The 71,771-nt window shown below is 44.1% G+C and overlaps 4 protein-coding genes across 4 annotated transcripts; 1 reads left to right on the forward strand and 3 right to left on the reverse strand.

The window, feature by feature from the left end:
• Positions 1 to 11,510: 11,510 nt before the first annotated feature.
• On the reverse strand, positions 11,511 to 12,464 carry LOC115898591 (histone H2B type W-T-like). Its single transcript, XM_030933536.1, has 2 exons — positions 11,974 to 12,464; positions 11,511 to 11,547 (listed from the first exon to the last, which is right to left on the reverse strand). Exons 1-2 carry the CDS (start codon positions 12,462 to 12,464, stop codon positions 11,511 to 11,513), a joined length of 528 nt encoding a protein of 175 aa, XP_030789396.1.
• Positions 12,465 to 32,996: 20,532 nt separating this feature from the next.
• On the reverse strand, positions 32,997 to 33,949 carry LOC115898590 (histone H2B type W-T-like). Its single transcript, XM_030933534.1, has 2 exons — positions 33,459 to 33,949; positions 32,997 to 33,033 (listed from the first exon to the last, which is right to left on the reverse strand). Exons 1-2 carry the CDS (start codon positions 33,947 to 33,949, stop codon positions 32,997 to 32,999), a joined length of 528 nt encoding a protein of 175 aa, XP_030789394.1.
• An 11,097-nt stretch (positions 33,950 to 45,046) lies between these two features.
• Positions 45,047 to 45,990, reverse strand: LOC104659775 (histone H2B type W-T-like). The gene is given in 3 exon segments (XM_010359892.1): positions 45,047 to 45,083; positions 45,507 to 45,570; positions 45,573 to 45,990. Coding segments are annotated over 3 exon segments (459 nt in total). The 5' UTR covers positions 45,931 to 45,990.
• Positions 45,991 to 65,618: 19,628 nt separating this feature from the next.
• LOC104659774 (histone H2B type F-M) lies at positions 65,619 to 66,475 on the forward strand. The gene is made up of 2 exons (XM_010359891.1): positions 65,619 to 66,095; positions 66,439 to 66,475. Exons 1-2 carry the CDS (start codon positions 65,671 to 65,673, stop codon positions 66,473 to 66,475), a joined length of 462 nt encoding a protein of 153 aa, XP_010358193.1. The 5' UTR covers positions 65,619 to 65,670.
• Positions 66,476 to 71,771: the final 5,296 nt, after the last annotated feature.

Consider the following 71,771-nt stretch of genomic DNA (forward strand, 5'->3'; position numbering starts at 1 on the left):
ATGCTGCATGGCACGGACTGGATTGATGACACGAGTGAGGAGGAGTCAAGAGGCTTCTGTGCTCCACTAATGCCCTATTCAGGTGCCGGCCCATTTGGCCTGTGACTCCAGATGTTTGACGGCGGTCCTTCATAATAAGGGGAAAGAATAAATGCCACTCTTTCAAGCTTCGTCCTCCCAAGCATGCATTTGTTCTCTGCTTATCCAGGAGTCAGGGCCACAATCAAAGAGGAGAAAGGCTGTAATGGGTCAAGAATGAGGATCAACCCCATAGTACCGGCCACTGCACTGGGGTGGGATTCTTATCCTGCCACATAAATGTGGTGGGTTTTGTTTGTCAGGCCCATGTACTTGGAGGTGAAAAAACATTTTATTGCCTGAACATTCAAGTAGCTTGGGGACAAAATTGGGAATGGCAAAAGAGAGAACCATTTTTATCTCTCAGTTTCCATTTGACTCCCTTTCTTCTCTTATTGATGGAGTAGGTAGGAGACATTTCTACTCGTACCTATAAATTCATATCTTTCAACCACCAAGACTGTGACCAAATGATTAGAAAAAGAAGCTCCCAATAAGAATGTAAACACAAATTTCCTCCTCAGTCTTCAAGGACAAACACCCAGACAGACACTTTTTTTGTCTGGGTCCCTTAGCAAACGTGCAACCAATGGCTGTGGCTCAGTGGCTGCGTCCCTCCAGTGATTCAGTGTAGAGTGGGATTTCAGCTCCTCTCGTCGCACACTCCCATCTTCTCAGTGATGTACAGTTGAAGGTCATGAAGTGTTATTTTTATTTCTTAACAAAAGATTATAACTGGAAAAAGAGTAGACACAGATGAATCCGAATGAGTTGCAATAGTATCTTTAGCTACTGGAACATTTGGAAGGGTTATATTGTATTTAAAAATTTTTTTGATCTCGGTATTTCTATAATATGTTTGAATCCTCAGTCATGTATTTCAATGGGAATTCCCTGATACAGGTCATATTGACAAAATTTAATGAGGGTATCCTTGATCTACTACCACTATTTTCCTCGGTATGATGCTTATAATTGGTTATTTACATGATGCACGCCAATTCCTTTAGTTCTTTCTTTCAGCAAAACACACCATTAAATCACCGATGCTCACTTATTGACCTTTACCCACCTTCAGCCACAGAGATGAATAATCCGATGTATTCATTTCCCGTTCCAGTCTTCAACATCAAAACCCATTTCTCCTCTCCCTTGCCTATAATTGGTCTATGTCACTCACCCTTACTCTCCCAGTCAGCATTCCACTGCTGGATTATGGTGTATTTTTAACATTATTTCACAGACGCTCCCATGTGCTTCCTGGATTTACAAATGCAAAACACAACAAGAAAGTCCTAATCATTCAATGTTTACGTAAATGACTATTCACGATACTAAGAGCTTAAGAGCAGTATGCAAGAATTAACATTCTCTGTTGGAACATGTTCATGTCCTATGGAAAACTTTTGGCAAGTTCATGCAGCACCAATGAGCCTGACAGAAATAAAGTGAGTGAGGAGAATGCAGTGTTTTTCAAACAACTCCACCGATTTTTTCTCCCTGCAAAGGCACACAGCTCTGAAAAGAGACTTTAACTTCCACGATATTGTTAGGGATGTGTAAGATCATCTCAAAGCACCACACAGGGACATTTATTACAGCTAGTTTTGTGACAGATTTTCACAGCCACTTTTGGAAACAAACTTGTTTATTCTTTTTGAAACACTTTTACAAGATTTTCCTAAAATTCCAAAGTAAGTACTAATCCTGATAAGGTGGATCAGTGGCGCTAAATCCTTAGTTTATCTTTTTGAAGGAGAGCTCTGGAGGTATAAAGGGCCAGCACAGTTAATCAGCATTGGACTTATAATGAAAAATAGACTTCTCCATGGCATCCTTGATCAGCCATCGGCCCCCTCTTTCCACCTGCACGATTCAGGGAAGCGTTCTGGAGCATCCTGCCTTGCCCACATTCTTTATCTTGAGCACTTGCGGCTCTGCCACAGGTGAAATCCTCTGTGGTTGGTCTCTCCTGCAAGGGTATTTTCACGTTATTACAGGCTACAAAAGGATTTTGTTTTGTAGATTATCCAGGGTTCATTTTATAATTTGCTTGAATTGACATCTTAATCAGGTGTCGGCCTCCTACTCCAAAGGGGAATTTACAACTTATTTGAAAGTACTAACAGCAACAATACAATAAATGGCTCAGTCCATGAAGGCCCTGTGGCTCTTGGGCCATGGCCATTGGCCCACAGGGCTTGTTCAAACAGCTTGGGATAAGGTCGCTCCTACAGTTCTCACTCCCTAAATTCCTCCGGTGGCCTGAAACCTGTCCTCTCTAGGACGCTGAGATGTGTGCTGTCGTAGGCTCCCTAGAGACGGATGGATTGTCATTGGAGTGTCAGATTCTGGAGAGTCCTGAAAGAAGAGGTTGATGAGGGAATTCGGAACACTTGGGCCCCAAATCTGGAGGATCAGATATTGAGACCAGGTTCTAGTCGAGTGCCTATTAAGAAGTACTGACTCTGGCTGGGCGCGGTGGCTCAAGCCTGTAATCCCAGCACTTTGGGAGGCTGAGACGGGCGGATCACGAGGTCAGGAGATCGAGACCATCCTGGCTAACCCGGTGAAACACCGTCTCTACCAAAAAATTCAAAAAAACTAGCCAGGCGAGGTGGCGTGCGCCTATAGTCCCAGCTACTGGGGAGGCTGAGGCAGGAGAATGGCGTAAACCCGGGAGGCGGAGCTTGTAGTGAGCCAGGATCCGGCCACTGCACTCCAGCCTGGGCGACAGAGCCAGACTCCGTCTCAAAAAAAAAAAAAAAAAGAAGTACTGACTCCCCATATTCTCCTTACTGTTACTCTGTGTGTCTATGTTTGGCCAGGGCTCCAGAAGGGAGAAAGTGTGTCTATAATGGTTAGAAACTTCATGTCACTTAAGGGCAATCACTACAGCACGGAGAAGGAGGATCCACCAAATGGGAGATGTCACCCTGATAGTGATAGGTCCAATGTAAAACCATTCGACAGCCTACCACTTTGACCCAGAGAGTAAAGGACCTCATCTCATGCACATGCCTTGTGTGTGCCACCCAGAAGCATCTCAAGAAGTGTGTCCTGAATAGGCTGCATCTCAGAAAGGCTGCTCATTCCTGAATGCTCCTCCTATTGGCCCATTGGTCACATCTGTTTGCCCCTCCCTCTGGGCTCCTGACAGGCCCTTGATGGCTTTGACACATGGAGAATGATGGACGTTAGCCTGTCCCACAGGTAACCTTTCAGAGGACTAGTGCCTCGCCTGGCTGTCTGAGAGCTCTGAGCTGCTAACTAAGAAGTCGTCCTTTCCTGCTGGAGACGCCACAGTGATATGCTCTGAGGGGCCTTGGAGAGGTGCAGAGGCCCAGCTGAGCTCAGCCCACCAGTCAGCCCCTCCAAGGTACCAGGCATGCCGGTACAAGGTGTCTGGGACCTTCCCTAATGACCTTAGGTGTCGGGTGAATAAATAGCACTGACTGAGGCTCTTCTGGCTTCTACTTGTTAGGGCCACTTAAGCACAGTGGAGCCTGTCTCCTCATTGCATCATAGGTCCCATGGGTGATCCTGTGGCCTGGATCTCTCTCGAGGATCTGTGGCAGTGAAATGCCCACCGCGGAATCCCAAGGGATTCAACATCCTCTATGCGAACAAAGCTTTTCCAAGGAGGCTTGCTTGACCCGGGCTTGTTCTACAGTTCACCTTGAGGATGGCCAGTGGGTGGGTCATCTGCTACTATTTTGGGGGATCCTGGAGCCACTGTGGAATTCCCTGGGACAACTGCCTTGAGGTTTAGCTTGAACCATCCCCTCTCCACTTCTCCCCCTGTCCTGGAGCGACTATATCCCCATACCTGAGCTGCAGAACCCACTGAGTCCTATGTGTTTGTTGCCTACAGCTTTCTGTCAAGCAGGCCTACCTCTGCCGGGTAAAAGTCACGGGGCAGGCACTCCTATTCTGGGCTCTACGACTGTCCCTCCTGCCAACCAACCATTCACAGACATTCACTAGAAACTTAACCTAGCACAGGACTTGATGCCTGTCAGGGCCACTTCCTCATTATGCGACCTTGGTAGCAGTTGACCCAATCTGTCTGATATAATTCAAAGAAGAATCAATGCCTGCGCATCCTGAAAGACAGCTAGAAGGAAAAAGAGTGAGGACTACACTTATGTGCATCACATGCATAGCCAAGTGCCTGCCACATGGTACCCTAAGGTGCCCAATGAAAAATGGTTGCGATGGCGTTTATTGTAGTGCTGGATGCTGGAAGGTGAGGAAGGATAAGATGTGGCCCCCATCATCTGTGACATTCCAACTGAGGGGCAACTAGCACAGGCATGTTCCCCAATGACTATCAAGAGAAGACAGCATGTGATCAAGGCCACCATGCCTGCATGCTGCGGGTTCCGAGGGCAGGAAGAGGAAGAGGCAGGGAACTCACCACAGGCCTACACCAGACACTGCAATTAGCATGCTACATGGACTCTCTCTTTCCTTCCTCATCACAATCCATGTGTGAGGGATGTTGCAAACAGTATGCCCATGGCACAGCTGGAGATCCTGAGACTCAAGGAGGGAGCAGTCACTCTAGGCTGGGAGGGTCAGGACATCTTCATAGGGGAGGCAGCATTTGAGCCAAGACCTGAAAAGTGAATAGGATTCAGATAGGGAGACAGTGGGCAGAGGGGAGGAGATGGTATTGGAAGCCAGGTTCCGTGGCAGGCAGGGGGAATAGTTTGCCACAAAGCCCCAAGTGGGTAGTGTACCAAGCCAGGAGCACTTTAAAGATGCTCCCCAGCAACTTTCCGTCAGGACTCACAGCAGCATTATCTCTACCTCTTCACTAACATGTGGCTCGAGGGGGAAAAAATCATCCTCCCTTATCTCACTGTCAGTCCTAAGCAAACAGATGAGGCCCAGGTAGCCAGGAGAGCGTGTTCATAGATCTGTCCGGCACTGGATCCCACCCCCACCACCTGCGATTTCCCGTAGGGCGTGAATCTCGGAATTGGGACCAGGTACAGCCGACATTCATTGGTTGCTGACTATGTATCTGGCACCCCATCTGCATCATCACCCTGGATCTTCACAAGCACCTTCTAGACCCATATTCCACAGAGGAGGAAACTGAGGCTCAGAGAGGTCAAGACACTTGCCCAAGGCAGTAGAGCCAGTAAGAGGCACAACTGGGGTCTGAGCTCAGGTCTCCTCTGACCCCCAATCCCATGCCCTCAATGACTCTTGCTATCGAGTCAAGTCCCACTAGCTCACATGATTCCTGAGACCCAAAAAGATGCTGTAATGGTGTTGTGTCTCTTTCCCATGTTAATGCAGCCTAGCCACACCTGTTGTCTCCAGGAAACAAAAGCACAGGAACGTCAAAGGAAGAAATCACGAAAAATATGCTATTGAAAGAAAATCACTTTCACAGCCCACCAATCTTTGTGTTCCAAACCCCAAGGAATGTTTTTATTCTATCCCCAGAAGAGTGGCCACACATACAGGTTTTGCCTATCGTCCCAACCCAGTGATTCCTAATGTCCCATTCACTCCAAATGCTGCCCCCACATTTATTAGACAAGAAATTATGTGCTCACCTTACCTATGAAAAGGCAAAGAAACCTCACACATCAGGTCTTTGGCAACCCTGACACACAATGCTGAGTGAGGATCCACAGCTCTCCCAAGAGAGAGCGGGCTCCTGGAGGAAGAAATAAGAAATAAAGAGATGAGGAATATGATTTAGAGAGGATTCCTGGTACAACCCAGCTTGTTTGGAACTGGAGCGGTTGCAGAACAGGAGTGGAAGAATGTGTGGAACGCAGAGCTCGCCCTACTTGAGAGTGAGCAGGGTTGAGCACTTGCTCTGCCTCATACCAAAAGGGGAAAATCAGACACAGACACATGCATCCAGGGAAGAAAATGTGAAGTGGCATGGGGAGAAGTGGGCCATTTACAAGCCAAGGAAAGATCCCTGGGAGAGATTCTTCCCTCTTACTACTAAGAAGGAACCAACCCAGCTGGCGCGTTGATTTGGACTTCCAGCCTGTCTAAATGTAAACCATAAACTTCTGCTGTTTATTCTGCCATGTTTATGGTACTTTGTCAGAATATCCCTATCAGACTACTAGAGATTCTGTGGCCAAGCAGTGGGGTGATGTGATAAGGAACATCTGGAAGACTGGAAGAGGTTTTGGAACTAGGTAACGCATACAGGCTGGAAGCGTTTTGACACGCATGACACAAGAAGCCTAGAGTGTCTTTAGGAAACGGCAGGGGGAAATATGAACACCAAATGCAGTTGAAACGAGGGTTAAGAAAGAATTCTTTGCTGTAGAGAAAGGATCTCTGACTCAGAGAATACATATATCATGATCACAGAAATGTTGCTAGCACTATGTGTATTAAAGGTGCTTGTGGTGTGTTTTCAGACGGAGACTAGGAAGAGGTTACTGGAAGCATGAGGAAAGGCAATCCTAGTTTTACAGTGGCAAAGGTTTGGGCTGTATTGTGTTCTGAGGGTCTCTGAGTAAAGTAGAAATTCTAAGTGATGAACTTGCCCATGTAGCTGATTTCTAGCGTTGGAGCTCAGGGCCCAATATCCCAAAATGAGGGCTTCAGAAGTAGTTTCAGGTGAAGAAGATTTTCTCTGACATTCTTGGTCCTCCTGTCTCTCAGTCTCATTCAGCCCCGGGGGCTAAACACAGAGACCAGAAACCCTCTTCCCAAAGGTGGGTCCTTGAAACCAGAAGCTCTTTTTTCTAAAGATAGTCACAAAACCTAGAGACGGTATTGTAATGTTTTCCACATTTTCATGTAAAAACTGTCCATGAAGAAATGATCTAACCTATCGTGTTTGAATGGAAGTCACAAGACCCCCATTCCAGAGGGTGTCCTGCCCCATATCCGGGAGGAAGGACTGTGCGCTCAGATAGACCAAGCAGAGTCTAGATGGACAGGCCTTGCCGGGTTTCCCCGACTCCGTCTATTAGCATGAGATCATAGCCTTTTTGTCCCATCATATTTCTACACAGCTGTCCGTACTCCTTTGAGTCGACGCATAAAAATAGATTGTTTCCCATGTATCTTCGGCTATTAACACTAAAGGCTCCTGAGGATACACTTCGAGTAAGCTGGTACGCCTTATGTCCTATGGATCTGCCTTTTGTGACTTGAGTTTTCAGTGACACTTAGGAGGACCAGGGGGAGTCTTGGCCAACACACTGACACACTGAGAAAAGTATTTAGGATTTAATCTGGTTACTCCTAGATGCGTATAGTAAATGGGAGAGAAGAGAGAGAAATTAGCCAACGAAGCACTGAGGAGAAGGAAACCAGCACTGGATGATTCAGAAGGTACTCAAAGTATGCCAATACCTGGTCCTGGAAACAGGTGCGAGGGTGTGCCTGGAAAACCATTAGCCTGAGAGGAGAGGCATGTGTCTCACGGATCCAATCAACCATCTCTGCAGAAGTTAGGAATTCAGATAGGGGAGATATGAATTATCAAGGAAGATCTGTAGACAACTTCTTGTCTGATGGCCTGGACTCATGTGAATTCCATGGGAAGCCAACAATTTTTTGAGAATTTTATACCAGAAAAGTGTTGCCAGACTGGACTGAACGGGGACAAGGATGGCATGAAATGAAAGGAGGCTGTTAGTGTTCCTGGATTGTACCAGCAAGAAAGGAACTGACTGGGGTACCCAGCTGTGACCATTTCTTCATTTTCCAGAGAGGGAAGAAGGACTCCAAAGCTGGAAGAGAGGGTGGCATGGCCGTCACTGCCCCCAATAACCAGGGGCACGTTACTAGGGGACTGGGACGTCTCTCTCTTGGTCCCAGAAACAGAGGTCACCTCCTGAGTTCCAGGCATTGGTCTCACCTCCTCGGTTTCAGAGGGATGGATGGGCTGAAGCAGCCCAGGCTGGGGGAAGAGCTCCCACCCCGCTGCCCAGGGCATAGGGTGTGAAGCTGTTAGCCCACTGGGCCTGAAGGACAGACCATTGAGCCCAAGCAGAATCTTTTCCATCCTTAGAATGTAATGGAATTTGCTCCCACTAGGTTTCAGAGTGCTTAGGGCCCACGTACTCCAGTAGTTTTTCAGATTTCCTGCTGTTCGTTTGACAAGCCCTATTTGGTTCCAGTCCCACAGCTGTCTTTCAGAAGCAGATAACTTGTCTAGCTTCACAGGTGCAGTGGTGGAGAAACTTCCCATCTCAGCACGAGTCATACCTGGAGACTCACCCATTCCAGATACAGAAGATTATCAGGTGAGATATTGGAGAACTGATGTTGGAGTGAGTTAAGACTTTGGGGATGTCGTGATGAAATGAATGTATTTTCTATGTGAGGATGTTAATTTGTGCCGTGCAGTGGATGCAGAAGATGTACTGTTATGGATGGAGTTGTGTTTCCCTATAATTCATAGGAAGAAGTCCCGGTCCCCAGTGTTTTAGAATGTGACCTTATTTGGAGAGAGTCTCTAGTCAGGTCATGTGGTTAAAGGGAAGTTATGAGGGTTGACCCTGCCCAACAGGGTTGCTCTCCTTACAAAAAGGTGACAATAGGTATCCAGAACTGTGAGATGAAAAACACACAGTGTTTAAGTCAGACAGTCTCTGGAATATTTTTGCAGCGGCCCTAGAAAACTAATAAAATACACCTCCATCAACAGCATTAAAAGCATACAACCCATCGTAGAACCAAAGAAACACACCCATCTAATCACAGGTTTCCCCTTCATCTCCCATTGAACATCCCTGGACAACTAACTCTTCCGAGTTCAGACTGGGAAACCTGATCACACATTGGGCTGTAGCTCCTCGGCTGCAGGTGACTCACTGGCTGACACAGATCCGAATGGAGCTTGTGCTGCTCCATCGGACAGCATTCCATCATCCCCAGGATGCATAGAGGCCAGGCATGAAGGTCTCCAAAAACAAAAGATTCTAGTCTGAAAAAGAGAAGAATCAGACAAATCTAAGCAAGTGGGATTCTATTTCTAGGGAACCGAGAATAGGCAATGTTCCTTAAAATTTTTCATCTCGTTTTCTCTGTACTGTCTTTGGGTCCCTGCTCATGTTTACAAAAGAACTCCATGGTACAGGGAGTGCTGATGAAAATATTGATTGGACTATGTTTGTCCTATTCATCCTATTTTCCGTACATTGATACTTCTTATTTGTTGTTTAAGCCATAAAGCTCTTTCCCTTACTTTGCGCTTTCAGTAAGCTACAGCTTGACATCACGATTGCTCACTAGGTTCCCCTTCTCAATCATCCCCTGAAATGCTGTAGCAGATGTGTGAGCTTCCTCTGCCAATCTTCACACCAAAGCAGCCTTTTTCTCTTTCTTCCTATAACTCACAGGCATCAGTCCCCTTGAACTCTCACGCTTCACTCCCCACAGCCCAATCAGAGTTCATTGTCAACACTGTTTTACTAATTCTCCTCGTTCATATCTGAATTTACAAATGGGAAACACACGCTCCAGGGTAAAATATCCCAAAAGATATGGTTTCAGAAAAAGACACGTCAAATTACCCAGTAGACATGCAAGGATAACTTAGAAATTTATTTGTACATCCCATTTGACAGAAAGATTGGCGCTTTAGAGCAAAACAATTAGCATAATGAGAAATAAGTCACTCAGTGAGATGTGGTGCTTTGGACCAGGTACACAGCTCTGTTTCTGGATAGGAACAGGGTTCTGCCAAGTGTCTTTGGTTTTCAAAGTGTTGCTCCAGACATGTAGGATCACCTGGCGGCACCGTCCAGAGCGATTTAGTTGTTGCTGTCTTCATGGGGCTTTTTCTTGGTCTCCTTGTGCAGTGAGCATTTCTCTTCAACTACTTTCATAACACTTTTCTAATATTCTGAAAAAACAAAGTAGGAAATCCCGATGAGGGGACTTCTTGGCTCTCCATCCTTTCTCTATGGATCCCAAGTGGAGCTCTGGAGGTGACCTGACCACATTGCCCAACCGCACTATTCAGGGAAGCTCTGGCTACTATCCTGCCACGCCCCCATTTCACTCTTGACCAAACTGTCCTCTGACAAAGGTAGAATAATCTGTGTGGCTACGGGTTGGGCCCTCTGGGGTGTGTCTTTCCCACTTCTGATGGGCTCAAGAAAATTTTGATTTCTGTCATTTATCCAGCTTTCATTTCACGATTTGACTGAGAGTGCCACCCTTTACTGGTTTCTACATATAAAGGAGAAGGGTTGTTTATGTGATGTTTCAAAATTCACGAGAAACATTTGACAAAAATGGCCACATGTCGAGCTTCAAGGCACAACATAATAAATTCCTGTGAGTTACAATTCCAGAGTATGTTCTCTTGTTGAAATCCTCGGCAGCTATAAATCAATTGAAAACAAAAGCAATGGGAAAGTCAGCAGCTACCTTGAATTCAGCAATACACTTCTAGGAAAAAGTGCTAAAAGTACAAAGACTTGGGACCCAGAAGAAAGCACAATGAAAGGTAACCTATATGAACATTAACATGAATATTAATATGCAAATCTCTTGAGGAAATAAGCATTATCTGACTTCTCATAAAGGCTGAGCAAGCTCTGCAAAACTTGATGCTAGGGGCAAGAAACATATCCTACTCCTGCCTTTGGATGCATATCCTTAAATGACCATGGTTAGAAACACTGAAAACAAAAACATCAGGTAAAGAATCACACCCTGTCCTCCAATAACCAGGCTGCATATCAGTGCAAGGCTGTTGTGGGTTCAGCCTGGGTCACTCCCCCTGCATTGTGACAGTGACTGTTGCTCTTGTACTGCGAGTCACTCATTGGCTGCACCACTGAACACTAGGGCATGAGCCGTTTCCGTGGACACACCCTAGGCCTACTGACACAAACCTGGAAGTAACAAAGGTTTCTGTTTAAAAAGAAATGAAAAGATTATCCTCAGGGCAAAAAAAGAACAAACTGCAGTAGTGATTTCAGAATCGAGGAAGCTGGAAAATGAATGGACTCTTGAAAATTTTATTTAGTTGAGGCCGGGCGCGGTGGCTCAAGCCTGTAATCTCAGCACTTTGGGAGGGCGAGACGGGCGGATCACGAGGTCAGGAGATCGAGACCATCCTGGCTAACACGGTGAAACCCCGTCTCTACTAACAAAATACAAACAACTAGCCGGGCGAGGTGGCGGGCACCTGTAGTCCCAGCTACTCGGGAGGCTGAGGCAGGAGAATGGCGTAAACCCGGGAGGCGGAGCTTGCAGTGAGCCGAGATCCCGCGACTGCACTCCAGCCTGGGCGACACAGCGAGACTCTGTCTCAAAAAAAAAAAAAAAAAGAAAAAAAAAAAAAAGAAAATTTTATTTAGCTGTATGTACACTTCAACTGGGCCTCATTTCCTTATTTACATGGATTCGTGACAGGAGAGGTGTTGAAAACGTTTAGGAGGGTTACCTTGCTTCTTGCATCAGTGTATTCACTTTCTCTGCTGCTGTATGGCATATAGTGAAGTTCTGGAAAATTCCACCATCCAGTCACAGGAGAATGAGAGAGAAAAAGGTAAAGATCAGTGCAATAATAATATCACCATAAAGATAACCTAGAAACATAACTAATAAAAATAACGGTTTTGGAAACTGAGGAAATGAATGAAACACGATCACGAAACACCCACTATTTTTCCTTGAAGCAAATTGCACTATAGTTATATTAGAGTTGGCAATGTTTAGTACTGAGGGAAAAATGCTCGAAAAATTGCAGGATGCCACATGCCACATGCCCCCCAAGTCAGAAGGGCACCACCCACCCCAACCTCCTCTGGAGTCCCCTCCTTGGCGAGCCACTGGTCTTTTGGGCCACGTTCGGTGGCTCTACCAAGTCCCTTTGGGTTTCCACGGTGCTCGGGCACTCCTGAGGGAGCACACTTGCTCCTGGTGTACCTGAGGACAGCCTTCGTGCCTTTGGACTCGGCGAGCTTGCCCATCTTCCCCGGCAGCAGCAAGCGCACAGCGGTCCGGATCTCCCAGTCGGTGATGGTCTGGCGCTTGGTGGAGCGGGCCAGGCGACCAGCCTCGGTGGCGATGCGGTCCAGTATGTCATGGACCAAAGAATCCATGACACTCACGGCCTCCCGGGAAAGGCTGAGGCCCTGGTGAACCTGCTTCAGCACCCGGCGGAAATAGGTGGCGAAGCTGTCCCCGCGGCAGTTGGCGTGGCACCTGCGGGGCCCACGTCGCCCTCGCTTCCTCTGCTTGCTCTGCTTCTGGGCCGTCGTGGAGTGGGCCTCTTTGGGCTCCTGGGTGATCAGCTGTTCCTCAGAGGTCATCTCAGAGGAAGGTCCAGCCATGACGGAGACAGCGGCCATTAGATGACACGAGCAGACAATGGCGGTTGTGGAACGGGGAAGCGGGGACCCTTGGGTATGCAGCATGGCTCCACATCATGGGCCAGTTTCACGTCTGATTGGATGAAACCTACCTGCGTTGAAGGTGACTGGATGGTCCCGTTGCTTCGCATCTCATCAACCAATCACAGTGGGCGTCTGCGGGCTAAGCGCCCCTTGTGGCCTAACTCGGAGAAAGCTACACAGACAGATGCCCCACAGGGCAAAAGCACATCCGCCCTTCTCAGCTAATCCGTGTCACACCGTGAGCACTTTGAAGGGTGTCACTGAAAACTCCCAAAGTTTAGCAATTTCAGCTCATGATCCTTGAAGAGAGACACACCTCCTGAGCCCATGTCCATTATACTAGAGGAATGACTGTGGCCACGCGTGGAACAATACTCACCATCTCAGAATCTACTGTTATCCTGGGCTAAACCACCATGGCTTGAGCAGGAACTCCCTGACATGGCCGCCGAGGGCTCCTGGGCATCCAAGGAACTGGCAGTCTGGCTCCTGGCTTCAGTTCTGATCAACATCTTCCGTGAATCAGGAGAACAAGAAATGGCCATAACACAGCCTCCAAGCAGACAATAGAAACAGAAAGGCACTTTTATTAAAAACATATGACAACACTCAACATTGACCAGGTTTTAAAAAAAATAAAGAAAAGGAAAACAAAACAACCACCACAAATCACAACTCAGAAGCTGGAAATGGCTAATAAGTTCAAGAGATACTGGGTTAAAAAAATATCACCTTAAATCTCCTAGGAACCCCTGAGGGAGAGAAAGGGATTCCAAAAATGAAAATTATGTGCAAGTTAGATAGATAGCTTTCAAAGTCTCTGATAATATATGTAAAGACATTCCTTAAATGCATTTAAGTAACATTAAGTTGCAGGAATGGAACAAAAAAGATTCTTAAAAAATAATGAAGAAATAAAGGTCATCAATGAACTGTCATTTCAAAGGTCAGGCTTTCAAGTGTATTTCCTGTCATATCTTTAACAAACAACTTATTCTACTCCAAACAAATCGGTTCACGATTAAGAAGGACAAAAAGCCTCATTTTTGTTATTAGATAACATCATATATGGTAAACTCCTTGACTGAAGTCTAGTCAACTATTTCTAAACAGTCCCCTTTCCAAACGGTGATTTTATAAATCTACTTAAACGTTTAGCAAGCCAATCCTTCTTTTAGTTTGGTACAAGGCACGAGAGACCTGTCCACAACAGTCTCTGTATTCATATCAGTAAGTCAACATGTTATTTTTCTTTAAAAAAAAAAAAAAAAAAAAGAGCAAACAAACAACAGAGAAAGAGACACATCATTTTTCTTCACAATCTGCAAGGTTAAACATCCCAGGGACGCTCTCACTGGTTCGTTTCTGGGTCACCTTCCCACAATTTCAGCCATGGCTGGTGTTGGCGCAAGGGCTGGAAAGCCTTTATTGGCTGAGCCAGGGGTGGCTGTGGCATAGCTGCTCTCACAGATGCTCCCATCATCCACGTGATACAAAAGTATCATATGTAGTTCTTATTTTGTTTCTTTAATTCTTTATTTTTATTTTTGAGACAGAGTCTCACTCTGTCTCCCAGGCTGGAGTGCATTGGTGCTATCTCAGCTCACTGCCACCTCCGCCTCCCAGGTTCAAGAGATTCTCCTGCCTCAGGCTCCCCAGTAGCTAAGACTACTGGGATGTGCCACCACAGCTGGCTAATTTTTGCACTTTTATTGGAGACAGGGTTTTATCATATTGGCCACGCTGGCCTTGAACTCCTGGCCTAAAGTGATCCATCTACCTTGGCCTCCCAATTGCTGGGATTACAGGCATCAGCCACGGCGTCCTGCCTGTTTCCTTAATTTTTAATATAGTCGTAATCTTTATTGCATCAGGCTGTTTTCTGTTTTATTTTAAGTTCAGTGGTACATGTCCAGAATGTACAGGTTTTTTTTGACAGGTAAACGTTTGTCGTGGGGCTTTGCTGTGGCGGTTATTTCATCACCCAGGCATTAAGTCTAGTAACCATTAGTTATTTTTCCTGATCCTCTCCCTCCTCCCACTCTCCACCCTCCGATAGGCCCCAGTGTGTGTTGTTCCCCTCTATATGTCCATGTGTTCTCATCATTCAGCTCCCACTTATAAGTGGGAACATGCGCTATTTGGTCTTTTGCTTGTATTAGTCTGTTCTCACGCTGCTATGAAGAAAGAGCCGAGGCTGGGTTATTTATAATGAAAGAGTTTGAATTGACTCACAGTTCACAGGGCTGGGGTCCTCACAAAACTTACAATTATGGTGGAAGGAAATGCAAACACTTCCTTCTTCTTGTGGTGGCAGGAAGAAGCAGTGCAGAGCGAAGGGGGAAGCCCCTTCTAAAACCATCAGATCCTGTGAGAACTCACTCACTATCGTGAGAACAGCATGGGGGAAAGCACCCCCACGATTCAATCACCTCCATCCGGTCCCACCCTTGACATGGGGGGAGTATGGGAATTACAATTCAAGGTGAGATTTGGGTGGGGGACACAGAGCCAAACAGTGTCACTGTTCTTGCATTAGTTTGCTAAGGATAATGGCCTCCAGCTCCAGCCAAGTCCTTGCAAAGGACAAGATGTTGTTCTGTTTTATGGAGGCATGGTATTCCACAGTGTGTATGTACTACAGTTTCTTTATCCAGCCTATCATTGACGGGCATTTGGGTTGATTTCACGTCCTTGCTGTTGTGAATAGTGCTGCAATGAGTATACACATGCACGCGTCTGTATAATAGAACGACTACTATTCCTTTGTGTATATGCCCAGTAATGGCATTGCTCGGTGAAATGGTATTTCAGACTTCAGGTCTTTCGGGAATTGCCACACCGTCTTCCACAAAGGTTGAACTAATTTACACTCCCAAAGTCAGTGCGTAAGCATCCCTTTCTCTCCACAAACTTGCCAGCATCTGTTATGTTTGCCAGCATCATAATAGCCATTCTGACTGATGTGAGACGATATCTCATTGTGGTTTTGATTTGCATTTCTCTAATATCAGTGATGTTGACCTTTTTTTTATTTGCTTGTTGGCACTATGTAGGTCTTCTTTTGAGAAGTGTCTGTTCATGTCCTTTGCTATTTTTAATGGGATTCTTTATTTCTTGTAAATGTGGTTAAGTTCCTTACAGATGCTGGATATTACACTTTGTCAGATGAATCGTTTGCAAAAATGTTCTCCCATTCAGTAGGTTGTGTGTTTACTGTGTTGAGAGTTTCTTTTGCAGTGCAGAAGCTCTTTAGTTTAATTAGATACCGTTTGTCAATTTTTGCTTTTGTTGGAATTTCTTTTGGCATCTTAGTCATGAAATCTTTGCCTGGTACTGGTGCCCATGTCCTGAATGGGTGTAGCCTAGGTTGCCTTCCAGGGTTTTTATAGTTTTGGGTTTTACTTTTAAGTCTTTAATTCATCTCATGTTAATTTTTGTATATGGTGCAAGGAAGGGGGTCCAGGTTCAATCTTCAACCTATGGCTAGCCAGCACATCCAGCACCATTTTTTGCATAGGGAATCCTCTCCACATTGCTTGTTTTTGTGAGGTTTTGTCGAAGATCATATAGTTGTAGGTGTGCAGTCTTTATTTCCGGGTTTGTCATAAAATAATAATAATTTCTGCTTTCTCTATTATGTTATATTGGTCTGTCTGTCCGTTTTTGTACTGGTACTGTAACCCTTGAGTATAGTTTGAAGTCAGGTAGCATGATGCCTCCAGCTTCCTTCCTTTTGCTCAAGATTGCTTTGGGCTATTTGGGCTCTTTTGCTGATTTTGGGTGAACTTTAGAATATTTTTTCCAGTTCTGTGGAGAATGTCAACGGTAGTTTAATGGGAATAGCATTGAATCTGTAAACTGCTTTGGGCAGTATGGTCATTTTAATGACACTGATTCTTCCTATGCATGAGCATGGAATGTTTTTCCATTGTTTGTGTCACCTCTGATTTCTTTGAGCTGTGGTTTGCAGTTTTCCTTGTAGAGATCTTTCACTTTCCTGGCTAGCTGTCTTCCTAGGCATTTTATTCTTTTTGTGGCAAATGTGAATGGGAGTTCCTTCGTGATTTGTCTCTCGGCTTCATTGTTGTGGATGTACAAGAGTGCTAGTGATTTTTGCACATTGATTTTGTATCCTGAGGATTTGCTGAAGTTGTTTATTAGCTTGAGAAACATGTGGGCTGAGACGATGGGGCTTTCTAGATATAGGATCGTGTTGTCTGAAAAGAGGGACATGATTTTGACTTCCTCTCTTCCTATTTGAATGCTCTTTATTCTTTTCTCTTGCCTGATTGTGCAGGCCGGAGCTTCCAAGACTATGTTGAATCGGAGTGGTGAGAGAGGGCGTCCTTGTCTTGGGCCAGTTTCCAAGGGAGTGCTTCCAGCTTTTGCCCATTCAGTAATGATGTTGGCTGTGGGTTTGTCATAAATAGCTCTTATTATTTTGAGGTGTGTTCCTTCAGTATATAGTTTTATCGAGAGTTTTAACTCGAAGGGGAGTTGAATTTTACCAAAAGCCTTTTCTGCATCTATTGAGATAAACATGTGGTTTTTCTCTTTAGTGCTGTTATGTGATGAATCACAACTGTTGCTTTGCATATGTTGAACTGACCTTGCATCACGGGAGTCCTGGGATGAAGCTCACGTGATCGTGGTGGATACGCTTTTGATGTGCTGCTGGATTCGATTTGCCAGTATTTTGATGAGGATGTTTGCATCAGTGTTTATCGAGGATATCAGCCTGAAGAGTTTTCTTTTTCTGTTGTATTTCTCTTTCATCAGTTTTATACAATCATTGTTTTATTCCTCTTGTTAGTGTATTCTATTACCCTTCCTTCTTGGCACCTCCAGTCATCTTCTTGTGATCATTTTAAACCTCTTTAAATGACATTCTTGAGAAACTTCCTTAACAAACATTTGTTGGTTTCTACACTAAGAGTTTTCCATTTCTCTCAAATCTCATCATTTCTGACTTAGGGGTCCTGGAAGAAATGGACTCTGAAATAAAGTTTAGTGCGTGGGAAACTTATTCATGGTCAATAGCTGAGGAAGGGTCAGGAGGCAGGCAGGACTGGGAACAGAGAGACGTGCACCTCGAGTGCAAGGCCACTGGAATCCTATTCTGTTCCCAGGGTGAGATCTGAAGATAAAGGGGCCCATCAGGGTATTCGCCATTGTGCCAAAATACCAGACCGTTCCACTTCTCCTGGATCGGGCAGTGTGTATGGACAAGGCAGCTAAGAGTAGCTACAGTAATACCGGAAAGGACTAATGGCTCAGGACTGGCACCTGCTTACATTCCCAAAACCCCGAAACAGCAAATCCATCCTTAAAGGGGACCCTGGCTCGTCCATGTTTACCACAGCCTCATTCTCAAATAATACTTTAGCTAGCAATGACATTCTGTGTTGACACACATGTCCTCTGCTTTTGGGTTTTATTTATTGATATAAGGAGGTTGACTGTCAAACTATTTGTTATTCCTTTATAGGCCTTGCAGTTGTCTTTTTTCTTTCTTAGCTGTTGTGATTTCTGCTTTCACTTTCTTAAGCTTTAGAAGGATGGGAACAGGTGTGCTGGTGTGCTCCCTGAAGGTAGTTTATCAGTCTTCCTTCAATTCTGTAAAATTACCAGCGATTTTCCCTTTGATAAGAATTCTTTCCAACTTGCCCAGTATTACTTATGAGATATACTTTGTGCCTTTTAGTCAGATCCTTAAGGTTTACCAGTTCTCCTCACTCCTTTCTCACGAGTTATGTCCCTATGAAATTTTCACAATGACGTTACATCTGTCTTCTCATTCTCCAATTCTCAGTCCAACTGTGTCTATTCTGCTATTTAAAATTTCTTTAATTTTGTGATATAGCCATTCAACTTTCATATTTTGACAAAGCTCCGTGCCATAGGCCTGGGCAATGATTTTTTTGGATATGACCCTGAAAGCCCAGACATCAAAAGCAAAGGTAGACAAATGCGATGGTGTCAAATTAAAGACGTTTTTACAGAAAAGAATAAATAAGAGAGTGAGGAGGCAACGTGTTGCCCAATGTAATGCCTACAGGACCTAGTTAAATTTCTACCCCGCCTTAACTCTGCTTGTCTTAGGAAGCAGGATACCTGACATCAGAATTTCCCATCGTGACTAAACCGGCCGAGACTGATGGGATGCAACATGGCAGCTCAATTGATCTTTTAAAGAAACATGGAACTTCATTATAATCTAATTCCCATACGAACTGACACACCCACCAGCGCCACGACATTTGACAATCACCGTGACAACGACTGAAAGAAACTTGAATGGGCAATAAGGTAGGTGGCATTCTGTTTTCGAGAAGTCCTGCACCTATTCACAGAAAAGAAATGATATTCCTCTCCCCTTTGCTTCTAATGCCCAATCCCTTCGTTGAAAATCCCCTATATTTGTGATGTTCTCCCTCTCCCAAGCTGAGAAGTTGATTTGTGAGCCAGCCTCCTGCTTGTGAAGTCCATGGCCATGGAATAAAGCCTGCACTGCCTGACACTCACTTGCAGTTTATCATACTGGCTTCACAACACAACAGGGAAAGATACCACCTTTCAGGGGACCCCTTTCATAGGTAACAGCCCACAGAATGCGAGAAATACTACCAAATGTACATCTGATAAGAGGTTAATATTCAAAATATAGAAGGAATGTGGACAACGCAATAGCAAGAAAACAAATAATTCAATTTTTAAATCAGCAAACGACCTCAATAGACATTACTGAAAAGAAGCAGCACAAACGGCCAGTGGGTACATTAAAAATGCTCAGCATCGTTAATCACTAGGGCAATGCAAGTTCTTTTTTTTCTTTTTGTTTTCTTTGCTTTTCTTTTTTTTTTTTTTTTTTTTTTTTTTCTTTTTTTTTTTTTTTTCTTTTCTTTCTTTTTTTTCTTTTTTTTCTTTTTTTTTTTTTTTTTTGAGACTGAGTCTCTCTCTGTTGCCCAGGCTGGACTGCAGCGGCACGATCTCGGCTCACTGCAACCTCTGCCTCCCAGCTTACAGCGATTCTCCTGCCTCGGCCTCCTGAGTAGCTGGGATTACAGGCGCCTGCCACCACGTCTGTTTAATCCTTGTATTCTCAGTAGAGACGGGGTTTCACCATATTGGCCAGGGTGCTCTTGAACTTCTGACCTCATGATCCACCCGAACTGGCCTCCCAAGTGCTGGGATTACAGGCATGAGCCACTGTGCCTGGCCTGGCAATGCAAATTTAATCCACAGTGAGATGTCACCTCACACATCTGTTTGAATAGCTTTTACCAGAAAAGATGAACGTCATAATAGTGTTGTCAAGAATGCAGAAAAGGGCACTCTTGTACACGCTTGGTGGAAATGTGAAGTAGCAGAGCCATTACAGAAAACAGTGTGGAAATTCCTCAAAAAACGGAATGATAGAAATACCATATGGTCCGGAAATCCTACATACCCACTCTGGGTCTATAGTCAAAGGGAATGAAATCAGTACGATGAAAAGACATCTGCACTCCCATGATCATGGCAGCATTATACACCACAGTGAAGATGCAGAATCTAACTAAGAGTTCATCACTGGGTACATGGGTAATGGAAACGTGGTATGTAGATATGACAGAATGCTCCTCAACCTTGACAAAAGTAACGTATGTCATTTGCAACACTGTGGACGAAGCCGGGGGACGTTCTGCTGTTATGAAATAAGCCAGGCACAGAAAGACAAATACCAAATGTCTTACTTACAGGTAGAATCTTTAAAGGCTGAACTCATAGAAGTGGAGAGTAGAATGACGGCTCCCCAGGGGCTGGGACATGGGTGGGGAGGGGTTGGAGGAAGAAAATGGGGAGTTGCCGGTCAAAGGGGCCCACTTTCTAGATACACAGGATGAGTACGTTTTGAGATCTATTGCACAGCAGGATGGCTACAGTCAGTAGTAATGGATTGTGTAAATCAGGACAACCAAGAAAGTAATTTCATATCTCTCAGCATAAAAATGATAGGTAAACGAGGGGATGGACATGTTAGTTAGCTGTATGCAATATTTCCACATTGAATACATATTTCAAAATATCACATTGTACCCCATAATTGCATACAGTTAAGATTTGTCCATTAAAAATAACATTAACAGAAATACAAAAAGACTGAACATATCAAGTGTTGGCAGAGATGTGCAACAACTGGAATTCTCATGCATTGATAGTGCTCATAGAGAATGCAACAGCCCCTCCGAAACTACTTGTCAGCTCCTTGGAAATTAAACGGACAATTACCATGTGACCTTGCAATCCTAGTCCTGCATATTGACTCAAGAGTAATGAAAGCATATAAAAAGAAAACAAGACATTTGCAAATAATAACAATTCAGTGAGTGTAAAAACAAGAGGTAACCCTTTCTGTCAGACATCCCACTCCATTGAAGTTTGGTTAGGTGGAACACTTGTTTATGCAATTTCATTTGAATTCAGGCTCAAATGGAGACTGAGTAAGGTGAAGCAAATCAATGATGCATTTCCTTACAGTTTGAGGTATTTTCTGTAAGGTACATTAACCTCAAGATCATTACTTCTACTAAACTCTGACAGGCTGACAAACTCAAAGGCTAATATCATGTCGGGTGGACCAGGCACTGGAGTGACATTTGGGAGATCAACCTGTGTGCTGATGTCAGATCTAACCCAGTAGCTGTGGACCTCTGGGTAAGGAAGGTCCTTCTTGTATTTGTGAAGGGATACTAAGTTCCTGGAAAGGACCGAATTCACTCTACCAGTCCAAGGATTATAGCAAGCACAGTAATATGTACCTTATCCTCCTTAACACAAAATTCCCTCCGGTGCATGACAAAGTACCTCAACAAGCATCCGGGCCACCAGATAGTCCTTGCCTAATGTCAGTCCCCCAAAGCATGTGTTGTTCACCAGTGCCTCTGTGGAGATTTTGGGAGCAGAGTTAGTTAAATGATGGACATATTTCAGGATTTCAGAAGAATCATGGAAGCAGTAGCAGGCCCATGAGGTGTAGGACCGGCCTGTCACACACATCAGAGAGATGCTGCATGGCACGGACTGGATTGATGACACGAGTGAGGAGGAGTCAAGAGGCTTCTGTGCTCCACTAATGCCCTATTCAGGTGCCGGCCCATTTGGCCTGTGACTCCAGATGTTTGACGGCGGTCCTTCATAATAAGGGGAAAGAATAAATGCCACTCTTTCAAGCTTCGTCCTCCCCACCATGCATTTGTTCTCTGCTTATCCAGGAGTCAGGGCCACAATCAAAGAGGAGAAAGGCTGTAATGGGTCAAGAATGAGGATCAACCCCATAGTACCGGCCACTGCACTGGGGTGGGATTCTTATCCTGCCACATAAATGTGGTGGGTTTTGTTTGTCAGGCCCATGTCTTGGAGGTGAAAAAACATTTTATTGCCTGAACATTCAAGTAGCTTGGGGACAAAATTGGGAATGGCAAAAAGAGAACCATTTTTATCTCTCAATTTTCTTTGACTCCCTTTCTTCTCTTATTGATGGAGTAGGTAGGAGACATTTCTACTCGTACCTATAAATTCATATCTTTCAACCACCAAGACTGTGACCAAATGATTAGAAAAAGAAGCTCCCAATAAGAATGTAAACACAAATTTCCTCCTCAGTCTTCAAGGACAAACACCCAGACAGACACTTTTTTTGTCTGGGTCCCTTAGCAAACGTGCAACCAATGGCTGTGGCTCAGTGGCTGCGTCCCTCCAGTGATTCAGTGTAGAGTGGGATTTCAGCTCCTCTCGTCGCACACTCCCATCTTCTCAGTGATGTACAGTTGAAGGTCATGAAGTGTTATTTTTATTTCTTAACAAAAGATTATAACTGGAAAAAGAGTAGACACAGATGAATCCGAATGAGTTGCAATAGTATCTTTAGCTACTGGAACATTTGGAAGGGTTATATTGTATTTAAAAATTTTTTGATCTCGGTATTTCTATAATATGTTTGAATCCTCAGTCATGTATTTCAATGGGAATTCCCTGATACGGGTCATATTGACAAAATTTAATGAGGGTATCCTTGATCTACTACCACTATTTTCCTCGGTATGATGCTTATAATTGGTTATTTACATGATGCACGCCAATTCCTTTAGTTCTTTCTTTCAGCAAAACCACCATTAAATCACCGATGCTCACTTATTGACCTTTACCCACCTTCAGCCACAGAGATGAATAATCCGATGTATTCATTTCCCGTTCCAGTCTTCAACATCAAAACCCATTTCTCCTCTCCCTTGCCTATAATTGGTCTATGTCACTCACCCTTACTCTCCCAGTCAGCATTCCACTGCTGGATTATGGTGTATTTTTAACATTATTTCACAGACGCTCCCATGTGCTTCCTGGATTTACAAATGCAAAACACAACAAGAAAGTCCTAATCATTCAATGTTTACGTAAATGACTATTCACGATACTAAGAGCTTAAGAGCAGTATGCAAGAATTAACATTCTCTGTTGGAACATGTTCATGTCCTATGGAAAACTTTTGGCAAGTTCATGCAGCACCAATGAGCCTGACAGAAATAAAGTGAGTGAGGAGAATGCAGTGTTTTTCAAACAACTCCACCGATTTTTTCTCCCTGCAAAGGCACACAGCTCTGAAAGAGACTTTAACTTCCACGATATTGTTAGGGATGTGTAAGATCATCTCAAAGCACCACACAGGGACATTTATTACAGCTAGTTTTGTGACAGATTTTCACAGCCACTTTTGGAAACAAACTTGTTTATTCTTTTTGAAACACTTTTACAAGATTTTCCTAAAATTCCAAAGTAAGTACTAATCCTGATAAGGTGGATCAGTGGCGCTAAATCCTTAGTTTATCTTTTTGAAGGAGAGCTCTGGAGGTATAAAGGGCCAGCACAGTTAATCAGCATTGGACTTATAATGAAAAATAGACTTCTCCATGGCATCCTTGATCAGCCATCGGCCCCTCTTCCACCTGCACGATTCAGGGAAGCGTTCTGGAGCATCCTGCCTTGCCCACATTCTTTATCTTGAGCACTTGCGGCTCTGCCACAGGTGAAATCCTCTGTGGTTGGTCTCTCCTGCAAGGGTATTTTCACGTTATTACAGGCTACAAAAGGATTTTGTTTTGTAGATTATCCAGGGTTCATTTTATAATTTGCTTGAATTGACATCTTAATCAGGTGTCGGCCTCCTACTCCAAAGGGGAATTTACAACTTATTTGAAAGTACTAACAGCAACAATACAATAAATGGCTCAGTCCATGAAGGCCCTGTGGCTCTTGGGCCATGGCCATTGGCCCACAGGGCTTGTTCAAACAGCTTGGGATAAGGTCGCTCCTACAGTTCTCACTCCCTAAATTCCTCCGGTGGCCTGAAACCTGTCCTCTCTAGGACGCTGAGATGTGTGCTGTCGTAGGCTCCCTAGAGACGGATGGATTGTCATTGGAGTGTCAGATTCTGGAGTCCTGAAAGAAGAGGTTTGATGAGGGAATTCGGAACACTTGGGCCCCAAATCTGGAGGATCAGATATTGAGACCAGGTTCTAGTCGAGTGCCTATTAAGAAGTACTGACTCTGGCTGGGCGCGGTGGCTCAAGCCTGTAATCCCAGCACTTTGGGAGGCTGAGACGGGCGGATCACGAGGTCAGGAGATCGAGACCATCCTGGCTAACCCGGTGAAACACCGTCTCTACCAAAAAATTCAAAAAACTAGCCAGGCGAGGTGGCGTGCGCCTATAGTCCCAGCTACTGGGGAGGCTGAGGCAGGAGAATGGCGTAAACCCGGGAGGCGGAGCTTGTAGTGAGCCAAGATCCGGCCACTGCACTCCAGCCTGGGCGACAGAGCCAGACTCCGTCTCAAAAAAAAAAAAAAAAAGAAGTACTGACTCCCCCTATTCTCCTTACTGTTACTCTGTGTGGTCTATGTTTGGCCAGGGCTCCAGAAGGGAGAAAAGTGTGTCTATAATGGTTAGAAACTTCATGTCACTTAAGGGCAATCACTACAGCACGGAGAAGGAGGATCCACCACATGGGAGATGTCAACCCTGATTAGTGATAGGTCCAATGTAAAACCATTCGACAGCCTACCACTTTGACCCAGAGAGTAAAGGACCTCATCTCATGCACATGCCTTGTGTGTGCCACCCAGAAGCATCTCAAGAAGTGTGTCCTGAATAGGCTGCATCTCAGAAAGGCTGCTCATTCCTGAATGCTCCTCCTATTGGCCCATTGGTCACATCTGTTTGCCCCTCCCTCTGGGCTCCTGACAGGCCCTTGATGGCTTTGACACATGGAGAAATGATGGACGTTAGCCTGTCCCACAGGTAACCTTTCAGAGGACTAGTGCCTCGCCTGGCTGTCTGAGAGCTCTGAGCTGCTAACTAAGAAGTCGTCCTTTCCTGCTGGAGACGCCACAGTGATATGCTCTGAGGGGCCTTGGAGAGGTGCAGAGGCCCAGCTGAGCTCAGCCCACCAGTCAGCCCCTCCAAGGTACCAGGCATGCCGGTACAAGGTGTCTGGGACCTTCCCTAATGACCTTAGGTGTCGGGTGAATAAATAGCACTGACTGAGGCTCTTCTGGCTTCTACTTGTTAGGGCCACTTAAGCACAGTGGAGCCTGTCTCCTCATTGATCATAGGTCCCATGGGTGATCCTGTGGCCTGGATCTCTCTCGAGGATCTGTGGCAGTGAAATGCCCACCGCGGAATCCCAAGGGATTCAACATCCTCTATGCGAACAAAAGCTTTTCCAAGGAGGCTTGCTTGACCCGGGCTTGTTCTACAGTTCACCTTGAGGATGGCCAGTGGGTGGGTCATCTGCTACTATTTTGGGGGATCCTGGAGCCACTGTGGAATTCCCTGGACAACTGCCTTGAGGTTTAGCTTGAACCATCCCCTCTCCACTTCTCCCCCTGTCCTGGAGCGACTATATCCCCATACCTGAGCTGCAGAACCCACTGAGTCCTATGTGTTTGTTGCCTACAGCTTTCTGTCAAGCAGGCCTACCTCTGCCGGGTAAAAGTCACGGGGCAGGCACTCCTATTCTGGGCTCTACGGACTGTCCCTCCTGCCAACCAACCATTCACAGACATTCACTAGAAACTTAACCTAGCACAGGACTTGATGCCTGTCAGGGCCACTTCCTCATTATGCGACCTTGGTAGCAGTTGACCCCAATCTGTCTGATATAATTCAAAGAGAATCAATGCCTGCGCATCCTGAAAGACAGCTAGAAGGAAAAGAGTGAGGACTACACTTATGTGCATCACATGCATAGCCAAGTGCCTGCCACATGGTACCCTAAGGTGCCCAATGAAAAATGGTTGCGATGGCGTTTATTGTAGTGCTGGATGCTGGAAGGTGAGGAAGGATAAGATGTGGCCCCCATCATCTGTGACATTCCAACGAGGGGCAACTAGCACAGGCATGTTCCCCAATGACTATCAAGAGAAGACAGCATGTGATCAAGGCCACCATGCCTGCATGCTGCGGGGTTCCGAGGGCAGGAAGAGGAAGAGGCAGGGAACTCACCACAGGCCTACACCAGACACTGCAATTAGCATGCTACATGGACTCTCTCTTTCCTTCCTCATCACAATCCATGTGGTGAGGGTGTTGCAAACAGTATGCCCATGGCACAGCTGGAGATCCTGAGACTCAAGGAGGGAGCAGTCACTCTAGGCTGGGAGGGTCAGGACATCTTCATAGGGGAGGCAGCATTTGAGCCAAGACCTGAAAAGTGAATAGGATTCAGATAGGGAGACAGTGGGCAGAGGGGAGGAGATGGTATTGGAAGCCAGGTTCCGTGGCAGGCAGGGGGAATAGTTTGCCACAAAGCCCCAAGTGGGTAGTGTACCAAGCCAGGAGCACTTTAAAGATGCTCCCCAGCAACTTTCCGTCAGGACTCACAGCAGCATTATCTCTACCTCTTCACTAACATGTGGCTCGAGGGGGAAAAAAATCATCCTCCCTTATCTCACTGTCAGTCCTAAGCAAACAGATGAGGCCCAGGTAGCCAGGAGAGCGTGTTCATAGATCTGTCCGGCACTGGATCCCACCCCCACCACCTGCGATTTCCCGTAGGGCGTGAATCTCGGAATTGGGACCAGGTACAGCCGACATTCATTGGTTGCTGACTATGTATCTGGCACCCCATCTGCATCATCACCCTGGATCTTCACAAGCACCTTCTAGACCCATATTCCAACAGAGGAGGAAACTGAGGCTCAGAGAGGTCAAGACACTTGCCCAAGGCAGTAGAGCCAGTAAGAGGCACAACTGGGGTCTGAGCTCAGGTCTCCTCTGACCCCCAATCCCATGCCCTCAATGACTCTTGCTATCGAGTCAAGTCCCACTAGCTCACATGATTCCTGAGACCCAAAAAGATGCTGTAATGGTGTTGTGTCTCTTTCCCATGTTAATGCAGCCTAGCCACACCTGTTGTCTCCAGGAAACAAAAGCACAGGAACGTCAAAGGAAGAAATCACGAAAAATATGCTATTGAAAGAAAATCACTTTCACAGCCCACCAATCTTTGTGTTCCAAACCCCAAGGAATGTTTTTATTCTATCCCCAGAAGAGTGGCCACACATACAGGTTTTGCCTATCGTCCCAACCCAGTGATTCCTAATGTCCCATTCACTCCAAATGCTGCCCCCACATTTATTAGACAAGAAATTATGTGCTCACCTTACCTATGAAAAGGCAAAGAAACCTCACACATCAGGTCTTTGGCAACCCTGACACACAATGCTGAGTGAGGATCCACAGCTCTCCCAAGAGAGAGCGGGCTCCTGGAGGAAAGAAATAAGAAATAAGAGATGAGGAATATGATTTAGAGAGGATTCCTAGTACAACCCAGCTTGTTTGGAACTGGAGCGGTTGCAGAACAGGAGTGGAAGAATGTGTGGAACGCAGAGCTCGCCCTACTTGAGAGTGAGCAGGGTTGAGCACTTGCTCTGCCTCATACCAAAAGGGGAAAATCAGACACAGACACATGCATCCAGGGAAGAAAATGTGAAGTGGCATGGGGAGAAGTGGGCCATTTACAAGCCAAGGAAAGATCCCTGGGAGAGATTCTTCCCTCTTACTACTAAGAAGGAACCAACCCAGCTGGCGCGTTGATTTGGACTTCCAGCCTGTCTAAATGTAAACCATAAACTTCTGCTGTTTATTCTGCCATGTTTATGGTACTTGTCAGAATATCCCTATCAGACTACTAGAGATTCTGTGGCCAAGCAGTGGGGTGATGTGATAAGGAACATCTGGAAGACTGGAAGAGGTTTTGGAACTAGGTAACGCATACAGGCTGGAAGCGTTTTGACACGCATGACACAAGAAGCCTAGAGTGTCTTTAGGAAACGGCAGGGGGAAATATGAACACCAAATGCAGTTGAAACGAGGGTTAAGAAAGAATTCTTTGCTGTAGAGAAAGGATCTCTGACTCAGAGAATACATATATCATGATCACAGAAATGTTGCTAGCACTATGTGTATTAAAGGTGCTTGTGGTGTGTTTTCAGACGGAGACTAGGAAGAGGTTACTGGAAGCATGAGGAAAGGCAATCCTAGTTTTACAGTGGCAAAGGTTTGGGCTGTATTGTGTTCTGAGGGTCTCTGAGTAAAGTAGAAATTCTAAGTGATGAACTTGCCCATGTAGCTGATTTCTAGCGTTGGAGCTCAGGGCCCAATATCCCAAAATGAGGGCTTCAGAAGTAGTTTCAGGTGAAGAAGATTTTCTCTGACATTCTTGGTCCTCCTGTCTCTCAGTCTCATTCAGCCCCGGGGGCTAAACACAGAGACCAGAAACCCTCTTCCCAAAGGTGGGTCCTTGAAACCAGAAGCTCTTTTTTCTAAAGATAGTCACAAAACCTAGAGACGGTATTGTAATGTTTCCACATTTTCATGTAAAAACTGTCCATGAAGAAATGATCTAACCTATCGTGTTTGAATGGAAGTCACAAGACCCCATTCCAGAGGGTGTCCTGCCCCATATCCGGGAGGAAGGACTGTGCGCTCAGATAGACCAAGCAGAGTCTAGATGGACAGGCCTTGCCGGGTTTCCCCGACTCCGTCTATTAGCATGAGATCATAGCCTTTTTGTCCCATCATATTTCTACACAGCTGTCCGTACTCCTTTGAGTCGACGCATAAAAATAGATTGTTTCCCATGTATCTTCGGCTATTAACACTAAAGGCTCCTGAGGATACACTTCGAGTAAGCTGGTACGCCTTATGTCCTATGGATCTGCCTTTTGTGACTTGAGTTTTCAGTGACACTTAGGAGGACCAGGGGGAGTCTTGGCCAACACACTGACACACTGAGAAAAGTATTAGGATTTAATCTGGTTACTCCTAGATGCGTATAGTAAATGGGAGAGAAGAGAGAGAAATTAGCCAACGAAGCACTGAGGAGAAGGAAACCAGCACTGGATGATTCAGAAGGTACTCAAAGTATGCCAATACCTGGTCCTGGAAACAGGTGCGAGGGTGTGCCTGGAAAACCATTAGCCTGAGAGGAGAGGCATGTGTCTCACGGATCCAATCAACCATCTCTGCAGAAGTTAGGAATTCAGATAGGGGAGATATGAATTATCAAGGAAGATCTGTAGACAACTTCTTGTCTGATGGCCTGGACTCATGTGAATTCCATGGGAAGCCAACAATTTTTTGAGAATTTTATACCAGAAAAGTGTTGCCAGACTGGACTGAACGGGGACAAGGATGGCATGAAATGAAAGGAGGCTGTTAGTGTTCCTGGATTGTACCAGCAAGAAAGGAACTGACTGGGGTACCCAGCTGTGACCATTTCTTCATTTTCCAGAGAGGGAAGAAGGACTCCAAAGCTGGAAGAGAGGGTGGCATGGCCGTCACTGCCCCCAATAACCAGGGGCACGTTACTAGGGGACTGGGACGTCTCTCTCTTGGTCCCAGAAAACAGAGGTCACCTCCTGAGTTCCAGGCATTGGTCTCACCTCCTCGGTTTCAGAGGGATGGATGGGCTGAAGCAGCCCAGGCTGGGGGAAGAGCTCCCACCCCGCTGCCCAGGGCATAGGGTGTGAAGCTGTTAGCCCACTGGGCCTGAAGGACAGACCATTGAGCCCAAGCAGAATCTTTTCCATCCTTAGAATGTAATGGAATTTGCTCCCACTAGGTTTCAGAGTGCTTAGGGCCCACGTACTCCAGTAGTTTTTCAGATTTCCTGCTGTTCGTTTGACAAGCCCTATTTGGTTCCAGTCCCACAGCTGTCTTTCAGAAGCAGATAACTTGTCTAGCTTCACAGGTGCAGTGGTGGAGAAACTTCCCATCTCAGCACGAGTCATACCTGGAGACTCACCCATTCCAGATACAGAAGATTATCAGGTGAGATATTGGAGAACTGATGTTGGAGTGAGTTAAGACTTTGGGGATGTCGTGATGAAATGAATGTATTTTCTATGTGAGGATGTTAATTTGTGCCGTGCAGTGGATGCAGAAGATGTACTGTTATGGATGGAGTTGTGTTTCCCTATAATTCATAGGAAGAAGTCCCGGTCCCCAGTGTTTTAGAATGTGACCTTATTTGGAGAGAGTCTCTAGTCAGGTCATGTGGTTAAAGGGAAGTTATGAGGGTTGACCCTGCCCAACAGGGTTGCTCTCCTTACAAAAAGGTGACAATAGGTATCCAGAACTGTGAGATGAAAAACACACAGTGTTTAAGTCAGACAGTCTCTGGAATATTTTTGCAGCGGCCCTAGAAAACTAATAAAATACACCTCCATCAACAGCATTAAAAGCATACAACCCATCGTAGAACCAAAGAAACACACCCATCTAATCACAGGTTTCCCCTTCATCTCCCATTGAACATCCCTGGACAACTAACTCTTCCGAGTTCAGACTGGGAAACCTGATCACACATTGGGCTGTAGCTCCTCGGCTGCAGGTGACTCACTGGCTGACACAGATCCGAATGGAGCTTGTGCTGCTCCATCGGACAGCATTCCATCATCCCCAGGATGCATAGAGGCCAGGCATGAAGGTCTCCAAAAACAAAAGATTCTAGTCTGAAAAAGAGAAGAATCAGACAAATCTAAGCAAGTGGGATTCTATTTCTAGGGAACCGAGAATAGGCAATGTTCCTTAAAATTTTTCATCTCGTTTTCTCTGTACTGTCTTTGGGTCCCTGCTCATGTTTACAAAAGAACTCCATGGTACAGGGAGTGCTGATGAAAATATTGATTGGACTATGTTTGTCCTATTCATCCTATTTTCCGTACATTGATACTTCTTATTTGTTGTTTAAGCCATAAAGCTCTTTCCCTTACTTTGCGCTTTCAGTAAGCTACAGCTTGACATCACGATTGCTCACTAGGTTCCCCTTCTCAATCATCCCCTGAAATGCTGTAGCAGATGTGTGAGCTTCCTCTGCCAATCTTCACACCAAAGCAGCCTTTTTCTCTTTCTTCCTATAACTCACAGGCATCAGTCCCCTTGAACTCTCACGCTTCACTCCCCACAGCCCAATCAGAGTTCATTGTCAACACTGTTTTACTAATTCTCCTCGTTCATATCTGAATTTACAAATGGGAAACACACGCTCCAGGGTAAAATATCCCAAAAGATATGGTTTCAGAAAAAGACACGTCAAATTACCCAGTAGACATGCAAGGATAACTTAGAAATTTATTTGTACATCCCATTTGACAGAAAGATTGGCGCTTTAGAGCAAAACAATTAGCATAATGAGAAATAAGTCACTCAGTGAGATGTGGTGCTTTGGACCAGGTACACAGCTCTGTTTCTGGATAGGAACAGGGTTCTGCCAAGTGTCTTTGGTTTTCAAAGTGTTGCTCCAGACATGTAGGATCACCTGGCGGCACCGTCCAGAGCGATTTAGTTGTTGCTGTCTTCATGGGGCTTTTTCTTGGTCTCCTTGTGCAGTGAGCATTTCTCTTCAACTACTTTCATAACACTTTTCTAATATTCTGAAAAAACAAAGTAGGAAATCCCGATGAGGGGACTTCTTGGCTCTCCATCCTTTCTCTATGGATCCCAAGTGGAGCTCTGGAGGTGACCTGACCACATTGCCCAACCGCACTATTCAGGGAAGCTCTGGCTACTATCCTGCCACGCCCCCATTTCACTCTTGACCAAACTGTCCTCTGACAAAGGTAGAATAATCTGTGTGGCTACGGGTTGGGCCCTCTGGGGTGTGTCTTTCCCACTTCTGATGGGCTCAAGAAAATTTTGATTTCTGTCATTTATCCAGCTTTCATTTCACGATTTGACTGAGAGTGCCACCCTTTACTGGTTTCTACATATAAAGGAGAAGGGTTGTTTATGTGATGTTTCAAAATTCACGAGAAACATTTGACAAAAATGGCCACATGTCGAGCTTCAAGGCACAACATAATAAATTCCTGTGAGTTACAATTCCAGAGTATGTTCTCTTGTTGAAATCCTCGGCAGCTATAAATCAATTGAAAACAAAAGCAATGGGAAAGTCAGCAGCTACCTTGAATTCAGCAATACACTTCTAGGAAAAAGTGCTAAAAGTACAAAGACTTGGGACCCAGAAGAAAACACAATGAAAGGTAACCTATATGAACATTAACATGAATATTAATATGCAAATCTCTTGAGGAAATAAGCATTATCTGACTTCTCATAAAGGCTGAGCAAGCTCTGCAAAACTTGATGCTAGGGGCAAGAAACATATCCTACTCCTGCCTTTGGATGCATATCCTTAAATGACCATGGTTAGAAACACTGAAAACAAAAACATCAGGTAAAGAATCACAACCCTGTCCCTCCAATAACCAGGCTGCATATCAGTGCAAGGCTGTTGTGGGTTCAGCCTGGGTCACTCCCCCTGCATTGTGACAGTGACTGTTGCTCTTGTACTGCGAGTCACTCATTGGCTGCACCACTAAACACTAGGGCATGAGCCGTTTCCGTGGACACACCCTAGGCCTACTGACACAAACCTGGAAGTAACAAAGGTTTCTGTTTAAAAGAAATGAAAAGATTATCCTCAGGGCAAAAAAAGAACAAACTGCAGTAGTGATTTCAGAATCGAGGAAGCTGGAAAATGAATGGACTCTTGAAAATTTTATTTAGTTGAGGCCGGGCGCGGTGGCTCAAGCCTGTAATCTCAGCACTTTGGGAGGGCGAGACGGGCGGATCACGAGGTCAGGAGATCGAGACCATCCTGGCTAACACGGTGAAACCCCGTCTCTACTAACAAAATACAAACAACTAGCCGGGCGAGGTGGCGGGCACCTGTAGTCCCAGCTACTCGGGAGGCTGAGGCAGGAGAATGGCGTAAACCCGGGAGGCGGAGCTTGCAGTGAGCCGAGATCCCGCGACTGCACTCCAGCCTGGGCGACACAGCGAGACTCTGTCTCAAAAAAAAAAAAAAAAGAAAAAAAAAAAAAAAGAAAATTTTATTTAGCTGTATGTACACTTCAACTGGGCCTCATTTCCTTATTTACATGGATTCGTGACAGGAGAGGTGTTGAAAACGTTTAGGAGGGTTACCTTGCTTCTTGCATCAGTGTATTCACTTTCTCTGCTGCTGTATGGCATATAGTGAAGTTCTGGAAAATTCCACCATCCAGTCACAGGAGAATGAGAGAGAAAAAGGTAAAGATCAGTGCAATAATAATATCACCATAAAGATAACCTAGAAACATAACTAATAAAAATAACGGTTTTGGAAACTGAGGAAATGAATGAAACACGATCACGAAACACCCACTATTTTTCCTTGAAGCAATTGCACTATAGTTATATTAGAGTTGGCAATGTTTAGTACTGAGGGAAAAATGCTCGAAAAATTGCAGGATGCCACATGCCACATGCCCCCCAAGTCAGAAGGGCACCACCCACCCCAACCTCCTCTGGAGTCCCCTCCTTGGCGAGCCACTGGTCTTTTGGGCCACGTTCGGTGGCTCTACCAAGTCCCTTTGGGTTTCCACGGTGCTCGGGCACTCCTGAGGGAGCACACTTGCTCCTGGTGTACCTGAGGACAGCCTTCGTGCCTTTGGACTCGGCGAGCTTGCCCATCTTCCCCGGCAGCAGCAAGCGCACAGCGGTCCGGATCTCCCAGTCGGTGATGGTCTGGCGCTTGGTGGAGCGGGCCAGGCGACCAGCCTCGGTGGCGATGCGGTCCAGTATGTCATGGACCAAAGAATCCATGACACTCACGGCCTCCCGGGAAAGGCTGAGGCCCTGGTGAACCTGCTTCAGCACCCGGCGGAAATAGGTGGCGAAGCTGTCCCCGCGGCAGTTGGCGTGGCACCTGCGGGGCCCACGTCGCCCTCGCTTCCTCTGCTTGCTCTGCTTCTGGGCCGTCGTGGAGTGGGCCTCTTTGGGCTCCTGGGTGATCAGCTGTTCCTCAGAGGTCATCTCAGAGGAAGGTCCAGCCATGACGGAGACAGCGGCCATTAGATGACACGAGCAGACAATGGCGGTTGTGGAACGGGGAAGCGGGGACCCTTGGGTATGCAGCATGGCTCCACATCATGGGCCAGTTTCACGTCTGATTGGATGAAACCTACCTGCGTTGAAGGTGACTGGATGGTCCCGTTGCTTCGCATCTCATCAACCAATCACAGTGGGCGTCTGCGGGCTAAGCGCCCCTTGTGGCCTAACTCGGAGAAAGCTACACAGACAGATGCCCCACAGGGCAAAAGCACATCCGCCCTTCTCAGCTAATCCGTGTCACACCGTGAGCACTTTGAAGGGTGTCACTGAAAACTCCCAAAGTTTAGCAATTTCAGCTCATGATCCTTGAAGAGAGACACACCTCCTGAGCCCATGTCCATTATACTAGAGGAATGACTGTGGCCACGCGTGGAACAATACTCACCATCTCAGAATCTACTGTTATCCTGGGCTAAACCACCATGGCTTGAGCAGGAACTCCCTGACATGGCCGCCGAGGGCTCCTGGGCATCCAAGGAACTGGCAGTCTGGCTCCTGGCTTCAGTTCTGATCAACATCTTCCGTGAATCAGGAGAACAAGAAATGGCCATAACACAGCCTCCAAGCAGACAATAGAAACAGAAAGGCACTTTTATTAAAAACATATGACAACACTCAACATTGACCAGGTTTTAAAAAAAATAAAGAAAAGGAAAACAAAACAACCACCACAAATCACAACTCAGAAGCTGGAAATGGCTAATAAGTTCAAGAGATACTGGGTTAAAAAAATATCACCTTAAATCTCCTAGGAAACCCCTGAGGGAGAGAAAGGGATTCCAAAAATGAAAATTATGTGCAAGTTAGATAGATAGCTTTCAAAGTCTCTGATAATATATGTAAAGACATTCCTTAAATGCATTTAAGTAACATTAAGTTGCAGGAATGGAACAAAAAAGATTCTTAAAAAATAATGAAGAAATAAAGGTCATCAATGAACTGTCATTTCAAAGGTCAGGCTTTCAAGTGTATTTCCTGTCATATCTTTAACAAACAACTTATTCTACTCCAAACAAATCGGTTCACGATTAAGAAGGACAAAAAGCCTCATTTTTGTTATTAGATAACATCATATATGGTAAACTCCTTGACTGAAGTCTAGTCAACTATTTCTAAACAGTCCCCTTTCCAAACGGTGATTTTATAAATCTACTTAAACGTTTAGCAAGCCAATCCTTCTTTTAGTTTGGTACAAGGCACGAGAGACCTGTCCACAACAGTCTCTGTATTCATATCAGTAAGTCAACATGTTATTTTTCTTTAAAAAAAAAAAAAAAAAAAGAGCAAACAAACAACAGAGAAAGAGACACATCATTTTTCTTCACAATCTGCAAGGTTAAACATCCCAGGGACGCTCTCACTGGTTCGTTTCTGGGTCACCTTCCCACAATTTCAGCCATGGCTGGTGTTGGCGCAAGGGCTGGAAAGCCTTTATTGGCTGAGCCAGGGGTGGCTGTGGCATAGCTGCTCTCACAGATGCTCCCATCATCCACGTGATACAAAAGTATCATATGTAGTTCTTATTTTGTTTCTTTAATTCTTTATTTTTATTTTTGAGACAGAGTCTCACTCTGTCTCCCAGGCTGGAGTGCATTGGTGCTATCTCAGCTCACTGCCACCTCCGCCTCCCAGGTTCAAGAGATTCTCCTGCCTCAGGCTCCCCAGTAGCTAAGACTACTGGGATGTGCCACCACAGCTGGCTAATTTTTGCACTTTTATTGGAGACAGGGTTTTATCATATTGGCCACGCTGGCCTTGAACTCCTGGCCTAAAGTGATCCATCTACCTTGGCCTCCCAAATTGCTGGGATTACAGGCATCAGCCACGGCGTCCTGCCTGTTTCCTTAATTTTTAATATAGTCGTAATCTTTATTGCATCAGGCTGTTTTCTGTTTTATTTTAAGTTCAGTGGTACATGTCCAGAATGTACAGGTTTTTTTTGACAGGTAAACGTTTGTCGTGGGGCTTTGCTGTGGCGGTTATTTCATCACCCAGGCATTAAGTCTAGTAACCATTAGTTATTTTTCCTGATCCTCTCCCTCCTCCCACTCTCCACCCTCCGATAGGCCCCAGTGTGTGTTGTTCCCCTCTATATGTCCATGTGTTCTCATCATTCAGCTCCCACTTATAAGTGGGAACATGCGCTATTTGGTCTTTTGCTTGTATTAGTCTGTTCTCACGCTGCTATGAAGAAAGAGCCGAGGCTGGGTTATTTATAATGAAAGAGTTTGAATTGACTCACAGTTCACAGGGCTGGGGTCCTCACAAAACTTACAATTATGGTGGAAGGAAATGCAAACACTTCCTTCTTCTTGTGGTGGCAGGAAGAAGCAGTGCAGAGCGAAGGGGGAAGCCCCTTCTAAAACCATCAGATCCTGTGAGAACTCACTCACTATCGTGAGAACAGCATGGGGGAAAGCACCCCCACGATTCAATCACCTCCATCCGGTCCCACCCTTGACATGGGGGGAGTATGGGAATTACAATTCAAGGTGAGATTTGGGTGGGGGACACAGAGCCAAACAGTGTCACTGTTCTTGCATTAGTTTGCTAAGGATAATGGCCTCCAGCTCCAGCCAAGTCCTTGCAAAGGACAAGATGTTGTTCTGTTTTATGGAGGCATGGTATTCCACAGTGTGTATGTACTACAGTTTCTTTATCCAGCCTATCATTGACGGGCATTTGGGTTGATTTCACGTCCTTGCTGTTGTGAATAGTGCTGCAATGAGTATACACATGCACGCGTCTGTATAATAGAACGACTACTATTCCTTTGTGTATATGCCCAGTAATGGCATTGCTCGGTGAAATGGTATTTCAGACTTCAGGTCTTTCGGGAATTGCCACACCGTCTTCCACAAAGGTTGAACTAATTTACACTCCCCAAAGTCAGTGCGTAAGCATCCCTTTCTCTCCACAAACTTGCCAGCATCTGTTATGTTTGCCAGCATCATAATAGCCATTCTGACTGATGTGAGACGATATCTCATTGTGGTTTTGATTTGCATTTCTCTAATATCAGTGATGTTGACCTTTTTTTTATTTGCTTGTTGGCACTATGTAGGTCTTCTTTTGAGAAGTGTCTGTTCATGTCCTTTGCTGATTTTTTAATGGGATTCTTTATTTCTTGTAAATGTGGTTAAGTTCCTTACAGATGCTGGATATTACACTTTGTCAGATGAATCGTTTGCAAAAATGTTCTCCCATTCAGTAGGTTGTGTGTTTACTGTGTTGAGAGTTTCTTTTGCAGTGCAGAAGCTCTTTAGTTTAATTAGATACCGTTTGTCAATTTTTGCTTTTGTTGGAATTTCTTTTGGCATCTTAGTCATGAAATCTTTGCCTGGTACTGGTGCCCATGTCCTGAATGGTGTAGCCTAGGTTGCCTTCCAGGGTTTTTATAGTTTTGGGTTTTACTTTTAAGTCTTTAATTCATCTCATGTTAATTTTTGTATATGGTGCAAGGAAGGGGGTCCAGGTTCAATCTTCAACCTATGGCTAGCCAGCACATCCAGCACCATTTTTTGCATAGGGAATCCTCTCCACATTGCTTGTTTTTGTGAGGTTTGTCGAAGATCATATAGTTGTAGGTGTGCAGTCTTTATTTCCGGGTTTGTCATAAAATAATAATAATTTCTGCTTTCTCTATTATGTTATATTGGTCTGTCTGTCCGTTTTTGTACTGGTACTGTAACCCTTGAGTATAGTTTGAAGTCAGGTAGCATGATGCCTCCAGCTTCCTTCCTTTTGCTCAAGATTGCTTTGGGCTATTTGGGCTCTTTTGCTGATTTTGGGTGAACTTTAGAATATTTTTTTCCAGTTCTGTGGAGAATGTCAACGGTAGTTTAATGGGAATAGCATTGAATCTGTAAACTGCTTTGGGCAGTATGGTCATTTTAATGACACTGATTCTTCCTATGCATGAGCATGGAATGTTTTTCCATTGTTTGTGTCACCTCTGATTTCTTTGAGCTGTGGTTTGCAGTTTTCCTTGTAGAGATCTTTCACTTTCCTGGCTAGCTGTCTTCCTAGGCATTTTATTCTTTTTGTGGCAAATGTGAATGGGAGTTCCTTCGTGATTTGTCTCTCGGCTTCATTGTTGTGGATGTACAAGAGTGCTAGTGATTTTTGCACATTGATTTTGTATCCTGAGGATTTGCTGAAGTTGTTTATTAGCTTGAGAAACATGTGGGCTGAGACGATGGGGCTTTCTAGATATAGGATCGTGTTGTCTGAAAAGAGGGACATGATTTTGACTTCCTCTCTTCCTATTTGAATGCTCTTTATTCTTTTCTCTTGCCTGATTGTGCAGGCCGGAGCTTCCAAGACTATGTTGAATCGGAGTGGTGAGAGAGGGCGTCCTTGTCTTGGGCCAGTTTCCAAGGGGAGTGCTTCCAGCTTTTGCCCATTCAGTATGATGTTGGCTGTGGGTTTGTCATAAATAGCTCTTATTATTTTGAGGTGTGTTCCTTCAGTATATAGTTTATCGAGAGTTTTTAACTCGAAGGGGAGTTGAATTTTACCAAAAGCCTTTTCTGCATCTATTGAGATAAACATGTGGTTTTTCTCTTTAGTGCTGTTTATGTGATGAATCACAACTGTTGCTTTGCATATGTTGAACTGACCTTGCATCACGGGAGTCCTGGGATGAAGCTCACGTGATCGTGGTGGATACGCTTTTTGATGTGCTGCTGGATTCGATTTGCCAGTATTTTGATGAGGATGTTTGCATCAGTGTTTATCGAGGATATCAGCCTGAAGAGTTTTCTTTTTCTGTTGTATTTCTCTTTCATCAGTTTTATACAATCATTGTTTTATTCCTCTTGTTAGTGTATTCTATTACCCTTCCTTCTTGGCACCTCCAGTCATCTTCTTGTGATCATTTTAAACCTCTTTAAATGACATTCTTGAGAAACTTCCTTAACAAACATTTGTTGGTTTCTACACTAAGAGTTTTCCATTTCTCTCAAATCTCATCATTTCTGACTTAGGTCCTGGAAGAAATGGACTCTGAAATAAAGTTTAGTGCGTGGGAAACTTATTCATGGTCAATAGCTGAGGAAGGGTCAGGAGGCAGGCAGGACTGGGAACAGAGAGACGTGCACCTCGAGTGCAAGGCCACTGGAATCCTATTCTGTTCCCAGGGTGAGATCTGAAGATAAAGGGGCCCATCAGGGTATTCGCCATTGTGCCAAAATACCAGACCGTTCCACTTCTCCTGGATCGGGCAGTGTGTATGGACAAGGCAGCTAAGAGTAGCTACAGTAATACCGGAAAGGACTAATGGCTCAGGACTGGCACCTGCTTACATTCCCAAAACCCGAAACAGCAAATCCATCCTTAAAGGGGACCCTGGCTCGTCCATGTTTACCACAGCCTCATTCTCAAATAATACTTTAGCTAGCAATGACATTCTGTGTTGACACACATGTCCTCTGCTTTTGGGTTTTATTTATTGATATAAGGAGGTTGACTGTCAAACTATTTGTTATTCCTTTATAGGCCTTGCAGTTGTCTTTTTTTCTTTTCTTAGCTGTTGTGATTTCTGCTTTCACTTTTCTTAAGCTTTAGAAGGATGGGAACAGGTGTGCTGGTGTGCTCCCTGAAGGTAGTTTATCATGTCTTCCTTCAATTCTGTAAAATTACCAGCGATTTTCCCTTTGATAAGAATTCTTTCCAACTTGCCCAGTATTACTTATGAGATATACTTTGTGCCTTTTAGTCAGATCCTTAAGGTTTACCAGTTCTCCTCACTCCTTTCTCACGAGTTATGTCCCTATGAAATTTTCACAATGACTTTACATCTGTCTTCTCATTCTCCAATTCTCAGTCCAACTGTGTCTATTCTGCTATTTAAAATTTCTTTAATTTTGTGATATAGCCATTCAACTTTCATATTTTGACAAAGCTCCGTGACATAGGCCTGGGCAATGATTTTTTGGATATGACCCTGAAAGCCCAGACATCAAAAGCAAAAGGTAGACAAATGCGATGGTGTCAAATTAAAGACGTTTTTACAGAAAAAGAATAAATAAGAGAGTGAGGAGGCAACGTGTTGCCCAATGTAATGCCTACAGGACCTAGTTAAATTTCTACCCCGCCTTAACTCTGCTTGTCCTTAGGAAGCAGGATACCTGACATCAGAATTTCCCCATCGTGACTAAACCGGCCGAGACTGATGGGATGCAACATGGCAGCTCAATTGATCTTTAAAGAAACTGGAACTTCATTATAATCTAATTCCCATACGAACTGACACACCCACCAGCGCCACGACAGTTGACAATCACCGTGACAACGACTGAAAGAAACCTTGAATGGGCAATAAGGTAGGTGGCATTCTGTTTTCGAGAAGTCCTGCACCTATTCACAGAAAAGAAATGAATATTCCTCCCCTTGCTTCTAATGCCCAATCCCTTCGTTGAAAATCCCCTATATTTGTGATGTTCTCCCTCTCCCAAGCTGAGAAGTTGATTTGTGAGCCAGCCTCCTGCTTGTGAAGTCCATGGCCATGGAATAAAGCCTGCACTGCCTGACACTCACTTGCAGTTTATCATACTGGCTTCACAACACCAAACAGGGAAAGATACCACCTTTCAGGGGACCCCTTTCATAGGTAACAAGCCCACAGAATGCGAGAAATACTACCAAATGTACATCTGATAAGAGGTTAATATTCAAAATATAGAAGGAATGTGGACAACGCAATAGCAAGAAAACAAATAATTCAATTTTTAAATCAGCAAACGACCTCAATAGACATTACTGAAAAGAAGCAGCACAAACGGCCAGTGGGTACATTAAAAATGCTCAGCATCGTTAATCACTAGGGCAATGCAAGTTCTTTTTTTTCTTTTTGTTTTCTTTGCTTTTCTTTTTCTTTCTTTCTTTTTTTTTTTTTTTTTTTTTTTTTGAGACTGAGTCTCTCTCTGTTGCCCAGGCTGGACTGCAGCGGCACGATCTCGGCTCACTGCAACCTCTGCCTCCCAGCTTACAGCGATTCTCCTGCCTCGGCCTCCTGAGTAGCTGGGATTACAGGCGCCTGCCACCACGTCTGTTTAATCCTTGTATTCTCAGTAGAGACGGGGTTTCACCATATTGGCCAGGGTGCTCTTGAACTTCTGACCTCATGATCCACCCGAACTGGCCTCCCAAGTGCTGGGATTACAGGCATGAGCCACTGTGCCTGGCCTGGCAATGCAAATTTAATCCACAGTGAGATGTCACCTCACACATCTGTTTGAATAGCTTTTACCAGAAAAGATGAACGTCATAATAGTGTTGTCAAGAATGCAGAAAAGGGCACTCTTGTACACGCTTGGTGGAAATGTGAAGTAGCAGAGCCATTACAGAAAACAGTGTGGAAATTCCTCAAAAAACGGAATGATAGAAATACCATATGGTCCGGAAATCCTACATACCCACTCTGGGTCTATAGTCAAAGGGAATGAAATCAGTACGATGAAAAGACATCTGCACTCCCATGATCATGGCAGCATTATACACCACAGTGAAGATGCGGAATCTAACTAAGAGTTCATCATTGGGTACATGGGTAATGGAAACGTGGTATGTAGATATGACAGAATGCTCCTCAACCTTGACAAAAGTAATGTATGTCATTTGCAACACTGTGGACGAAGCCGGGGGACGTTCTGCTGTTGTGAAATAAGCCAGGCACAGAAAGACAAATACCAAATGTCTTACTTACAGGTAGAATCTTTAAAGGCTGAACTCATAGAAGTGGAGAGTAGAATGACGGCTCCCCAGGGGCTGGGACATGGGTGGGGAGGGGTTGGAGGAAGAAAATGGGGAGTTGCCGGTCAAAGGGGCCCACTTTCTAGATACACAGGATGAGTACGTTTTGAGATCTATTGCACAGCAGGATGGCTACAGTCAGTAGTAATGGATTGTGTAAATCAGGACAACCAAGAAAGTAATTTCATATCTCTCAGCATAAAAATGATAGGTAAACGAGGGGATGGACATGTTAGTTAGCTGTATGCAATATTTCCACATTGAATACATATTTCAAAATATCACATTGTACCCCATAATTGCATACAGTTAAGATTTGTCCATTAAAAATAACATTAACAGAAATACAAAAAGACTGAACATATCAAGTGTTGGCAGAGATGTGCAACAACTGGAATTCTCATGCATTGATAGTGCTCATAGAGAATGCAACAGCCCCTCCGAAACTACTTGTCAGCTCCTTGGAAATTAAACGGACAATTACCATGTGACCTTGCAATCCTAGTCCTGCATATTGACTCAAGAGTAATGAAAGCATATAAAAAGAAAACAAGACATTTGCAAATAATAACAATTCAGTGAGTGTAAAAACAAGAGGTAACCCTTTCTGTCAGACATCCCACTCCATTGAAGTTTGGTTAGGTGGAACACTTGTTTATGCAATTTCATTTGAATTCAGGCTCAAATGGAGACTGAGTAAGGTGAAGCAAATCAATGATGCATTTCCTTACAGTTTGAGGTATTTTCTGTAAGGTACATTAACCTCAAGGATCATTACTTCTACTAAACTCTGACAGGCTGACAAACTCAAAGGCTAATATCATGTCGGGTGGACCAGGCACTGGAGTGACATTTGGGAGATCAACCTGTGTGCTGATGTCAGATCTAACCCAGTAGCTGTGGACCTCTGGGTAAGGAAGGTCCTTCTTGTATTTGTGAAGGGATACTAAGTTCCTGGAAAGGACAGAATTCACTCTACCTGTCCAAGGATTATAGCAAGCACAGTAATTATGTACCTTATTCCTCCTTAACACAAAATTCCCTGATTGGACTATGTTTGTCCTATTCATCCTATTTTCCGTACATTGATACTTCTTATTTGTTGTTTAAGCTATAAAGCTCTTTCTCTTACTTTGCGCTTTCAGTAAGCTACAGCTTGACATCACGATTGCTCACTAGGTTCCCCTTCTCAATCATCCCCTGAAATGCTGTAGCAGATGTGTGAGCTTCCTCTGCCAATCTTCACACCAAAACAGCCTTTTTCTCTTTCTTCCTATAACTCACAGGCATCAGTCCCCTTGAACTCTCACGCTTCACTCCCCACAGCCCAATCAGAATTCATTGTCAACACTGTTTTACTAATTCTCCTCGTTCATATCTGAATTTACAAATGGGAAACACACACTCCAGGGTAAAATATCCCAAAAGATATGGTTTCAGAAAAAGACACGTCAAATTACCCAGTAGACATGCAAGGATAACTTAGAAATTTATTTGTACATCCCATTTGACAGAAAGATTGGCGCTTTAGAGCAAAACAATTAGCATAATGAGAAATAAGTCACTCAGTGAGATGTGGTGCTTTGGACCAGGTACACAGCTCTGTTTCTGGATAGGAACAGGGTTCTGCCAAGTGTCTTTGGTTTTCAAAGTGTTGCTCCAGACATGTAGGATCACCTGGCGGCACCGTCCAGAGCGATTTAGTTGTTGCTGTCTTCATGGGGCTTTTTCTTGGTCTCCTTGTGCAGTGAGCATTTCTCTTCAACTACTTTCATAACACTTTTCTAATATTCTGAAAAAACAGAAAGTAGGAAATCCCGATGAGGGGACTTCTTGGCTCTCCATCCTTTCTCTATGAATCCCAAGTGGAGCTCTGGAGGTGACCTGAGCACATTGCCCAACTGCACTATTCAGGGAAGCTCTCGCTACTATCCTGCCACGCCCCCATTTCACTCTTGACCAAACTGTCCTCTGACAAAGGTAGAATAATCTGTGTGGCTACGGGTTGGGCCCTCTGGGGTGTGTCTTTCCCACTTCTGATGGGCTCAAGAAAGTTTTGATTTCTGTCATTTATCCAGCTTTCATTTCATGGTTTGACTGAGAGTGCCATCCTTTACTGGTTTCTACATATGAAGGAGAAGGGTTGTTTAGGAGATGTTTCAAAATTAACGGGAAACATTTGACAAAAATGACCACATATTGAGCTTCAAGGCACAACACAATAAATTCCTGTGGGTTGCAATTCCAGAGTATGTTCTCTTGTACACATACTCGAGTGGCTGGAGATTCACTGAAAAGGGAAGCAATGGGAAAGTCGCAGCTGCTCTGAAATTCAGGAATACACTTATAAGATAAAGTACGCAGGGCGCGGTGGCTCAAGCCTGTAATCCCAGCACTTTGGGAGGCCGAGGCGGGCGGATCACGAGGTCAGGAGATCGAGATCATCCTGGCTAACACGGTGAAACCCCGTCTCTACTAAAAAATACAAGAAAATTAGCCGGGTGTGGTGACGGGCGCCTGTAGTCCCAGCTGCTCCGAAGGCTGAGGCAGCAGAATGGCGTGAACCCGGGAGGCGGAGCTTGCAGTGAGAGGAGATCGCGCCACTGCACTCCAGCCTGGGGCACAGAGCGAGACTCCGTTTCAAAACAAAAAAAAAGAAAAAAAAGAAAAAGTGCTAAAAGTACAAAGACTTGGGACCCAGACGAAAGCAGTATGAAAGCTAACCGATATTAACATTAACGTGAATATTAGTATGCAAATCTCTTGAGGAAATAAGCGTTGTCTGATTTCTCCTAAAGGCTGACCATTCTCTGCATAACTTAATGCTAGGGGCAAGGAACATATACTACTCCTAGCTTTGGATTCATATCCTTAAATGGCCATGATGACAAGCACTAAAAACAAAAACATCAGGTAAAGAATCACAACAGTGTTCCCCGAAACACCAGACTGCGTATCAGTGCAAGGGTGTTGTGGGTTCAGCCTGGTTCACTCCACCCACATTGGGACAATGACTGTTGCTCATAGACTGCAAGTCACTCATTGGCTGCACCACTGAACACTAGGCCATGAGCCGTTTCCGTGGACACTCCCTAAGCCTACTGACACAAACCTGGAAGTAATGAAGGTTTCTGTTTAAAAAGAAACAAAAAGATTATCGGCGTGGCAAAAAAAGAATGAACTGCAATAGTGATCTCAGAGTCGGTGATCTCAGAGTCGGGAAAGCAGGAAAATGAATGGATTCTTGAAAATTGTATTTAGCTGTATTTACACTTTAACTGGGCCTCATTTGCTTACTTACATGGATTCGCGATGGGAGAGGTGTTGAAAAGGTTTAGGAAGGTTACCTTGATTCTTGTATCAGCCTATTCACTTTCTCTGTTGCTGTATGGCATATAGTGAAGTTCTGGAAAATTCCACCATCCAGTCACAAGAGAATGAGAGAGAAAAAGGTAAAGATCAGTGCAATAATAATATCACCATTAAGGTAACCTAGAAACATAACTAATAAAAATGACCATTTAGGAAACTGAGGAAATGAAACACGATCACGGAAACACCCACTACTTTTCCTTGGAGCAAACTGCACTGCAGATATATTGGAGTTGACAATGTTTAGTATTGAGGGGAAAATGCTTGAAAAATCGCAGGATGCCACACACCACATGCCCCCCAAGTCGGAAGGGCACCACCCAGCCCAACCTCTGGTGGGGTCCCCTCCTTGGCAAGGCACTGGTCTTTTGGGCCACGTTGGGTGGCTCTGAAAAGACCCTTTGGGTTTCCGTGGTGCTTGGGTGCTCCTGAGGGAGTGCACTTGCTCCTGGTGTACCTGAGGACAGCCTTCGTGCCTTCGGACTCTGCCAGCTTGCCCATCTCCCCCGGCAGCAGCAAGCCACAGCGATCCGGGTCTCCCAGGTGGTGATGGTCTGGCGCTTGCTGGAGCGGGCCAGGTGACTAGCCTCGGTGGCGATGCGGTCCAATATGTCATGGACCAAAGAGTCCATGACACTCACGGCCTCCCGGGAAAGGCTGAGACCCTGGTGAACCTGCTTCAGCACCCGGCGGAAATAGGTGGTGAAGCTGTCCCCGCAGCAGCTGGCGTGGCACCTGCGGGGCCCACGTCGCCCTCGCTTCCTCTGCTTGCTCTGCTTCTGGGCCGTCGTGGAGTGGGCCTCTTTGGGCTCCTGGGTGATCAGCTGCTCCTCAGGGGTCGTCTCGGAGGAAGGTTCAGCCATGACGGAGGCAGCGGCCATTACCTGGCACGACCAGACAATGGCGGTTGTGGATCGGAGAAGCAGGGGCACTTGGGTACGCAGTATGGCGCCAAGTCTCGGGCCAGCTTCACTTCTGATTGGATGAAGTGTCACGCAGGGAGTCTCTCAGCAAACCTACCTGCGTTGAAGGTGACTGGATGGTCCCGTTACTTGGCATCTCGTCAACCAATCACAGTGGGCGTCTGCGGGCCTAAGCGCCCCTTGTGGCCTGGCTCGGAGAAAGTTACACAGATAGATGCCCCACGGGGCAAAAGCGCATCCGCCCTTCTCAGCTGATCCATGTCACAGCGTAAGCACTTTGAAGGGTGTCACTGAAAACTCCCAAAGTTTAGCAATTTCAGTTCATGATCCTTGAAGAGAGACAGACCTCCTGAACCCACGTCCACTGTGCCAGAGGCATGACTGTGGCCACGTGTGGAACAATTCTCACCCGTATCAGAATCTACTGTTATCCTGGGCTAAGTCACCTGGCTTGAGCAGAAACTCCCTGACATGGCCGCCCAGGGCTCCTGGGCATCAAATGACCTAGCGGTCTGGCTCCTGGCTTCAGTTCTGATCAACATCTTCCGTGAATCAGGAGAACGAGAAATGGCCGTACCCCAGCCTCCAAGCAGACAATAGAAACAGAAAAGTGCTTTTATTAAAAACATATGACAACACTCAACGTTGACCAGGTTTTAAAAAGTAATAAAAAAAGGAAACAAAACAACAACCACAAATCACAACTCAGAAGGTGGTAATGGCTAATAATTTTAAGAGATACTGGGTTAAAAATATCCTCTTAAATCTCCTAGGAAGCCTACGAGGGAGAGAAAGGGATTCCAAAACTGAAAATTATGTTCAAGTTAGAAAGATAGCTTTCAAGAGTCTTTGACAATATATGCAAAGACATTCCTTAAATGCATTTAACTAACATTAAGTTGCAGGAAATGAACAAGAAAATTCTTAAGAAATGCTGAAGAAATAAAGGTCATCAATGAACTGTCATTTCAAAGGTCAGGCTTTCAAGTGTATTTGATGTCATGTCTTTAACAAACAACTTATTCTACTCCTAATAACTTGGTTCATAATTAAGAAGGACAAAAAGGCTCATTTTTGTTATTAGATAACATCGTATATGATATGCTCCGTGACTGAACTCTAGTTAACCATTTCTGGACAGCCCCATTACAAATGATGATTTTATAAATATACTTAAACGTTTAGCAAGCCAATCCTTCTCTTAGTTTGGTACAAGGCACAAGAGACCTGTCCACAACAATCTCTGTATTCATATCAGTAAGTCAGCATGACATTTTTCTTTAAAAAAAAAAAAAAAAAAAAAAGGGCAAACATAAAACAGAGAAAGAGCCTCATCGTTTTTCTTCACAATTTGCAAGGTTAAACATCCCAGGGAGGTTCTCACTGGTTCATTTCCGGGTCATCTCGCCACACATTCAGCCATGGCTTGTGGTGGCTCAATGGCTAGAAAGCCTTTATTGCCTAAGCCAGTGGTGACTATGGCATGAGCTGCTCTCATTAGGATGTTCCCATCATCTACGTGATGGAAAATTATAATATATACTCCTTATGTTGTTTCTTTAATTCTCTTTTATTTAATTTTAGAGACAACAATCTGTCGCCCAGGCTGGAGTGCATTAGTGCGATCTCAGCTCACTGCCACCTCCACCTCTACAGGGATACGCCAGTATGCCCAGGTAATTTTTGTACTTTTAGGGGAGACAGGGCTTTATCACACTGGCCACGTGGGCCTTGAACTCCTAGCCTAAAGTGATCCATCCACCTCGGCCTCCCAAAGTGCTGGAATTACAGGCATCTGCCACTGCGCCCTGCCTGTTTCCTTAATTTTTAATATAGTCATAATCTTTATTGTATCAGGCTGTTTTCCATTTTATTTTAAGTTGAGGGGTACATGTCCAGAACGTACAGGTATTTTAGAGAGGTAAACATGTGTCATGGGGCTTTGCTGTGCTGATTATTTCATCACCCAGGCATTAAGTCTGGTAACCATTAGTTATTTTTCCTGATCCTCTCCCTCCTCCCACTCTCCACCCTCAGATAAGCCCCAATGTGTGTTGTTCTTCTCTATGTGTCCATGTGTTCTCATCCTTTAGCTCCCACTTATAAGTGAGAACATGCACTATTTGGTTTTCTGCTTGTATTAGTCTGTTCTCACGCTGCTATGAAGAAATAGGTGAGACTGGGTTATTTATAAAGGAAGGAGATTTAATCGACTCACAGTTCCACAGGGCTGGGGAGGCCTCACAAAATTTACAATTATGGTGGAAGGAAACGCAAATACATCCTTCTTCACGTGGTGGCAGGAAGGAGAAGTGCAGAGCGAAGGGAAGGGGAAAGCCCCTTCTAAAACCATCAGATCCTGTGAGAACTCACTCACTATCATGAGAACAGCATGGGGCAAAGTACCCCCATGATTCCATCATCTCCATCTGGTCCCACCCATGACATGGGGAGAGCATGGGAATTACAATTCAAGGTGAGATTTCGGTGGGGGACACAGAGCCAAACCATATCACTGTTCTTGCAGTAGTTTGCTAAGGATAATGGCCTCCAGCTCCATCCAAGTCCCTGCAAAGGACATGATGTCGTTCTGTTCTATGGAGGCATAGGATTCCACAGTGTATATGTACCACAGTTTCCTTATCCAGCCTATCATTCATGGGCATTTGGGTTGATTTCATGTCCTTGCTATTGAGAACTGTGCTGCAATGAACATAAGCATGCACACATCTGTATAATAGAAGGATTTCTATTTCTTTGCCTATATGCCCAGTAATGGCATTGCTGGGTCGAATGGCATTTCAGACTGCAGGTCTTTCGAGAATTGCCACACTGTCTTCCACAATGGTTGAACTAATTTACACTTCCCCAAAGACAGTGTGTAAGTGTCCCTTTCTCTCCACAAGCTTGCCAGCATCTGTTATTTTTGGACTTCATCATAGTAGCCATTCTGACTGATATGAGATGGTATCTCATTGTGGTTTTGATTTGCATTTCTCTAATATCAGTGATGTTGGCTTTTTTTATTTGCTTGTTGGCCCTGTGTAGGTCTTCCTTTGAGAAGTGTCTGTTCATGTCCTTTGCCCATTTTTTAATGGGGTTGTTGGTTTATTTCTTGTAAATGTAGTTAAGTTCCTTACAGATGCTGAATATTAGACCTTTGTCAGATGCATCATTTGCAAAAATGTTCTCCCATTCGGTAGGTTGTGTGTTTACTGTGATGAGAGTTTCTTTTGCTATGCAGAAGCTCCTTAGTTTAGTTAGATACCATTTGTCAATTTTTGCTTTGGTTGAAATTTCTTTTGGCATTTTAGTCATGAAATCTTTGCTGGTACTGGTGTCCATGTCCCAAATGGTGTAGCCTAAGTTGTCTTCCAGGGTTTTTACAGTGTTGGATTTTACTTTTAGGTTTTTAGTTTATCTCATGTTAATTTTTGTATACAGTGTAAGGAAGGGGGTCCAGGTTCAATCTTCAGCATATGACTGGTCAGCACCTCCAGCACTCTTTATTGCATAGGGAATCCTCTCCACATTGCTTGCTTTTTTCAGGTTTGTCGAAGATCATATAGTTGTAGGTGTGCAGTCTTAATTTCTGGGTTCCTCTCAAAATAATAATATAATAATAACTATAGCAACAATAATTTCAACATTCTCTATTCTGTTCCACTGGTCTCTGTCTCTGTTCTTGTACCAGTACTGTAGCCCTGGAGTATAGTTTCAAGTCGGGTAGCATGATGCCTCCAGTTTTCTTCCTTTTGCTTAAGATTGCGTTGGTCTATTCGGGCTCTTTTGTTGGTTTCATGTGAATTTTAGGATCTTATTTCCAGTTCTGGGGAGAATTGCAATGGTAGTTTAATGGGAATAACATTGAATCTGTAAAGTGCTTTGGGAAATATGGTCATTTTAACGATACTGATTCTTCCTATGTGTAAGCATGGAATGTTTTTCCATTTGTTTGTGTCACTTCTGACTTCTTTGAGTAGTGGTTTGTAGTTCTCCTTGTAGAGGTCTTTCACTTTCTTGGTTAGCTGTCTTCCTAGGCATTTTATTCTTTTTGTGGCAAATGTGAATGGGAGTTCGTTCGTGATTTGGCTCTCAGGTTCATTGTTGTGGATGTACAAGAGTGCTGGTGATTTTTGCACATTGATTTTGTATCCTGAGGATTTGCTGAAGTTGTTTATTAGCTTGAGAAGCTTTTGGGCTGAGACCATGGGGCTTTCTAGATATAGGATCATGTCTGAAAACAGGGACATGATTTTGACTTCCTCTCTTCCTATTTGAATGCTCTTTATTCCTTTCTCTTGCCTGGTTGCCCAGGCGGGTACTCCCAAGACTATGTTGAATCACAGTGGTGAGAGGGCATCCTTGTCTTGGGCCAGTTTCCCAGGGGAGTGCTTCCAGCTTTTGCCCACTCAGTATGATGTTGGCTGTGGGTTTGTCATAGATAGCTCTTAATATTTTGAGGTGTGTTACTTCCGTACATAGTTTATTGAAAGTTTTTAACATGAAGGGGTGTTAAATTTTATCAAAAGCCTTTTCTGCAGCTATTGAGATAAACATGTGGCTTTTCTCTTTAGTGCTGTTTATGTGATGAATCACAACGGTTGCTTTGCGTATGTTGAACCGACCTTGCGTCACCGGGGTCCCGGGGATGAAGCCCACGTGATTGTGGTGGATACGCTTTTTGATGTGCTGCTAGATTCGATTTGCCAGTATTTTGTTGAGGATGTTTGCCTCAATGTTCATCAAGGATATCATCCTGAAGGGTTTTCTTTTTCTGTTGCTGTATTTCTCTTGTGTCAGTTTTATACAATCATCTTTTTACTCCTCTTGTTAATCCATTCTATTACCTTTCCTTCTTGGCAACTCCAATCATCTTCTTGTGATCATTTAACATCTCTTTAAATGAGATTCTTCAGAAATTTCTTTAAAAAACTTTTTGTTGGTATCTACACTAAGAGTTTTCCATTTGTCTCAAATCTCATCATTTCTGACTTAGGTCCTGGAAGAAATGAACTCTGAAATAAAGTTTGGTGTGTGGGAAGCTTATTTAGGGTCAATAGCTAAGGAAGGGTCAGGAGGGAGGCAGGAGTGGGCATAGGGAGAAGTGCATCTTGAGTACAAAGCCAATGGAATCCTATTCTGATCTCAGGGTGACATCTGAAGATAAAGGGGCCCATCAGCGTATTTGCCGTTGTGCCAAAATACGAGACCATTCAACTTCTCCTGGATTAGGCAGTGTATATGGGCAAGGCAACTAAGAGTAGCTACGGTAATACCGGAAAGGTCTAATGGCTCAGGACTGGCACCTGCTTGCATTCCCAACAACCAAAACAGTCAATCCATCCTTAAAGGGGACCCTGGGTCGTCCACACCTACCACAGCCTCGTTCTCTAATAATACTTTAGCTAGCAATGACATTCTGTGTTGACACACATCTCCTGTGATATTGACTTTTATTTATTGCTATAAGGAGGTTGGCTGTCAAACTATTTGTTATTCCTTTATAGGCCTTGTAGCTGTCTTTTTTTCTTTTCTCAGCTATGGTGATTTCTGTTTTCACCTTTTTTAAGCTTTAGAAGGATGGGTACAGGTATCCTCCCTAAAAGTAGGATATCATGTCTTCCTTCAATACTGTGAAATTACCAGCTATCTTCCCTTTGATTAGAATTCTTCCCAACTTGGGGGCGGAGCAAGATGGCCAAATAGGAACAGCTCCAGTCTCCAACTCCCAGCGCGAGCAACACAGAAGACCGGTGATTTCTGCATTTTCAACTGAGGTACTGGGGTCATCTCACTGGGGAGTGCCGGACAATCGGTGCTGGTCAGCTGCTGCAGCCAGACCAGCGAGAGCTGAAGCAGGGCGAGGCATCGCCTCACCTGGGAAGCGCAAGGGGGAAGGGAATCCCTTTTCCTAGCCAGGGGAACTGAGACACACAACACCTGGAAAATCGGGTAACTCCCACCCCAATATTGCGCTTTAAGCAAACGGGCACACCAGGAGAATATATCCCACACCTGGCCGGGAGGGTCCCACGCCCACGGAGCCTCCCTCATTGCTAACACAGCAGTCTGAGGCTATCTGACTTCAAGCTACCTGACTTCAAACTATACTACAAGGCTACAGTAACCAAAACAGCATGGTACTGGTACCAAAACAGAGATATAGACCAATGGAACAGAACAGAGTCCTCAGAAATAATACCACACATCTACAGCCATCTGATCTTTGACAAACCTGAGAGAAACAAGAAATGGGGAAAGGATTCCCTATTTAATAAGTGGTGCTGGGAAAATTGGCTAGCCATAAGTAGAAAGCTGAAACTGGATCCTTTCCTTACTCCTTATACGAAAATTAATTCAAGATGGATTAGAGACTTAAATGTTAGACCTAATACCATCAAAACCCTAGAAGAAAATCTAGGTAGTACCATTCAGGACATAGGCATGGGCAAGGACTTCATGTCTAAAACACCAAAAGCAACGGCAGCAAAAGCCAAAATTGATGAATGGAATCTCATTAAACTAAAGAGCTTCTGCACAGCAAAAGAAACTACCATCAGAGTCAACAGGCAACCTACAGAATGGGAGAACATTTTTGCAATCTACTCATCTGACAAAGGGCTAATATCCAGAATCTACAAAGAACTCAAACAAATATACAAGAAAAAAACAAACAACCCCATCAAAAAGTGGGCAAAGGATATGAACAGACATTTCTCAAAAGAAGACATTCATACAGCCAACAGACACATGAAAAAATGCTCATCATCACTGGCCATCAGAGAAATGCAAATCAAAACCACAATGAGATACCATCTCACACCAGTTAGAATGGCAATCATTAAAAAATCAGGAAACAACAGGTGTTGGAGAGGATGTGGAGAAATAGGAACACTTTTACACTGTTGGTGGGATTGTAAACTAGTTCAACCATTATGGAAAACAGTATGGCAATTCCTCAAGGATCTAGAACTAGATGTACCATATGACCCAGCCATCCCACTACTGGGTATATACCCAAAGGATTATAAATTATTCTACTACAAAGACACATGCACACATATGTTTATTGCGGCACTATTCACAATAGCAAAGACTTGGAATCAACCCAAATGTCCATCTGTGACAGACTGGATTAAGAAAATGTGGCACATATACACCATGGAATACTATGCAGCCATAAAAAAGGATGAGTTTGCGTCCTTTGTAGGGACATGGATGCAGCTGGAAACCATCATTCTCAGCAAACTATCACAAGAAGAGAAAACCAAACACTGCGTGTTCTCACTCATAGGTGGGAACTGAACAATGAGATCACTTGGACTCGGGAGGGGGAACATCACACACTGGGGCCTATCATGGGGAGGGGGGAGGGGGGAGGGATTGCATTGGGGAGTTATACATGATATAAATGATGAATTGATGGGTGCTGACGAGTTGATGGGTGCAGCACACCAACATGGCACAAGTATACATATGTAACAAACCTGCACGTTATGCACATGTACCCTAGAACTTGAAGTATAATAAAAATAAATAAATATATATATAAAAGAAAAAAAATCATTGAAATTACGTATTTTTTGTTATATATGCATTTACTACAATTAAAAATTTTAAAAAGAAAATTAAAAAAAAAAAAAAAGAAACCATTTGTCAGCTCCTTGGAAATTAAATGGGTACTTACTCTGTGACCTGGCAATCCAATTCCTGCATATTGACTCAAGAGTAATGAAAGTGTATAAAAAGAAAACAAGACATTTGCAAATAAAAGCAATTCAGTGAGTGTAAAAACAAGAGGCAACCCTTTCTGTCAGACATCCCACTCTGTTGAAGTTTGTTTAGACAAAACACTTGTTCATGCAATTTCATTTGAATTCACTCTCTAATGGAGACTGAGTAAGGTGAAGCAAATCAATGATGTATTTCCTTATTGTTTGAGGTATTTCCTGTAAGATATGTTAACTTAAAGAAGCATTACTTTGACTAACTTCTGACAGGCTGACAAACTCAAAGGCTAATACCATGTCGGGTGGACCAGGCACTGGAGTGACATTTGGGAGATCAACCTGTGTGCTGGTGTCAGATGTAACCCAGTAACTGTGGAACTCTGGGTAAGGAAGGCCCTTGATGTATTTGTGAAGGGATACCGAGTCCCTGGAAGGGACAGAATTCACTCTGCCACTCCGAGAATTACATTAAGCACACTAATTATGTACCTTATTCCTCATTAACACAGAATTCCCTCTAGTGTATGGCAAAATACCTCAACAAGCATCCAGTCCACCAGATAGTCCTTGCCTAACATCAATCCCCCAAAAGCACGTGTGGTTCACCAATGCCTCTGTGTATATCTTGGGAGCACAGTTAGTTAAATCATGGACTTATTTCAGGATTTCAGAAGAATTATGGAGGCAGTAGCAGGCCCATGAGGTGCAGGACCGGCCTGTCACACACATCAGAGAGATGCTGCATGGCAGGGACTGGATTGAGGATGCGAGTGAAGAGGAGTCAAGGCCCTTTTGTGCTCCACTAATGCCCCATTCAGGTGCCAGCCCATTTGGCCTGTGACCCCAGATGTTTGATGGTGGTCCTTTACAATAAGGTGAAAGAATAAATGCCGCTCTTTCAAGCTTCGTCCTCCCCGCCACGCATTTGTTCCCCGCTTATCCAGGAGTGATGGCCACAATCAAAGAGCAGAAAGGCTGTGATGGGTCAAGAATGAGGACCAACCCCATTGCACCAGCCACTACACTGGGGTGGGATTTTTATCCTGCCGCATAAATGTAGTGGGTTTTTTGTCAGGCCCATGTGCTTGGAGGTGAAAAAAACACATTATTACCTGAACATTCAAGTAGGTTGGGGACAAAATTGGGGATGGGAAAAGAGAGAATCATTTTTATCTCTCTATTTCCATTTGATTCCCTTTGTTCTCTTATTGATGGAGTAGGCAGGAGACATTTCCACTCATACCCATTAAATCATGTCTTTCAACCACTAAGACTCTGACCAAACGATCAGAGAAAGAAGCTTGTCCAAAAATTGATTCAAGTTGCATTAAAGACTTAAATGGTAGACCTAAAACCATAAAACCCCTAGAAGAAAACCTAGGCACAACCACTGAGGGCATAGGCATGGCCAAGGAGTTCATGAATACATCACCAAAAGCAATGGCAACAAAAGCCAAAATAGACAAATGGGATATAATTAAACTGAAGAGTTTCTGCACAGCAAAAGAAACCGCCATCAGAATGAACAGGGAATCTATAGAATGGGAGAAAATTTTTGCAATCTACCCAACTGACAAAGGGCTAATATCCAGAATCTAGAAAGACCTTAAACAAATGTACAAGAAAAATTCAAACAACCCCATCAAAAATTGGGCAAAGTATATGAACAGACACTTCTCAAAAGAAGACATTTATGCAGCCAACAGACACATGAAAAAATGCTTCTCATCACTCGCCATCAGAGAAATGCGAATCAAAACCACAATGAGATACCATCTCACACCAGTTAGAATGGCAATCATTAAAAAGTCAGGAAATAACAGGTGCTGGCGAGGATGTGGAGAAATAGCACTTTTATACTGTTGGTGGGAGTGTAAACTAGTTCAACCATTGTGGAAGACAGTGTGGCGATTCCTCAAGTATCTAGAACTTGAAATACTATTTGACCCAGCCATTCCATTACTGGGAATATACCCAAAGAACAATAAATCATGCTACTATAAAGACACATGCACACGTATGTTTATTGTGGCACTATTCACAATAGCAAAGACTTGGAACTGAGTCTTGACAATGACAGACTGCATAAAGAAAATGTGGCACATATCCACCATGGAATACTATGCAGCCATAAAATGGATGTGTCCAGGTCCTTTGTTGGGACAGGATGAAGTTGGAAACCATCATAATCAGCAAACTATTGCAAGGACAGGAAACAAAAAGCGGCATGTTCTCACCAATCAGTGGGAATTGAACAATGAGAACACTTGGACACTGGGTGGGGAACGTCACACACTGGGGCCTGGCATGGGGTGTGGGGATGGGGGAGGGATAGCATTAGGAGAAATACCTAATGTAAATGATGAGTTAATGGGTACAGCACACCAACATGGCACATGTATACATATGTAACAAACCTGCACGTTGTGCACATGTACCCTAGACCTTAAAGTATAAAAATAAAAAAAGAAAGAAAGAAAAAAAAAAAAAGAAGCTGCCGACAAGAGTGCTAACACAAATTTCCTCCTCAGTCTTCAAGCACGGACACCCAGAAAGACAGATTTTTTGGCTGGGTCCCTAAGCACACGGGGAACCCATGGCTGTGGCTCAATGGCTGCGACCCTCCTGTGATTCAGGGTAGAGTGGGATTTCAGCTCCTCTCATTGGACCCTCCCATCTTCTCCATAATGTACAGTTGAAGGTCATGAAGTTTTATTTTTATTTTTTAACGAAAGATTATAACTTGGAAAATAGTTGATCCAGATGAATCCGAATGAGTGGGAATAGTATCTTTAGCTGGGACATTTGAAAAGGGTATATGTTATTTAAAAAAAAATTTGATATCGGTATTTCTATAATATGTTTGAATCCTCAGTCATGTATTTCAATGGGAATTCCTTGATATGGATCATGTTGACAAAACTTAATAAGAGTATCCTTGATCTGCTACTACTGTTTTACTTGGTATGATGTTTATAATTTGTTAGTTACATGATGCACACCAATTCCTTTAGTTTCTTCTTTCAGCAAAACACACCATTAGATCACAGATGCTCACTTATTGCCCTTTACCTGCTTTCAGCCACAGAGATGAATAATCAGATGTATTCATTTTCCATTCCAGTCTTCAGCATCAAGACCCATTTCTCCTCTCCCTTGCCTATAATTTGTGTATGTCAGTCACCCTTACACTCCCAGTCAGCATTCCACAGCTGGATTATGGTGCATTTTAAACATTAGTTCACTAACGCTCCCGTATAGTTTCTGAATTTACAAAGACAACACACAACAAGAAAGTCCTAATCATTCAATGTTTACAAAAATGACTACTCATGAGACTAAGTGCTTAAGAACTGTATGCAAGAAATAACATTCTTTGGTGGAACATTTTTATGTCCTATAGAAAACTTCTGGCAAGTTCATGCAGCACCAATGAGCCTGATAGAAATAAAGTGATTGAGGGGAATGCAGTGTTCTTCAAACAACTCCATAGTTACTTTTTATCCCTGCAAAGGCAAACAGCTCTGAAAAGAGGCTTCAGCTTCCATAATTTTGTTAGGGATGTGTAAGACAGTCTCAAAGCACCACATGGGGACAATAATTGCAGTTAATTTTGTGATAGATTTTTTCAGTCACTTTTGCAAGCAAACTTTCTCATTCTTTTTGAATATACTTACTTTTAAGAGATTTTCTTGAAATGCAAAAATAAGTACTAATCCTGATAAGGTGGATCAATGGCCCTAAATCCTTAGTTTATCTATTTGAAGGAGAGCTGTGGAGGTATTATGGCCCAGCACAGTTAGTCAACATTGGGCCTAAAATGAAAAACAGACTTCTCCATGGCCTCCTTGATCAGCCATCGGCCCCATCTTTCCAACTGCACTGTTCACGGAAGTTCTCTGGAGCATCTTGCGTTGCCCACATTCTTTCTCTTGAGCACTTGTGGCTCTGCCACAGGTGAAATCCTCTGTGGTTGGTCTCTCCTGCCAGGGTTTTATCACGATATTATGAGCTGCAGAAGGATTTTGTTTTTCTAGATTATCCAGGGATAGTTTTATCATTTGCTTGAATTGACATCCTAATCAGGTGTCGGCATCCTACTCGGAAGGGGAATTTACAACATATTTTGAAAGTACTGATAACAACAATACAATAGACAAATACAGGGCTTTCAAGCAATTCATCACACGTTTCCAAGGATTGAAATCCCAGAATATGTTCTCTCTCCACGGAAGTGGGTGCTAGATATAAACAATACTTTTAAAAAAGTAACTGGAAAGTCACAACTGTTTTGAATCTCAGCAACATAGATATAGAAAAACAAACACACACCCAATGGGCCAAGAAGACAATACGATGTAAATTATATTGTATTAACATTAACAGGAATATTAACATTGACATCCCAGGAGGAGAAAGGAGGGATCATCTTAGTTCTCTTAGTGCCTCATCATCTTTTTCTTAGTCATTGCAAGGAGCAAGCGACATGCCCCACTACCAGCTACAGATTCATATCTCCAAATCAACACATTTGAAAGCAAGTGAGCAAAAAGTCACAGAGCAAGCAAAAATCATTCTCTGTCCCTCTTCCATGTAATAGGGCAACACCAAGGAATGCACATACTGTTTCAGTCCCAGTCATCTTCCATGCTTGTGCCAATGGCTGTGGCTCATGGGTTGCAGGTTCCTCTGTGGTGAAATGAGTGGAGACTGGGGCCTGGCATTCTCTTTGGACGCTCCCATCAGCCAATGATGCACAATTGCAACTGACAAAAGTTTGTGTTTTTAAAAAACAGGAGTTTATGGACAAGAAAGGAATAGAATTGGATAATTCTGAAGCAATCAGAACAGTAATTTCCTTGCTCAAGGACCCGGAATAATGAGATGCTTCCTGAAAATTCTACTTGGCTATTTCATGTACTCTCTTTGCATCCTAATTTGTGTATTGAAAAGAATTCTGTATATGAGACATGTTCGAAAAACAGGATTAAATAGGTACGATGTTTATATCAAGAATTTCTTTTTATATGTTGCCAAATCAAATATAACGGATATGTGGACTAGTCCACCACATGCTCTGGGGAGAATAAGAGTGAAAATATTAAGGGACTTAGCTACAAAAATAACGTTGATCTGACTAATCCTTATAAACAGAGGCCTGGGAATCAAACTGACAGAAATCACCATGAAGCTAAGTGATTACCTGCAAAATTATCAAATGAAATCAATTATTTCCCGTGGCATAAACTGCACCACAGATATAGATTGAAGCAGAGTTGACAATGTTTAGTTCTCGGGGAAAGAATGTGTGAAAAATCGGTGGGATGCCGCAGGTCGTGTGCCCCTTAAATGGCAAGGATGCCGCCCTTGTGCACCTGATGCGTAATTATAATATGTCATTCTTTCTTGTTTCATTGATTGTTCAATGTCTTCACAGTCTTCACTGTATCCGTTTCATAAGTCATTGTTTTTCATTCACACCTATTTGTCAGTGTATTGCATTGCTATTCCCTGTTGGCACTTCCAGTTGTGCTCTTTTGGTCACTTGACATCTCTTTAAATGACGTTTTTCGGAAATTTCTTTGACAAGGTTTCTGTTGGTGTCAACACTAGGAGTTTTCAGGTTCTCTCCCTTATCATTGTTTCTGTGTTAGGTTCTGCATGAAGCTGACACCTTGATGGAGTTTAGTGTGCAGGACACTTATCCCGGATCAGCAGCTGAGGAACGGACAGGAAGGAGGCAGGAGTGGGCAGAGGAAGAAGTTCACGCTTACTTCAGGCCAAATAAAAGCCTCTTGGGATACCCCGAGAAGCTATGAAGATAAAATGGCTCATCAGAGATATTCAGCATTGGGAATAGTTAGCTAGATATTTATACCCCTTCCTGGATTTGTGCTTGCATGTGGTCTACCTCGGGAAGGGCATGAGATAGAGCAAGGCAGCTCAGGTAATGTCCTCAGGGACAAGTGGCTGTTGACTGGCTCCTACCTGCACTCTGAGCCTCACAGACATGAAATCCGTCCTCGACAGGGATTCTGGGTGGTTCTCCTACCTGTCTATCACAGCTGCCTTATTATTTCATGATACTTTAGCTAGGAATGCAACTCTCTATGTTGGCAGCATTTTCTCGCAGACTTTGCTTTTGGCTTCCATTCATTGATAGACAGAGGTCTGCTAACAAACTCTTTGTTATTCCCCGGAAGAAAATGTGTTTTTTCTCAGCTATTATGATCTCTGTTTTCACTTTTCTGTAGCTTTAGTATGATGTGTACAAGTATGTTTCCTGAATCGGCAAATCATGTGTTTCCTTTGTTCTGCAAAATTACCAGCCATTTCTCTCTGAATATTATTTTCTCAAAATTCACTCTTATTTCAATTTCTGCAATGCCCATATGATGTTCATCCTACTTTCTTTGTCCACACCTTTAGTCTCCTTGCCTCTCTTTAATCTTTTCTTTCTTCGTTCCCTATATGCGGTATTGTGTATAATTATTCTGATCTATCTTGTTATTCACTAAATCTCTATTCTGCTATCTCTAAACTGGTGTTACTTCTAGGGGTTACTATGTTTGTTTCTTTTCTTTTCTTTTTATTTTACTTTAAGATCTGAAATACACGTGCTGTACATGCAGGTTTGTTACATAAGTACACATGTGCCATGGTGGTTTCCTGCACCTGTCAACCCTTAATCTAGGTTTTAAGCCCTGCATGCATTAGGTATTTGTCCTGATGCTGTCCCTCCCCTAGTCCCCGACACCTGACAGGCCCCGATGTGTGTTGTTATCCTACCTGTGTCCATGTGTTCTCCTGTTCAAATTCCACTTATGAGTGAGAACATGCAGCTTTTGGTATTCTCTTCCTGTGTTAGTTTGTGGAGAATGATGGCTTACAGCTTCATCCATGTCCCTGCCAAGGACATGAACTCACTCTTTTTTTTATGGCTGCAGAGTATTCCATGATGTATATGTGCCACCTTTTCTTTATCCAGTCTATCATTGACGGGCATTGGGTTGGTTCCAAGTCTGTGCTATTGTAAATAATGTGGCAATAAACATACATGTGCTTGTGCCTTTGTAATAGAATAATTTATACACCTTTGCGTGCATACCAAGTAATGGGTTTACTGGGACAAGTGGTGTTTCTGGTTCTAGATCCTTGAGGATTCCCCACACTGTCTTCCACAATGGTTGCACTAATTTACACTTCCACCAAGAGGGTAAAAGCGTTCCTATTTCTTCACAGCCTGGCCAGCATATGTAGCTTCCTGACTTCTTACTGATCGCCATTCTGAGTGGCGTGAGATGGTATCTCATGGTTATTTTGAGTTGCACTTGTCTAATGACCAGTGATGGTGAGCTTTTTTCAAATGTTTGTTGGCCACATTAATGTCTTCTTTTGAGATGTATCTACTCATAACCTTTGCCCACATTTGATGGGGTTGTTTGTTTATTTTCTTGTAAATTTATTTAAGTTTCTTTTAGATTCTGGATATCAGACCTTTGTCAGATGGACAGATTGTAAAAATTTTCTCCCATTCTGTATGTTGCCTGTTCACTCTGATGATATTTTCTTTTTCTGAGCAGAAGCTTAAGTGTGCAGAAACCTGCTTGATCTCGGGCAAGTGACACTCTTATGTGGTTCAGTGTCTTTATCCACAAACATGGAGATAATAACACTACTTCACAGAGATCTTGTGAAAGGGAATTGAAGTGTTCCTTGTAAAGCACTTAGAACAATGCCTGGCAAAGTCGCCATTCAGTCGGTGGTGCCTCTTTTTATTACTATAGCAATGCCTGGTTTAATTGACATAAACCAATATGAGTGTGGGCTATATGGGTGGTAATGAAAGGGAGTGCAATTAACTGGCAAGGTCGGAAGTGGGGTAAGTTCATTCAATTTTCTGGTTAGCACGTGCCACATGGACTCTGCCGATGTTCAAGGGATTGTTACCTTCAGTGATAATAATTGTAATTAAGTCCTCAACTTTACCATTGAACTGAATATGTTGCTGTCCCCAGTCATATCAAATTATGAAGAAACATCTCTTAAGACCCAGGGAAAACTACTGACATAACTGTGTAGTCACTAATCAAAGGGACAGGTATTGATTAATGGAATCACGAAAATGTCTGATATATAACTGGATATTTTACATGTGGAAACAACACTCAGATCTCTGCAGCAATGTTTTGGTGCAGAAAGCTTGTATTAGGGGATTTCCAGACAAATAAAACCAATAGGATATTTATCCATCTATCCATCGAGAGAGATTTATTTTAAGAAACTGAATCATGTGATTAAGGAAGCTGGCAAGTCCTAAATCTCCCAGGTGGGCTGGCAGCCTGGAGTATCAGGTACAAGCTGATGTTACGGCCATGAGGCTGAAGACCCATGGGAGGGCCGATGCTGCAGTTCAAGTGTGAACGTTGTCTGCAGCAGAATTTACCCTTGCTTGGGGGAAGTCAGTCTTTTTGTTCTTTTTCTGTTTTTAAGTTCTAGGGTACTCAGGCCATTATGACGGGCAGTCTGCTGTACTGAGCCCCATTGATTTAAATGTTAATCTTACTAAAAAGTACATTCACGGAAGCATTCAGAATGAAATTTGACCACATATCTAGGTACTGTAACTCAATCAAGTGGAGTTACCTAGATCTCTGTCCTTGCTTATTTGGGAAAAAAATCTCCCCCTGGTTGGAAAGACAAGACAAGACATGAAATTGGATATCACAGAGCTAAATGTGGATCATCAGGTGATGACCATGTAACGCTAACCTGAAAATTTTCCCACTCTCTGCTTCCTACCTTTTCTCTCACTAATTTGCAACAGAGTAAACTTATGCTCCCCAACTTAAAATGGAGTTAATTCTGGTTAAACCTATCGTAAAGGCAAATAATTTTAAGTTGAACCATGCTAAGTTGGAGTCCATGTGTATTGGACACAATTGTGCAACATGGAATGGCTATCCAAATGTTTCAGACAGCTATTGAAACACAGAATTGAGCTCAGGCATGGTTGAATTTCCTAACTGCTGCTTGAAGAAACTCCCGTGGTTGCACAAGAAAATCAAGTTCCTTGCATACCTTTGCAGGAAGGCTAACTTGATGCTTTTGCTTTTACACCTCTGAATTTATCACGTTGCCTTCAGGGAAAGATCAAGCTACGAAAAGACTTGTTGTAAAGGGGAGGCTAACCTTAGACTGTCTACCTAGGTATCCATGCGTTGAAGGTGCCATCACTGCAATATGAGAGAGGATGGCAGAAGACAATGTTCAAGTGCTTGGGTTCTGGAGTCAGACTGACGTGGATTTGCATTTCTGCCCTTCCATTTATCAGTTGTGTGATCATTGGACACGTTACTTAGTTACAGTGTTTCTTGTCTGCCAAAAAGTTGAGGCTAAAATATCTACACCATAAAGGGTTATTGGGAGGAGTCAGTGTGATACGCAGATCATGGAGGAAACAAAATCTGCCGTTCTCATGGGTTTAACACGGGGACTCAGACAGCTTTGTAGAGAAATAATTTTTTTAAAGTGCAGTACAGAAAAGGGGATCGTACACAAGTGGTCCAGAAGGGTCGTGTGGACTAGCCACAGAATTCAGCAATGGTCTCATAGGTTGTCAGGGGCCAGTCTCTTATCTAATATAGGTTCATTTATTTATCTGTTCATTTAACAAAGATCTGAGAGCTACTACACTTACAACTAACTGCATGATCTAGTTACCCTGGGAAGTACGGAGTTGCAAATTTGGACATGTTTCAGAGTGAAAGAGGGTGCTATTAAGAATTACTCAGGGACAACAGGCGAAATCAGGACATATGGTCACTATACTAGGTAAATAGTCTGGGATAAGGAAAAAGAGTAAACAGCCACCCTTTACAGCTTCTTCTGTGCCCTCACTCGCTTCCACATTCCTTCACTCTTATTCCAGAGTGACATCTAATGAAAGAGGAAGAGTATTATATTGGGTCAAGAATCAGGCCCAATCATATTTTGGAGAAAGCATTGTACTGAAGTGTTTTTATTGTCTCAAATTATCATAGTGTGTTAATTTTGTCAGACACATGTGCCTGAAAGGGAAAAAGCACCACAACAATGAAATTGAAAAAAAACAGGAGAGTCATCCTAGATTTTTTAATTGGTCACTATCATTTTCTTAAACTAGTGGACAAATGTGAACTTAAAAGAGTCAATCTTTCAAGATGGATCCCAGTGACTGAGCCTAATTTGAAACTACAGCCAAGCTGCCACATGCAGACTAGAGCTCACACATGTACTAAGAATTCCCCCAAAACCCACACCTCTATCTAACTCTGCAACTTTCAGAGGTCACCTGAACCAACCAACCTGAGCTCACCTGCCCTGGCCAATCAGGACTCAGTCGTGTTGACCAATCAGAACTCAACTTAGTCATCCAATCAGAACTAAGTTTGAATCCTTTATTTGCATGAATGGACTGTACTGGGAACCTTGATGAGAACTTTCTCTATAAAAGCCGTATCCTTTTTTGGTTCTCTGGAACCGCACCTTTGTTTTACACTGAAGTCTGCACCTCCCTGGTATGCAAGCTGTTCACAGGAATAGTCTCTTTCCTCCAGATTCCTTTTTGGAGAACTTTCCTTCACAATATGATGCAAGAGGTAGGAGACATGGTTACTCACAGCCTTGGATTCAAATCCTTAAGTCACCACAATTACAAGAAAACGAAAAATCAAACAAAGAAATAAAAAGTAGACAAACAACTCAAACTAATTTTCTCTTCAATTTACAAGGCGGAACAGCTCAAGGTCTTTTATGGGATCAGGACTGGTCACCTGCTCACATTCTGAGCCAATGGCTCAAGCCCAGAGCTGAAGACACTTCATTAGCTGAGCCAGTGGAGAGTGGGGTTTTGGTCCTCTCGGATACTTCTATTGTAAGTGATGCATACTCACAGGACATTAAGCTTTGCATTAAAAAAGATTGTAGACTGGGAAATAATAGAATTAGACAAATGCGAATGAGTTAGAGTCCTTACTTCAGTTTCTCAGAAGCTTGAAAAGGGTGCTGCTCATTGAATTTTTGATTTAGCTGTTTCTGCACTGTGTGTTTTTATATATTTAAATGAATTGTATAATAGAGGTAATGTTGAAAAAAGATTCTATGAGGTCTGCTTGTTCCATTAGTAATGTTTGTCCCGTTTGATGCTTCTAAATTGTTATTTATAGCAGTAAACAGTTTATCTTTGTGTGTGTGTGTGTGTGTGTGTGTGTAATGTGATTTAGTTAATATTTCCAGTATGAGTTTTGTAACCACGTTTATAAATATTCGCAGATTTTTTTTGTTTGTTGTTTGGGTGCATCCTTCAATGGGTATCAATATCATGTTTTATTTTCCTAGAATAAGTTTTCTCAGCCAGATACAATAGCTCATGCCTGTAATCCCTTAAACTTGGGAGGCCAAGGCAGGAGAATCGCTGTAGTCCAGGAGTTCGAGACCAGCCTAAGGAAACATGATGAAACCACGTTTTACTATATATATACACACACACACACACACACACACACACACACACACACACACACACACAACTTAGCCAGGTGTAGTGGCACATGCCTCTAGTCCAAGCTACTTGGGAGGCTGAAGAGGGAGCGTCGCTTGAAACCAGGAGGCAGAGGTTGCAGTGAGCTGAGATCGCACCACTGCACTCCAGCCTGGGCGACAGAGCAAGACTCTGTGTTCCTTTGTCTGAGATAGGTATCAGGGGCGACTGAGGCCGGCAGACGCCCTCTGTAATTGGCTGACATGATGCCAAGCAACAGGATCATCCAATCACCTTCAAAGGAGGGAGGATTGTTGACAGGCTCCCTGGGTGACACTTCATCCAATCAGATGTCGAGTTGGACTGTGACGTAGAGCCACACGGCCATACCAAAGTGCCCGGCTTCCCTGGTCCACAACCGTCACAGTCTGGTCTTGCAATCTAATGGCCGCTGCCTCCGCCATGGCTGAGGCTTCCTCTAAGACGACCTCTGAGGAAGACCAGAGCATCCAAGAGCCCAAAGAGGCCAACTCCACGACTGCCCAGAAGAAGAGGCGAGGGCTCCGAGGTTCCCGCAGGCGCCATGCCAACCGCCGCAGGGACAGCTTCGGGGACAGCTTTGCCGCCTATTTCCCCCAGGTGCTGAAGCAGGTTGACCAGGGCCTCAGCCTTTCCCCGGAGTCCGTGAGTGTCATGGATTCTATGGTCCATGACATATTGGACCGCATCGCCACCGAGGCTGGTCGCCTGGCCCGCTACGCCAAGCGTGTGACCATCACCTCCCGGGACATCCAGGTGGCCGTGCGCCTACTGCTGCCGGGGAAGATGGGCAAGATTGCTGAGGCCCAGGGCACGAATGCCACCCTCAGGTACACCAAAAGCAAGTGAGCTCTCTCAGGAGGGCCTGAGCACCCGGGAAACCCAAAGGCTCGGTTCAGAACCTCTGTGCGTGGCCCTAAAGACCAGTGGCCCGCCAAGGTGGGGAACCCCACCGGAGGTTGGGGTGAGTGGCATCCTGCGGGAGTGACCACCTGGCTATGCTCCAAGGAAAAGTAGGGGGTGTTTCCGTGACTGGGTTTCATTTCCTCAGTTTCCTAAATGGCCGTTTTTATTAGTTATCTTTCTCGGTTAATTTAAGATGATATTATGAAGGTACTGATGTTTACCTTTTTCACTCTCATTCTCCTACGACTGTATGGTGGAATTTTCCAGAACTTCATTATGTGCGATATGGCAACAGAGAAAGTGAATACGCTGATATAAGAAGAGAGGTAACCCTGCTAAACGTGTTCAGCACCTCCCTCATCGTGAATCCATGTAAATAAGCAAGCGAGGCCCAGTTACAGTGTATATATAGCTAAATAAAATTTTCAGGAATCCATTCGTTTTTCAGCTTCCCCGACTCTGAGATCACTATTGCAATTCATTCTCTGTTTGCTCTGACAATAATTTTTTCATTTCTTTTTGAACAGAAACCTTCCTTACTTCCAGGTATGTGTCAGTAGGATTACTGAGTGTCCACGGAAACAGCTCATGCCTTAGTGTACAGTGGTGCAGCCAATGAGTGACCTGCAGTCTATGGGCAACAGTCATTGTCCCAATGTTGGGGGAATGACCCAAGCTGAACCCACAACAGCCTTCCTGTGATATTCAACCTGGTGTTTAAAGGAACGGCAGTGTGATTCTTTACCTGATGTTTTTGTTTGCAGAGTTTGTAATCATGGTCTTTTAGGGCTATGAATCCAAAGCTAAGATTAATCTATGTTCCTTGTCCCTAACATCAAGTCATACAGAGCATTGGCAGCCATTAGCAGAAGTCAGATAATGCTTATTTCCTCAAGAGATTGACATATTAATATTCTTGTTAATATTAACATAGACTACCATTCATTGTGCCCTCTTCTGGGTCCCAAGTCTTGGTATTTTTAGCATTTTTTTCTATAAGTGTGTTGCTGAATTTCAGAGCAGGTGCTGACTTTCCCATTGCTTTCCTTTTCAATTGATTTCCAGTCCCTGAGGATGTGGACAAGAGAACATACTCTGGGACTGCAACCCACAGGAATTTATTATGTTGTGCCTTGAAACTCAATCTATGGCCATTTTTGTTAAATGTTTCCTGTGAACTTTGAAACATCTCATAAACACCCCTTCTCCTTCATATGTAAAAACCAGTAAAGGATGGCACTCTCAGTCAAACCATTAAACAAAAGCTGGATGAATGCAAAAATCAAAATTTTCTTGAACCCATCCGAAGTGGGAAACAACCACCCCAGAGGGCCCAACACATAGCCACATAGATTATTCCACCATTTAAAGAGGAATCCTTGGTCAAGAGGGAAATGGGTTCAGGGCAGGATAGTAGCCAGAGCTTCCCTGAGTGGGGCAGATGGGAATGGGGGAAGGTCACCTCCAGAGCCCCACTTGGGATCCACAGAGAAAGGATGTAGAACCAAGAAGTCCCCTCATTGGGATTTGTTACTTTCTGTTTTTCCAGATTGTTAGAAAAATGTTATGAAAATAGTTAAAGAGAAATGTTATGAAAATAGTTGAAGCTGTGCTTACTGCACAAGGAGACCAAGAAAAACCCCACAAAATCAGTTGCAAGTAAATCCCTCTGGATGGTGCCGCCAAATGTTCCTACAAGTCCAGAACAACACTTGCCAAATGAAAGACTCTTGGCACAACCCTGTTTCTTTGCAGAGACAGAGCTGTGTAGCTGGTCCAAAACACCACATGTCACTCAGTGACTTATTTCTCATTATGCTAATTGTTTTGCTGTAAAGTGCCAATGTTTCTGTGAATTAAGACCTACGAATAAATTTCTGAAGTTACCCTTGCATATTTGTGAAATTAGACAAGTCCTTTTGAGAAACCAAGTCTATTGGGATATTTTACCCTGGAATATGTGTTTTCCTTTTGTAAATTCAGTAATCGAAGAGGGCCATTAGTAAAACAGGGTCAACAATGAAATCTGACTTGCTTGTGGGGAGTGAAGAGGGAGGGGCCAAGGGGACTGACACCGGTGAATTACAGGAAGAGAGAGGAAAGGGGTGGATTGATGTGAAGATAGGAAGTGGAAGCTCATACATTTGATACAGCATTTCTGTGGGTGACTGAGCAGAGGGGGAACCTAGTGAGCAATCGTGCTGTCATGCTCTGACTTAAGGAAACACAAACTACGGGAAAGAGCTTAACTGCCCAAACAACAAATAAGAAGTATCAATATAGGGAAAATAGCATAAATGGGATAATGATAGTCCAGTCAAGCATTTGACCAGCCTTCCCTGTAAGCTGAAATTCATTTGAAAATATAAACAAGGACCCAAACACAGCACAGAGAAAACTCCTCAAAAAGTTTAAGGAACAATGCCTATTCTAGGTTCCCTCATAATGAAATCTCACTTGTTTACATTTATCTGATTGTGCTCTTCTTCAGGCTAGAATCTTTTGTTTAAGAAAATCTTCATGACTGGCCTCTATGCATCACGGGGATGATGGAATGCTGTACAATGGAGCAGCATAAGCTCCATTCGGATCCGTGTCTGCCAGGGAGACATCGACAGCCGAGGAGCCACAGCCCAATGTGTGATCAAGTTTCCTGGTCTGAACTAGGAAGAGTTAGTTGTCCAGGGATGTTCAATGGGAGTTGAAGGGGAAACCTGTGATTAGATGGGTGTGCTTCTTTGGTTCTTCCATGGGTTGTATGCTTTTAATGCTGTTGATGGAGGTGTATTCTGTTAGTTTTCTAGGGCCGCTGAAAAACATTCCAGAGGCTGGCTGACGCAAACACTATGTATTTTTTTATCTCATAGTTCTGGATACCAGTTGTCACCTTTTTGTAAGGAGACCAATCCTGTTGCATAGAGTCAACCCTCACAACTTCACTATAACCAGATGACCTGTGTAGAGACTCGTTCTAAATAAGGTCACATTCTAAAACACTGGGGGCCAGGAGTGCTACCTGTGCATTTTAGGGAGACACCACTCCATCCATACTAGTATATCTTCTGCATCCACTCAGCAGCACAAATTAATGTCCTCACGTAGAAAATACATTTATTTCATCACAATATCCCCAAAGACTTAACTCACTCCAACGTCAATTCTCCAATATCTCAGTTGATAATCTTCTATATCTGCAATGGGTGAGTCTCCAGGTATGACTCATGCTGAGATGGGAAGTTTCTCCACCACTGCACCTATGAAGCTAGACAAGATATCTGCTTCTGAAAGACGGTTGTGGGACTGGTACTGGATAGGGCTTATCATACCAAAAGTAAGAAATCTGAAAAACTATTGAAGTTCATGGACCCTAAGCACCGTGGAAATCTAGTGGGGACAAATTCCATTGCCTTCTAAGGATGGAAAAGATTCTGCTTGGGCTCAATGCTCTCAAACAGAGAGGGATAAGGTCGCTCCTGCTGTTCTCACTCCCTAAATTCCAGTGACCTGAAACCTGTCCTCTCTCGAACGCTGAGATATGTGCTGAAGTAGGCTCCATAGAGAGGGATGGATAGTCAGATTTTATGGGAGTCCTGAAAGAGGAGGTCGATGAGGGAATTTGGAACACCCAAGGGCCCCAAATGTGGAGGATCAGATATTGAGACCAGGTTCTAGTCAAGCACCTATTAACAAGTACTGATTCCCCATATTCTCCTTACTGTCCTCTGTGTGTCTGTTTACGTGTGGCCAGGGCCCCAGAAGGGAGAAAGAGGGTCTATAATGGTTAGAAACCTCATGCCACTTAAGGGCAATCACTGTGGCATAAAGAAGGAGGATCCACTAAATGGGAGAGGTCACCCTGCTAGTGATAGGTCCAATGTAAAACCAGTCGAGAGGCTACCCCTTTGACCCAGAGAGTAAAGGACCTCTTCTTATGCACATGCCCTGTGTGTGCTCCCTAGCAGCATCACAACAAGTGTGTGCGAATAGGCTGCATCCCAGGAAGGCTGCTTATTCCTGAATGCTCCTCCCATTGCCCCGTTGGACACGTCTGTTTGCCTCTCCCAAGGGATCCCGACAGGCCCGTGATGGCTTTGACGCATGGAGAATGGTGGAGGTTTGTCTGACCCAGAGCTATCCTTTCAGAGGACTGGAGTGGCCTATGCCTGGCTGTCTGAGAGCTCTGAGCTGCCAGGTAAGAAGTCTGCCTCTCCTGCTGGAGACACCACAGTGATATGCTCTAAGGAGCCTTGGAGAGCTGCAGAGGCCCAGCTGAGCTCAGCCCTCCAGACAGCCCCTCCAAGGCACCAGCCATACCAGTACAAGGTGTCTGGGACCTTCCCCAATGACCTTAGGCATTGGCTGAATAGCAATGAGTGAGGGTCCTCTGGCTTCTACTTGTAAGGGACACTTAAGCACAGTGGAGCCTGTCTCCTCATTGCATCAGAGGTCCACGCACGATCTTGTAGCCTGCTGCTCTCCAAAGGATCTGTGGGAGTGAAATGCCCACCATGGACTCCCAAGGGAATCAACATCTTCTAGGCTAACAAACCTCTTCCAGGGAGGCTCACTTGACCTGGGCTTGTTCTACAGTTCACCTCAAAGATGGCTAGTGGGTGGGTCATCTGCTACTGTTTTGGGGATCCTGGAGCCACTGTGGAATTCCCTGGGACAACTGCCTTGAGGTTTAGCTTGACCAATCCCCTCTCCGTTTCTCTCCGTGTCCTGGAGTGACTATATCCCCTTACCTAAGCTCGAGGACCCACTGAGTCCTATGTCTTTATTGCCTACATCTTTCTCTCAAGCAGGCCTGCCTATGCCATGTAAAAGTAATGGGGCAGGCACTCCTATTCTGGGTTCTACATGTGTCCCTCTTGCCAACCACCCATTCACAGGCATTCACTAGAAACTTAACCTATCATAGGACTTGAGGCCTGGCAAGGCCACTTACTCATGTTGCGACCTTGGTAGCGGTTGACCCAATCTGGTATAATTAAAGGAGAATCAATGCCTGCACATCCTGGAAGAGAGCTAGGAGGTGAAAGAGTGAGGGCTACACTTATGTGCATTACACACATAGCCGAGTGCCTGTCACATGATACCCTAAAGTGGCCAATGAAAAATGGTGATGATGGCCTTTATTGTAGCTTTGGATTCTGGAAGGTGAGGAAGGATGAGACATGGCCCCCCACTCCATCGTCTGTGACATTGCAACTGAGGAGAAAACTAACACAGGCATGATCCCCAATGACTATCAAGAGAAGGTAGCATGTGATCAATGCCGCCATGCCTGCATGCTGGGGGTTCAGAGGGGAGGAAGAGGAAGAGGCAGGGAACTCACCACAAGCCTGCACCAGATACTGCACCTAGCATGCTACATCGACTCTCTCTTTCCTTCCTCACCACAATCCATCTGTGGGGATGCTGCAAACAGTATGCCCATGTCACAGTTGGAGATCCTGAGACTCAGGACATCTTCACAGGGGAGGCAGGATTTGAGCCAAGACCTGAAAAGTGAATAGAATTCAGAAGGGAGATGGTGGGTGGGGGCAAGGAGGTGGTATGGGAAGCCAGGTTCCATGACAGTGAGGGGCAATTGCTTG

The sequence above is a fragment of the Rhinopithecus roxellana genome, chromosome 7 (assembly GCF_007565055.1).
Source record: "Rhinopithecus roxellana isolate Shanxi Qingling chromosome 7, ASM756505v1, whole genome shotgun sequence".
In the NCBI taxonomy this organism is placed as follows: domain Eukaryota; kingdom Metazoa; phylum Chordata; class Mammalia; order Primates; family Cercopithecidae; genus Rhinopithecus; species Rhinopithecus roxellana.

What these genes read in the sequence shown, in the direction of transcription:
- LOC115898591 (XM_030933536.1), bottom strand. Translation starts at nt 12,464, where the DNA reads ATGCTGCATACCCAAGGGTCCCCGCTTCCCCGTTCCACAACCGCCATT. An exon ending in GGCACGAAGGCTGTCCTCAG is followed by an intron (nt 11,548 to 11,973) that starts GTACACCAGGAG and finishes GGAATTTTCCAG; the next exon opens with AACTTCACTATATGCCATAC.
- LOC104659774 (XM_010359891.1), top strand. Translation starts at nt 65,671, where the DNA reads ATGGCCGCTGCCTCCGCCATGGCTGAGGCTTCCTCTAAGACGACCTCT. An exon ending in GGCACGAATGCCACCCTCAG is followed by an intron (nt 66,096 to 66,438) that starts GTACACCAAAAG and finishes GGAATTTTCCAG; the next exon opens with AACTTCATTATGTGCGATAT.
- LOC115898590 (XM_030933534.1), bottom strand. Translation starts at nt 33,949, where the DNA reads ATGCTGCATACCCAAGGGTCCCCGCTTCCCCGTTCCACAACCGCCATT. An exon ending in GGCACGAAGGCTGTCCTCAG is followed by an intron (nt 33,034 to 33,458) that starts GTACACCAGGAG and finishes GGAATTTTCCAG; the next exon opens with AACTTCACTATATGCCATAC.